This window comes from Channa argus, chromosome 22 (genome assembly GCF_033026475.1).
Source record: "Channa argus isolate prfri chromosome 22, Channa argus male v1.0, whole genome shotgun sequence".
Lineage (NCBI taxonomy): Eukaryota > Metazoa > Chordata > Actinopteri > Anabantiformes > Channidae > Channa > Channa argus.
This window is the reverse complement of record NC_090218.1, coordinates 8,366,047-8,429,223: the sequence shown is the minus strand read 5'-3', so window position 1 is coordinate 8,429,223 and position 63,177 is coordinate 8,366,047. Positions and strand designations below refer to the sequence as shown.

The window sequence follows — 63,177 nt, the reverse complement described above, 5'->3', positions numbered from 1 at the left end:
GCAGCGTTTCATTGTCTGCTATTTTTATTGGTAAATATTTGGGCCCGGTTTTTCGTAGGTGGGTTAGCCGGGTTCACATGATCCCGGATCCGCTAGTTCTTCCAAAGTCATGTTGAGCGTGTTGTTGTCCCGGCAACAGATTCACAATCTCAAACTTACTCAAGTGTGCGGGTTTATTCTCGCGTTTAAACGTGATGTTCAACCAACTATGGGTGCGCTGTTCTTAACATTAAAATCAGCGCAGTGATAATAATGAAATGTGCAGTTTTAACACAAAGGGCGTTGCGCTGAGCAACAATAGCCTACGTAGGTCAGAGTAATTTAATAACACGTTGCTCTGTCACCTGCAGCAGTCTGATGACATTCCTGGCAAGTTAACCTCAAGAAACTAGAAATGTGTGTGTGCGCATTCACACACTTCTTCCGTGTATTGCTTGTCCATGGTCAGAGTATATACAGAGAATATGCAAATAATTCAATAATAATCAGATTAGTGGACATGCAATCGTGGTGGCAGTAAGAATCCATATTTAATGTGTCAGAAACGTTTTGGCTCCATCTCTTTATATTAATGCACACATCTTTAACCTCGCCAGTTTCTATTTTTTCCTTTTTTTTTCTCCAATCATTAACACGTAGCCAACGGGAAACCTGATGATCAGGGCTTTGAGTGTTGAACTGGTCTAAAGCCACGAGAGCCCGCAGTTTTCACACATGATAAAATCCAGCTTTTCTAATCCACTTCTCAAGTGGGTTTGAAGAACCGATAACCTGATCCAAGATTACAACATGCAGCATTTTATCATAACCTTTGCGAACAACGGGGCGCTGGATTATATTGATAACTACTCTTCTGATCCCATCTCCCAGTTCTAGGTGATAAGTTATTGTGGGGCTTGATTTTTGCGGTCAACATCAAACCAGGCTAATCTTGCCAAGATGACACAAATAACCTCTCATTTTATATCTTTTTCACCTGAGACACTTCATTAAAAACCTTACTGCACACATCAATTCTTCAAAGAAAGCAAGCTGCCTTGACAAAGTCAATAAATTGTCCTAAATGATGATCAGACACGTTTGCCCAAACCTATTCAGGAATGCAGGGGTCAGCTAACTGTGCACTATAACTATAAACTCTTCACTATAAACTACATCTGTACTTCTAATTACTTAAATAGAACATATGCTACATGTGATTATTTAAGAAATTTGTCTTCCATTTTGGGTTTATTGAGAATAACTTGCATTTAGTAACTGCCAATAATTATGCATTTCTTAGCAGACAACACACTCTACTGTCTTGCACCAGGAGAGCCTTTTTTAGATAACCATGTTATAACCAATCTCGCTGTAAACTCACTCATTAATTCACTATAAAGTGCTTCTCTTTGACAGAGTATTCTAGTTTCTTTTACAGTGAAACAAGCAACAGCATCCTTTAAACTGAAAGCAATTTAAAATTTTACAAAGAGAACTTTTAAGCTTGTATTATTGTGTTTTCAATACTAGACATGGTGTTGCTTTATTAAGGTTGTGAGCTGTACAGGTTCAGTTTGACTAAAAATATACTTTGGTACAAAATCAAAGATTCAATATCAGTAATCCCACTAGATTCCTCGGATATTTAAAAGGTTTATTCTCAGCAAAAATTTGAGAAAATATAACATTAGCAGAAGTAGTAAGGAAACCATTCTTCTCATTCATTCTCCTCTCATTTCTGGCCATTTTTTGCTAACAAAACTACACAAGCAGTACATCGTATCCATGCATATCAAAACATCTAAGAAAAAAATGAACAGCTAATATTAACTCAGGGAAATCAGCAAGCAGACCCCCCCCCCCTCTCTTATTTCTTCTTTTTCTTCTTTCTTGGGGGTCCTTGATCTGAGTCACTGCTGCTTCCTGTGACTGAGCTGTCTGAGGACGAAGAGGAGGAGGAAGATGAGGAAGAGCTATCATCATCGCTGTCACTGCTGCTGTCACTGTCATCTGAGGAGGAGCTGGAGGAGTCACTGCTGTCTGACGATGAGTCGCTGGAGGAGCCATCTGAATCACTGCTGCTGTCACTGGAGTCTTTAGTCCTGAGAGTTAAATGGTGGAGCGCAAAGGAGAAAAACATGAATAAAGAAAATGGGGGGGGGGGGGCGCTGTTGTATAGTTTCACTTTTCATATTGTGCCCGTTGCAATCTATGAGGGGTTTCATGCACTGTGAGGGTGGCTGAGCTCTGACTTAGCAAAGGGGTGTTAGAAAAAAAAAAGTGCTTTGTTGGCTCTTTGACACAATCAGTTTACCTACTTTGGAAATTGTGAAATAAGAGTGCAAGTTTGCAAAATTTCTGTTTTACTGTTTCACTTCAGAACAGCTAAGAAAGTAGGACAAACTTAGAGCATCAGCTGCACATGATGACTTGGGATATTATACAAAGGAAAGAATCCCATTTTTCAACTCAAACAGACAAAAAAGGAAGGAGAGGAAGAGATAAGAGAAGCATTGGAGTTGTTTTGTTTTCGAGTTGTTATTTGATTACGTTGTTTTAGCTCGTTTCTAATTTCACAACTAATTCGTAATTCATTTGTCACAGTGTGCAAATGTCACTATGGGAGGGTGTTGGTGCAGTGAAAGGCTGATGAACCGAACGTGCTGTCTGGGAGTATGATAAAGACGCCAGTTATGTGGCCACAAAATCATGCACAACAATTACACAACACACAAACACACACACACAGGTCTTTTTTGTGGGAGCTAAGCCCCACAACTAAACTAAACCAAACCAAACATGAAATCAGGATTTATGCTAAAACCAAACTTTCCGCACTAAATTAATGTATAGTGCGTGTTTGGTTTTATTACTGTAACATTTTTGCAGTCAACATCCAACAGTCGATAATCAACGTGCAAGTCAGCAGTTTCCAAACTGAGGGGAAGCAGCACATGTGACCAAGTGGAAAATACTGAGTCAAACTAAGGTTAAATAGACTTTTTTTCATAGCAGACATTGGCAAACACAAGTGCAGCGAATAACATCACTTATCGCCGTCTAATAACTGCTGGAACAAACCCACCGTTAAAGTTATTAGTTCCACCTGTGCTTTAGCTGCCAAACAATAAAAAGGTGGCTGTGAAAAAAGGACTATTAAATGGATTCATTTGGGAACGATAAATTAACAAGAGCGCTCACACACTAGCACGGCTATCGAGAGCACTGGGCCCAAGCAAGAGGATTCAACATTCTATATGTTAATGAGATTACCAATAGTAATCTACCATTTGAAAAGCTTAACAATAAAATCTGACTTCATGTAAGATCTACAATTATGTGAACTGCAGTTGTTGTGCTTGTTCCTAAAGTTTATGTTTACCCACACAATCTCCTGAGTCCTCCTGTACATTTCACTTAGAATTAAGCACGACGCTAAAACATTTACGGGGAGGCACCGAAAGTACAGAATTAGAAACCATTACCACAGCAACGCGATTAAACAGTATTATAACGAGAAATTAGAAAACGTGGATATATGCGGTTAAGCCAATGTCTCAAGATTATTTTTACTTTAGTGACATGCACTAATCAATAGACTCCACTAGAGGTAGCTGTTCAGTCGCATTTCTATCCACCGTGTGCAGAGGGACTGAGCTAGAAAGTAATGCTGTGGAGGCTGATTTTACACATATTTAAACTAAACTTACCCATCTACAACTCACCTGTGACCTGTGATTTCCTTTCATGTCACAATGTGTCTAATTATTGTGTAATGGGATTCTAACAATGTAAAACTGAGTTATGAACTGATTAAATATAAACAGAATATAAACTGTCCCACCAGGGACAATAACACACTGGATCACTGCTACACTGTACTGAAAGACACATATCGCTTTGTTCCCAGAGCAGCTCTGGGTCACTCAGATCACTGCACGGTTCATCTCCTGCCGACTTACAAGCAAAAGGTAAAATCGGCAAACCCTTTAGTTAAAACTGTGAAGAGATGGACCAGTGAGGCAAAGCAGCAGCTGTGCGACTGCTTCGACTTGCACAGACTGGAGTGTTTTTGAGGCTGTAGCTGAAAACCTGGATGAACCGACTGACTCTGTGACATCATATGTCAGTTTTTGAGAGGACATGTTTGCCAACCAAGACCTATCACACATACAGCAACAACAAGCCAGGGTTCACAGCTAAACTCAGACAGCTTTGCAGGACTAAAGAGGAAGCTTATACAAGTGGGGATATACTCCTCTACAGGAAGGCCAGAAATTCACTGACAAAAGGAGATCGAGGTGGCAAAGAGAAACTATGCTGCAAAGGTGAAGAACAGCTTTTCTGCCAGTGATGCCACAACAGTGTGCAGGGCCTCGCAGGCCATTACAAATTACAGGAGGCCTTCCCCACCTGCTGAGGAGAACAAAAAACAGAATGCCCAACACCCCCCACCTGCATTAGCTCAGAGATCACTACCACATCAGCTGCATCAACTCACCCATTTCCCACTCCAGACACACCCAGACTGTATTCACCCCGGCAGTGGATTAACAGCTTCCTCACCAACAGAGCACAGCAGGTAAGGATGGGAAAAGTTATATCCAGCATACGGCAAACCAGTGCTGCTGCTCGTCAGGGATGTGTCCTCTCCCCTCTGCTCTTCTCTCTCTACACAAACGAATGCACCTCAAGCGAATCCAATGTCAGGCTCCTAAAGTTTGCAGACGACACAACTGTCATCGGCCTCATCCGAAATGATGAAAGACTGCATATCGACGCAAGGTAGATCGGCTGGTGCTGTGGTGCAGTCAAAACAACCTGGGACTGAACATGCTCAAGACTCTATAGAGATGAGAGTGGATTTCAGGAAAAGCCCCTCCACACTGGCTCCCCTCATCATATGCTCCAGGCCTTTGTCGACTGTGAATTCCTTCAAATGTTCGGGATCCACCATCTCGCATGTCTTCAGGTAACACTGACTCTATCCTCAGAACAGCTCAGCAGAGAATGTATTTCCTACAACAGCTGAGGAAGTTGGACATGCCACAGGCGTAGCTGATCCAGTTCCACACTGCTGTCATTGAGTCTGTCTGGTGCTCCTCCATCACAGACTGGTTTGGAGCAGCCACCAAACAGGACAACAACAGACTGCAACGTACAATAAGAACTGCAGAAAGAATCACTGGTGCTGCCCTGCCCCTCTCCAGGACTTGTACACATTGCAAACCCGGAAGCAGACAAAGGAAATCACCACTGACCCCTCTCACCCTGGACACAAGCTCTTCCAGCTTGTCCCCTCTGGAAGGTGGTACAGAGCTCTTTCTGTCTAAATCACCAGACACTAAAAACGTTTCTTTCCTCAGGCCATCTCACGCATTAACAGCTGTCCTCAAACTTACTGATAAACTGCTGCTATTCCTACTACAGTATACACTGGACACACTAACACTTAACCACTACATGCCCACACAGAGACACACAGAGACACACACAAACACTGCACTTTAAGTACACAAGTTATTGTGTTGGAACTGCCACACACACTGTACCTGGGCCTTTAATTGTATTACTTATTTTATGCATATTGTTTTTATCATTTATCACTGTTTTTACCTTACTAAAATGTTCGTGCATTTTACTTAAAGTACAAAAGTAAAAGTACTCCACTAAGAAAAGAATGCATTTTAAACAATATTGATGGTACTTATGACAAAAAAGTGCAGTAATTATTAAAAAAATTATTACAAAAAAAAAAGAATAACAACAAAAATTAAAAATACTTGATGGAGCTTATTTTAACCACCATATATTCCAACAGGTGGTTAACCTGTAATGACACATCAGCAGTTTTTAAAATCAGAAACCATACAATCTAAAATAAAGTTTGACCTATTTTTTTTTAAGTATTTTCATGTTTATTGAGCATAAAATATCTAGTAACAGATTCAAATTTAAGCATCTTACTTACTTCTTTTTCAATTTCTTCTCACCAGTGCCTTCTGTTTCTGGTCTGTAAAGGGACAAAAAGCCAAAATTTTATTGGCTTATTTGACTAGAACCATTAGCTTTTTAAGAACCAGCAAATGTTCGCTTACAACTTAAAACGTTTATGGACAAACAATCAGCTTTTCCTTAACAAGATATTAAATCTCTAATGAATTCACTCTTTCTAGGAAAGACTGATGACATTCACAGCAACTTAATGTCTCACGCTGATAATTGCCAAAAAGGGAAAACTGTAAATCTCAAAAGTGAAATAAAATAAGAACGACACTGTATTAGCCAAGAGCAGATTGCAAATATTTTTCCTGACAATCGTCATAGGACTGCAAATTCATGCTTTGATCATTTAGAATACAAACAAAAATCAGCATGAAAGAGACTGCCTTTCTGTTACTAGTGGTTAATGACAGAGATGCTTTACCCAGTGATGCTCAGAAGGTTGTTTTCATTATCTTTGAGTTTCTTTTTCATGTCAACTGTTCTTGATGGTCTGTACAAATATTTCCGTTTGCCTGTGCATTCGTAGGTCCAGTGTCCCATCTCCAAACACTTCTGGCAGCGCACATTTTGTTTGTTCGCCTCTCTGCATGCAAGGAAAGACAAAATAAGGGTAAACAATGACATGGTTTGTAGCTGGTGAAGTTTGGTTCCTTTTAATGATTTTGTGGAGACTGAACATTATAAAAGGCAAACTTTCTAACGTTTTAGCCTAGATTGTAACACCTGACCCATAAACCCATAAACCTGCCTTTGTGGATTCCACTTGGTCATGTTTAAGGTTTTTTTGTTGGGGAAGGGACATTTACCTCATCAGGTTACATGGTCTAAAGACAGTGTGTGTCATATGTTGTGTGGATTGTGAAGCTTCTTAGGGCAAACTTAGCTTGTAATAACTTGATTTGAACTTAACTCCATGGGTATAAAAGCAATACACCAAATTTGAAAATGTTTAGATAGAATTCTCTAGTTAAGACAATATTCATTTCAATGTATATGTAAATAAAAGAATTCAAAATTTTATTTTATAAGTATGTATATTATTAGTAACCCCAACCCCTATTGTATTGTGATGTTGGTCTACATTATTTGGCATTATACTGATTCTCATATGAGCTTAAATGCCGATATATAAACTAAAGCAATGGTTTGTGTTTTTTCGTATGACTCAGTTATAGTGCAGAACAATGACCGTAATGGCAAAACAATTGCTTTGGTCGATAAAGTCAGCGCTTCTTACTGTAGCCCGGCATCGTTTACACTAGCACGTCGAATACATTTAACGCTAAAATGTTTTATGAGTGTTGTAGGATAAGATACTAGTCCCAAGCTCAGAAGCTAATCAAATGTTTGCAAATATAATAGCGTCAAAGTTAATTAAAAAAAACAAGCTGTATTTAGGTTTTTTAAGGGAAAGACTGTGGCGCATTTGCGTTGCCACTTCGTCCTGCTGCGGCGGTTAAGTAACCTCGTCCATCTCACACGAAGTTCGACGACCTCATCGCGCATATAACGCGTGTGTAAAACATTGATATTCTCACATTAAATGGACGTAGTCGTATTTAGTTCAACATAAATTATACTCACGCTTGCCTCCTGGCTATGATTCTGTGCATGGGAGTCGCCATGTTGCGGTTCACTTTTTCTTCTTCGCTAAGAATTGCTCATTATGCATTCGGGGTCATATTGTTGCCTCCAGCGCCCCCTAACGGTACTGCGTGTTACTGTAACTACTGTTACTACTGTTACTGTAATACATGTTGTTACCGTCCATTGACCTAAAAGAACGTTTGACCCATTTTAATTCACTTACGGTTGGTTTTAATCTTGTATGGAATCTGTTGACAATCAAAAATATAAAATATTATAAGGCTTATATAAATTGGAATGATTCAGTATTTATTTAGTGTAGATCAGTTAACAGCCAATTTACAAAACCCATCATTCTCAGTGTTAATTGTGTGAGTCAATGTATTTCTACTAGTGGATCTTGCTTCAAAGGCACAAAAGCCTGTTTTTTAAATAATTCAAATAAAAGTTACAATGCACAAATTAATAATATAGGGGTATATACATTTTGTCATTCGTATTATTTCCGTATCTTCAGATACTGTGCAAGCATTTGCTGAGGTTGAGCATTTACTGATCTGTGTCACCGACTCAGTGAACCCTCCCACCATTCAACTGGCTTTACACCCACTCCTATTTACTTTATGTCAGGAATTTACATGTTCATCATCTCTCATTTCTTTTGAATGGGTTTTTAATACCATGAATGTAACACAATAAAGCAAATTCTTGTAACAACAAAGATATGGAAAAGGTTTCTAGCCAGATTATAAATGACAAACAGGTAAAAAGAGTTGTAATAGGATTAAACGTGTCTTCATAAGAGATATAATGTATAATTGTTAAAACATTTACATTAAAATGTCCTTCTTAATACAACTGCATTATTATGTGGGCATTTTTTAGGGACTTTTTTTAAAATAAATAATAAGGAGGGAGAAAATTTGCACATGTGCATTTGACTGACGCTTGTGCACAAATGCACTAATGGATACTATTTATTTTACTTAGATATTTTATTTTGCGAATACACATCATAGGCATTGTGCTAGATGCTGGTGTTCTTTTCTGAATCAAATGGATTAGGAGAACATACTGTCATTGCATTTCCACAGCTGGTGAGAAAAAGAGCAAATGTTAGGTGCTTCACTCTAATAAGCTTGAATTGTTTCCCAACTTAAGGCCTTATCCATGCAGACTACAGTTATCTTGTATTCATTGCCAAAATGCTCCTTCAAAAGTTGGCTTTTTTTGTATCCTTTGGCCGTTCCATGTGAAAACAACACTATTTTCAACGTGTAGTGTTGAAATGCACTGATGAAGTCCACTAAAGTTGGGAATATTTTGAGGAGGTACAGTAGACAAACCTTTGATGTTTAACCAGAAATACGGTAATGTCATTCTGGCCCTGCATTACCATGAGCAAAGCACACTGACTTTCTGAACTGGAAGCTGGCTTATGGGCACTTGCTTGGGGAGCACAGTGGTATTGCTTCAGCCTTTGCATTCCCACTGAAATACCTCATATTGGGCTCATTGCTTGCTTCTTCAAACTGTTCAGCAGCGTTGGTAACAGCAGTGACAGGTATATTATCCATTTGATTTGTTATTTGTATCAGATTTAATTTGAAATCATCCTCACTCAAGATACTACAGTATATGTTTTTCAAATCTTGATTATTATTATTATTATATATATGACTTTCATCTTCCTTACATATTTGGTGTTTGGCTACTTTGGCAAACTTTCAGCTAGAAACTCTGTTAAAACTTCAATACATCCAGCATATAACCAACATTATTGCTTGTATACGGCTCTTCAATATAGTTTATAATTTTCCAAAGTTTTATGCTTTTTTTTTAATTATTGGTTTGATGATGTAATCGATTACGTCACATAATTGCCTTTGAAGTTTTTGCCTTTGGAGTTTTTAAGGCTAACTGGCTTTGAAGTTTACCTAAGGAAATGGCATTTTGTTTCAGCTATTTCAGCAAAAATAGCTTTTTTCAGCTTAGATCTGATACTTTGACCTACTGAGATTTCAAATTTAACATGATGCTTCGTAACGGTTCTTTCAGTATTTAAGAGAGTGCCGTCTGAAACTCCTATTGGAGCCCATTATAGTGGAGATCCACAAATTCATCTCAACTCACAAACGGGGGCTGTTTTAAAATCAGAGCCCTGTCTTTATTTTATTGAATAGCTTCAAATAAAGTATATCACTGTGTTTGGTCAAGTTTTTACATTTTGTTAATAGGACTAATACTTTTTCACATTTTGAGAGGCAAAGTCTGAGCAGTTTATAACTGTCTTCAGCAGATGTGAGTGACTCAGAAGATTGAAAGCTGACGTTGCCACGGTAACAGCCTCATAGCTGTGTCCAAAAAAAGCTGTATTTTTTTCCCACATAAAACATAGTGGAGAGTCACACACATACACACACACACACAGAGTAAGCACACTTTCAAAAGCCTTTTGATACTTTTATAATTTTTTTAGCACTTAAATGGTAAAATTAGTTCATGGTTTTAGTGTACCTGCAGGTCCAGGTTCGGACAATTGTTAGAATCTCTTCAACTTTTTCCACATTCAGATTTAAATGGTTTAAATTTGACGTGATGTTTTGAAATGGTCATAGTCGTTTCTTTTTTTCTAGAGGTCTACTTGAGACAAAACAGTTAACGTTCATTCAGTTTATTCTCTACTTTTTTTTTTTTTTTTTTACATGTTTATAGTAAACCTTTCGGCTGTTTTAGCAAAAGCAAAACTTTCAGCTATTTTTAAATAGTTCAGCTCCAGCAAACATCCAGCAAAAGCAAACATTTACGCTGTTTCAGAAAAAAAACATTTTTTTTCAGCTTTGGTTGGAAAACCCTTTAAGGTCTGAAGCATTTGCAATGGTTTTCCATTTTGGAAATGCTTCTTCTTATTACAATTACTTTAGTTTGAAAAACAACAAAGAAATTAAAAAGAAGAAAATGGCCAAATAAACAAAAAGACAATTATCCATCAGCAGTGTTTTTCATCTCAATGTATATGTAAATAAAAGAACTAAATTATTTAGTTTGTAACTAATTTATTTTGTTGTCTGTCCATAATATATGGCACTGATATTATACTTGAAAAAATTCTCAAATAGCCTAAATGTCGACATATGAACTAAACGTTTAGAAAAAGGTTTTAAATAACACTGCACCGGATACAGTATATTGACTCAGGCGCTTTAAAAAGCCTGGTAATCTTATAAAAGCGATTATGACATCAGCCTACTTTTACTTTCCCACCTCCCGATTAGATCGCCAGATTTACTTCATTTCGATTTTATTATCAGTGTGCTTTCAGAGTTAATGTCAGTCCATACAAGTGATGTGGTTTTCCGCGTAAACTCTCGAGTATTGGAGAACAATGTTTCACATGGTTGTAGAATGGTCCAGAGACAACTAGAAGTGTGGAAATCTCGCGATAACTCCCGAGAAGACGCCGAAAAGTCAGTAAGACTACCCTGCTGCTGCAGCCTGCCAGCACAGAGCCCAGAGACCGGCAACATCAGCGGGGTGGATTATGACTAGAAGTAGCCCTACTTCATATAGCGCATCATAACATACAAAGTCACCTAACGTATAGTTTTTTTTTAAAGCTGTAACTTCGTTAGATATATATATATATATTTTTTTTTTACACAAAGTCGTATTGTACATAACGTTACATTTCACAGACGGTGAAGATGTCAGTAGTGGGATTTGACTTGGGCTTTCAGAGCTGTTATGTAGCTGTTGCCCGAGCTGGAGGGATCGAGACGGTCGCTAACGAGTACAGCGACAGATGTACACCGTAAGTAACCAAAGTGTGATATTCCAGGGTGTCCGGGAAAGACACCTTTAATTTATGGCTGTTGCCTCGCTGGTGATGGGGTAACGTCAGTGCACGTGAATGCACTGACTGGCTACTATTCGCTGAACTTGTAACCCTGTGTGCGAATTAACCTGTCTTTTATTGAAACCTAGGTAAATGATTGAAACGACTGTTAATATTTTAATGGGGGACGTTAAAATATTTCGAATTCGCCCTTTGCTCACACCGCTCGTTCATCCACCAGCTAGCTAGTAGGTTAGCTAACGAATCGCTGCTTTTAACGTTACTTTGCGGCTCGATAACGGACCACGAGTTGCCCGGCGAACGCGAGCGGGCGGGTGTTTGCGTTTCCCGATAAGGGTTGTTGGTGCTTGTAAACCACAGCTCCAACCAACCGGTGTGCCCCGTGTGACAAAATGTGCGTCTTGCGTTATGTGCCGTTCGATGACGACACCAACCAACAAGCAGCTTGTTGGAATATTCTAGCAAATGTAGCTGCGCCTCTATGAGTTGAGTGATTTGTCGTAAAGACACACTGTTTACATCCACTTTAGAAACGATCTTTGTTTATATATTGTTACCAGTAGCGACCATTTCTACTGTAAAAACCTATTTTCATCTTAGGTCTTCTTTGCTTATTTGCATCTGCTGTTAAGGCTATTTCCTTATTTGCTATTATTTTTAAGTATTGTGTGCATCTAATCAGAATTGTTTAATCGGTTCAGGTCTTATGAAACAATGTTTGAGATTATTATTGTGAACTGATTTTCAAAAAGTGGTTTACCATAATTTTTATTTATTTATTTTTACTATAAAACAGCCAAGATAGACAGTATAAATACACTGTAGCATGACTAACTAATAACATAATATTTTCAATATTGATAATATGCCACTGATTTTCCTCATAACTCAGTTTGATCTCTGACTTTTTTTTCTAGTCAAAACATTTGGTTTACACAATAATCTTACAATGAAGGGTTGCAACAAGCTACTTTTTAAACTAGTTTTAACCTCTGAAAATGACTCAAAATCAGAATAGTTATAACAGTTGCCAGGTAATGTGAGGTTGACCCATCAGTTGACTAATTAGGCAGTTCGCCTTTAAAAAATACTTAATCTATAGTGTCTGCATTTATGTTTTTTTTTTTATTTGTGAAGAGAATGACAACGGATTGTAACAATAAATATATCATTTAAATAATTCTTGTAGGTGCCAAACTGACTACAGCGTCTGAATGGTGAAGAATCATTCGCTTTTTTTTCTAAATTTGTTGGATTTTTGTCTGCTGAGGAGGTTCTGGATAATGGTTTGACCCTATGGGTCTTGTGATTATAATGTTTTCAACTTTTTAGAACTTAATGGTTGTCAAAAGGGGAAATAAACTTTTTTAAACTGGCCCACAAACATGAATAAAGTTCTGTTCACTTAAAGCGTACCTCATGTGCTCAGAACTCAAAACAGTTTCTTTTGTAAAATTGAGTGATTGGAATAACTTAATTATTACAATTAAGAAAATATGAATCATTTATATAATTAAATTTGTTGCTTAAATATTTTAAGTAGCAAAATAATATATCTCTTAGGTGTAATAAGGGTTTAAGTTCTTAACTCCTTAACTATTATTTGTACAGTTTTCACAGAAACTAATTTAGTACTTGTGTTCTTTCCTTCACATCATAAAATTTCCTGCCCTGTTCTTAAACCAAGCTGTGGTCTGCTGCCTGTTGAGCCCATGTCCTTAAAGACTTGTTGGGTTGACCCCTTTTGAGAGTGACCGTAGCTCTGACATCCGCATTTGATAGGGATGAAGATAACAGCCATGTATAGACTACAACCCACTGGGACACAAGTGGACTGAGCATACCACTTCAGACTGTGTTTATACAGTATTGTGTGACAGATAAGTCTTAATGAGTGCTGTGTAATCCTGGTTCTAGCAGAGATTTATTCAAAAACAACAGATGATCATTTAGCCTTAATAAAAGTCGATTTCTTTTTCCACACAGTGAAAAATTTTACTTTTACATTTTCTACTATTTTAAGCAAATATCTCATGAAAGGGGAGGTCCTGGAAAATAATGTGATTTATGTGGCTTAAGCTCTGAAATGTCATTTCATGTGTAGGCATGAATTGACACCATTTGATAACTTAAGTAGTTTTTACTTCCTGCTCATATTAGCATGTCAGGTTGTACCTTAACACTGTTCGGTTGTCTTCCAGGTCATTTGTTTCATTTGGCCCACGCAATCGCTCTATAGGCGCAGCTGCAAAGAGCCAGGTAAACCCAAACCAGTCACCATGTTAAGATCTTAATGTTAAGAATGCATCAAGATCAACTGTTGTTGTAGCTTCAGTTCCTTTTATTTTTTCCCTTTTTACTTTGTGCATGTCAGGTGGTGACCAACTATAAGAACACAGTTCAGGGCTTCAAGCGATTCCATGGCAGGGCCTTCTCAGACCCCTATGTACAGTCAGCCAAGTCTAAATTGGTGTACGACCTGGCACCAATGCCCTCGGGATCCACCGGAATAAAAGTAAGCATTAAGGATATTGCTTCTTTTCTTTATAAGGGGTTCCTTAATAATTAAAGAGTAGTGCTTAAACTGTGGCAATAAAAGTACAAAGGCATAGCAATAACAGAGCATAGAAAATGCAATACTTTATACGTGACCATTTTCGTGTGCTTCTCGTGTAATACTTTTTCTCCCATTCTACTCTGTTCTCTCTGCATTTATCTTAGAAACAGGTCCTTCTGCCCCTCTCATACAAGATATATCCATATGTTGTTATATAGCTTATGTGATATATATTTCTCTATATATGTCTCTAATGACAAAATGCCCATTTGCCGTCGTAAAATGGTCATTGCTTTATTCTTTTAAATCAGCTGGATGCCTACATATGTAAAATGTAGTAATTGCTGGTCGAAACATATCTGACGTTTTAGCAATTCCGCAAATGACAATGCGTGCTTTGCATACAGCAAAATGCACACCCCAGCATGTTTTTGTGACCCTGTGGAGAAAATGATGTGAATAAAATGTCATATCAGAAGATTGCATCAACCTGTATTTGCTTGTAAAATGACCACTTGCAACTTTTAGTGTGCACATTTACAAATTATATAACAACTTTTAGATATTTCTTTTATTCCTATTGTGGTGCCATGGCTTCTATAATTTCAGCCAGTTTAAATTCTGCCAATGAAACAGGTGGCCCCTTTAATTGTTCCTGCAAAAGTCGTATAATTTAGAGCTATTTCTAAGTGATTTGAACAATATGTCTTATTTGTAATTAACTCAAGGTGATGTACATGGATGAAGAAAAAGTGTTCAGCATCGAGCAGATCACTGGCATGCTGCTGACCAAACTGAAAGAGACCGCTGAAAATGCACTGAAGAAACCGGTTGTAGACTGTGTAATCTCGGTAAGCATTCCTGCAGTTTCATAGTTTCAGCAGGACGGCTGAAAATCAATAAAACTTCTAAATTAGATAGGGCATTAGTTTTCTTGTGAAAAGCTGTCAGCTAACTTAGGTCTAGTGTTGTGGATGTTTTATATGCTATATAGACTAGCAGTGTGTGTAACAAAGTGGCCAGTGAAATCTTCATCAAAGCTCTGCATGTATTGCCACCTGTTAAAGTGGCACCTGTTAACATGTTGAACCCTCAAAACTTCACCAGATGTCCTGTCTGAAAGCTTAATTTCCTTTCTTGCGCCTTGTTCAAAAAGAGTGGGAAGCATGTGTTCCATGCTGTGCTCAGTACATAAATTCAACAACAGCTTCTGTTATGTAATGTTACAGATCTCACACAGAGTGGCTGTTAGTTTCACTGGGCCTAAATCTGGAGTTAACATCACCTTTAGAAATGATTTACATGCTATTATAAATGTATCCAGTGGCCAAATTTAGCTACTGGTCGAGGGGATGTTGTATTTTGGCACCCATAGTAATAGCACAGTAACATTATCCAGACATCTTATGATTTAGGAGATACATATTAGATATCTGCATTATTAGTTTCCAAAACAATAATTCACACAAAAGAAATGTGGAATAGATTTTAGCTTTTGGGCATATTTGGTGTGTTATCAGTGCTTTACAGTAAACCATTTTATTAGTATTTTTGTTAAATCCATGATTCTGACACTGTATCAGTATTAGAGTCGATTATCCTTTCTATTAACACTATATTTGTTTTCCCTTCCAGGTTCCGAGCTATTTCACGGATGCAGAGAGGAGGTCTGTCATGGATGCAGCTCAGATCGCAGGTCTCAACTGTCTGCGACTGATGAATGAGACCACTGCAGGTACACAGAAACCCTTTAATTCTTACGGTCTTTACACAATTTACACACCACCTCTTTAGTTTTGATAGTATTTAATTATCAACGTTTACCTAAGTGTGTGGCAATATGTAAGTTATTGCTGAGTACAGGTTTGAATTATTCTATATGTGGGCATCGAAAGAAATGTCACAAAATTACAGAATGTGCTCACCACTGCACTGAGATGGCAAATTAACTACAGATTATGCCTGTTGTCTGCAGTGACTCTGGCATATGGCATCTACAAACAGGACCTGCCAGCTCCAGAAGAGAAGCCCAGGATAGTGGTGTTTGTGGACCTGGGCCACTCCGGTTACCAGGTGTCAGTCTGTGCCTTCAACAAGGGAAAGCTCAAGGCGAGTGATGAATAATTTGTGCCTGTTTGGAAAAGCAATACTAAAGAAGAAAATGTTGTAGGGCATGCTGGAGTACCGCGCTGCTGTTTTTGAGAAATGTGCCAATTATGTGGGCAACTGACCTAGATCAAAACACGAACTGATCATATATTTTACCTCAATAGCTAAATAGGTTGTTTAAATGAGTTGTAGGTATAAGTTCAAATGTTGCCACAGCCTCAGAACCTACCTATACAGATTAACATTGTTAAAGTATCAGTTTATCCTGTATTTTAATAATTTGCCATGACTTCTAATATTCCCCTCTACGTTCACCATCAGATCCTAGCTACAGCATTTGATTCAGAGCTCGGTGGGAAGGACTTTGACGACATCCTGGTCAATCACTTCTGTGAGGAGTTTTCAAAGAAGTACAAGCTGGATGTGAAATCCAAGCCTCGAGCGCTGGTACGGCTCTACCAAGAGTGTGAGAAGCTCAAGAAGCTGATGAGTGCCAACTCCTCTGACCTGCCTCTCAACATTGAGTGCTTTATGAATGACATTGATGTTGCCAGCAAACTTAACAGGTGAGATTCAAAGTTATTTTAATAATTAAAAAGACGAGGAAAGCTGTCTTAAAATGAAAACGTGAGAAACATCATAATCTGTGGATTGATTGTGCTATCTTTGCCCTATGTCATAAGGTGAAAATTAGGCAGCTTGCCATCTCTGATAATTTTTCATAGGAGTAGACTAAGGTACAATTAGCAAATTGTGCCTATAAACAGAAATAATTTGTATAAAAATACAGTACATTCTTTTGTATCTCACACTTCTAGTTTCTCATGTTGGATTCTCCTGACTGTGTGAGTGTGTGAGTCTGCATCTATTAATAATCTGTGACCATGTGCCCACAGGGGTCAGTTTGAGGAGATGTGTGCAGAGTTGCTGGCCAAAGTAGAGGGTCCCCTGCGCAGCGTCATGGAACAAACCAGTGAGTACATATGACTTTAATAGCACCTGGACTATTACCACACGTGCACGCTCACATGGATGAAATGTAGTCATGTGCTTTGCTGAACCTGGCATTACGCCTGCATCCTGTTTAATCAATCCTGGACCCCCCCCCCCCCCCCCCCCCTCCTCCTGCTTGTTCACTGTAAGCTGCATTTAAAAAAAACAAAACAGTAATGTTTCCTCTCTTATGACTACTAGACTGCTCACAGCCAACAAAATGAACAATTCACTATTATTTATATGAGAGAGTTTTAGAAAGCAGCTCTTTGACTCTCTAAATGTATCAAGTCTGTTATGTGTTATCCTACCCCTTCTTCCTGTATCCAGAGCTGAAAAAAGAAGATATCTGTGGAGTGGAGATTGTCGGCGGTGCATCCAGAATCCCTGCCATCAAAGAGCGGATCAGTAAATTCTTTGGCAAAGAGCTGAGCACCACCCTGAATGCAGATGAGGCTGTGGCCAGAGGGTGCGCTCTGCAGGTACAGCTCACCTGTCATAATTAACACTTTGTTCCTGTTAGCAACTGACATGGCATACTGGCATATTCACCTTCTGGCAGTGATAAGAGAATACGAGTATATTCAATATAATACATATATGTATGTAAATAATCACACACACACAATTAGAACCACTGCAACACACAGAACATCCTAATCAAGATGAATGACATTATATATAATGTATAATGTTTATGTGACATGTTACTATTAGTGTAATTTGTGTAAAAAATGTTTCAAATGATTACCAATGTAATTTTTGTCTTAGGTACTAAATTATTTGTTACTGGTGATAAAAAAGAAAACAAAATACAAATGGTTAAGCTTTTTTCATTTCGTATTTTTTCCTCCTCAGTGTGCTATCTTGTCACCAGCATTCAAAGTCAGAGAGTTCTCCATTACAGATGTTGTCCCCTACTCCATCTCTCTAAAATGGAATTCGGCTGCAGAGGAAGGACTAAGGTACGATCTCTTTCAATGTCCACTGAGAACACCTAATAAAGGAATACAGTTTGTTTAATTTGAATCTCACAGAGAGAAAAGGCAATATTGCTTCTTTTCCATACACCTGTTGAAGAGAACATCAAGCGTCATCATTTAATGTCCAAGGGTTGTTTTCAAACCTATAGTTCATTTGCAGTACTCCTTCACACTTTCTAAAGCGTGACTGCTGTGTTCAGATCTGCCTAAAGGGGCAAAGTAAACCTAAGTTTGAATAAATTGAAATAAACGAGTCAGGTTTAAAAACAACGTGGTGATAGCAGTTGGAATATTTTTTATATATATTCTTTCTGTACTGTTCCATGGCATTGTTCTCATTGACAGTCTCATAACTGTATCTCTTAGATATAGGGTTGATATAAAGAACTCTCTTCAATAAAATAAGAGCTTTATTTGAAATCTTCAAGGCTCTGCAGAAATTACAACATTAATGCTTTGATACATGTTTTTAAAGCTACAGCTGCCGGGTCTCATTGTTCCCTGATACATTTATCTGCACCTGAAGGATTACTTGCCACACAAACTGTTTAACACACAAAATGGTTGACATCACTGAATTCATATTTATGATAAAAAAAACTCTAATTTAAGATCTAAGTTGTAGCTCTTTTTCTTTCCCCAACAGTGATTGTGAAGTTTTCCCAAAGAACCATGCAGCTCCCTTCTCGAAAGTCTTGACCTTCTACCGGAAAGAGCCCTTCACTCTTGAAGCTTACTACAACAACTTGAAGGAGCTGCCCCACCCAACTACCACTATAGGTACTGGAAATTTAACCTCAATATCAATTGATTTCTTGCAACCAAGGATGGATTACCAAATGGCCCTAAACAGGCCAGAGGGCCCCTGGGTCCAGTGTAAAGTTAGTGCTAATAGGTCTTATTTCAGACTCGCAAAGGTCAGAGTATAAGGAATAAAAGGGTAGGGGGGCCTTCCCAATTTGTCATGGTCTGTTAATGCACGTACCAGATGCATGTATATAAAAGCTAGAACATTAAGTATGAAATTAGTCTTTTTCTTTTTTTTTAATAACAAGGCCCTCAGTAAGTGTTGTACAGAAAATACCTTCTAGAAATCCTGTATTAATTTAAGTATACAGCCTGGCAGTAATACCTAGATTAAAAAAAAAATATAAGTATAACTATGACACATGCCCCTGCTCCTAACAGCTCCAGGGTAGAATGCTTGGAGCTGTTTTGGAGATATAATTATAGCCTATAAGCTTTAAGTATGTGCTATAAAGACTAAACCACCCAACTTCATTCAGCTTGTTTGATATGAAGTTGATTTCTGCCACATTACGGGGAGTAATGTATTTTTTTCTGCACACTACCTCATCAATGTAATCGTAGATTCTTTCACCTGATTGAACCTCTTTTCTTTTCCTTTGCCTTACAGGCCAGTTCCTGATTCAGAACGTGGTTCCACAGACATCTGGGGAGAGTACAAAGGTCAAGGTGAAAGTGCGAGTCAACATTCATGGCGTGTTTAGTGTAGCGGGCGCATCCCTTGTAGAGGTCATAAAAACAGCTAATGGGGAAGAACCAATGGAAACGGACCAGACAATAAAGGAAGAGGAGGTGTGTATATGTTAATGTATTTCCACTTGATGTATGAGATTAATGGTGTGTGTTTGTGTGTGTGAGAGAGACAGAGAGAGAAAAAGAAACAGGAGAGTTACTTGAGGCTTTGTTACTTTTTCTCCCGTAGATCACTTTCACACATCACTCTGGCCCCACCTTGGTTTTTAATAGTTATAACATCACTTTGGAATTCATGTCTTGCCTTTACAAGTTAAAAACAGCTTCAGCTTTTTTTGTCTTTTTAATAAGCCTTTGTCATCATTTTGGCATTTTGGCATCACAATCTGCACTGCAGTGCCAGCTGTTGAACCACAATTACCATTATTTTTGCTTTTTTTGGCCTCCAAAAATGCTGTTCTTCTGATTCTCTAATATTCTACACTGCTTCTGTGAGATTAAAAAAACATAATTTTTACTGTGTCTCAGAGATTTAGAATTCAATTGGAGTTTTGGTTTTAATCTCAGTGAGCATAATCAAATACGTATGGGACATGGCTAAAACAATCCACTGAATCTTCTAAAATCTGTTTTATGACTTCTTAAAGATATGGGTTTAAATTAAAAATAAAAAAAATAAATTTTTTACTCGTGATCGTTTTTTTCTAATCTAAAATTGCAAATGAAATGTCGTTTATGTACGTCCTGTCTTTTGTTATCCTGTGTTAGAACAAAATGCAAGTGGACCTGGAGGATCAGAAACTTCAGGCTGGAGACCACACAGACAAGAAATCAGAGATAGAGGAAATGGAGGTAACCTTGTGCTGGGTTATAAGGCAATGTTTACTCAATATTATTTATTGAGTTTATTGAGACAGTTTATTGGGCTGTATAGAACATAGGTAAATTCCACTTCTCATAAGCCCATCCTTTCCGTGCAAATGCTAACTGCAAAGTCAATGAGCACAGGAAAAAGGTAGAGTAAAAGTAGGTGGAATTGTGATTTCAGCATAAATGTAGAGAGCATCATTTTCAGTTACACACCTTGCCTTCTTAAAAATGGCAGACATTCCAGGATGTTAGTCTGGTGTTGATCTTTTAATCCAAATGTCTTTTACAAAATAAGCCAAAGGCAAAACACATCCCTAAAGCGATCAAAGAATAATCAAATCATCAAAGAATGCCTTAATGTATCAAGGGTAAAATATACGAAACTATCTACGTTTAAGTATTATGTAATAGTATAAGATTATTCTTAGAGAGATTCAACACAATTAAATTCTGCATTGGGTTTTCACTTTTTGCACAGGAAATATTATTCGTGGCACACAACAGTTTTTTATTTTTTAAATTTAAACACCAAAATTCCTTATTTGTCATTTGTTATTTACCCGTTAATAGTCCATGACATTTTTGGTCTATTTTTTTAAATGGAAAGATAATTATTTAACACAAGTAGCATGCTTTGGTGTGGTATGGAAATTATTACATTTTCAGCCATATTTCCCAGCACCAAGGTAACCGCTGCATAGTATACTAACTATTATGTTAACATAGTCATTTTTACACTGGGTGATTGCATTTAGTGAACAATTTTGCTGCGCATTATCTTTCTCACTCACACACACTACAGAAATAATGAACTGTATTGTATGGATGTATTTACACAAAAACAATCTTACAGCAAAGTTTCAAGTTTAAAGTAAAAGTATAACTGTACAGCTGAGTACAAAACATTGCATCTCCTTACAGTGAAATGGCAAAAAGAGTAAAACAAACTGCACACTCAGCTAGTAAACTTGTTCTTTATATTTAGGAGTAATGAAAAGGGTCAAAAGAAGTTATAGTAAAAAAACTTAAAAGGTTTTACTCTTTTTTTTTGCTATTTCAGTGTAAGGAGATACAAACCTGTAATTAAGTAAAAATGTTAACTGTTTGCTTAAACTGCTTTTCCTTACTACTTCTCCACACAAAATCCATAATAGAATAAAAATAACAAATTCTTGTTCTCAGACAACAGAGGATGTGAAGCAGGAAAAGAAGAACGACCAGCCCCCTCAAGCGAAGAAACCCAAAGTGAAAACGAAGACAGTGGAGCTGCCCATAGAGAACAACTTGCCCTGGCAGCTGTCCAATGAAGTCCTAAATACGTTTGTGGAGAATGAGGTAATGCTCTAAAAGTTACTGGGAGAGTTGAGATTGCACATGCAGTATTTGTTAAAGCAGTCTGGTAAACTGCTGACGTACTGGTCAAATTTCATCTTCTTCAAACAGAAATTTGTGAAAGATGGTCACTGTATAATTTATAGTTTTACCACAGTGTAGCCTTTTAGTATTATACTATATAGTGTATATATAATACTATATACTACGTTATTGTAGTATATAGTATTGTTTAGTACCAGACACATTACCACATAATTTGAACATTTCACAACAGATTCAGTTGCTCTTATTTTTATTATCTAATGTCTTAAGGTGCAGTCTGTACCTTGTCTTGATCCATCCTTAAGTGGTTAAATTCTATCTACAGTTGACAGTTACCTTTCAATGTAACTCTTCCAGGGCAAGATGATCATGCAGGATAAGCTGGAGAAGGAGAGGAATGATGCAAAGAACAGCGTAGAAGAGTATGTGTATGACATGCGAGACAAACTACACGGTGTCCTGGAGAAGTTTGTGAATGAAGCTGTGAGTACAGAGAGAACTTCAATCTGTGGGTCTGGACATAGCTTCAGAAATATGTGATATACATATTGAACTTTCAATGAGTTTAAACCTAAAATGCATGCAGGTTGTTCCCTTTCATGCTATCTACTGGAGGTGTTTGTAAAATGGAAATTGAAACTAATTGAAACTTTGTATCACATCTAGGATCGTGACACATTCTCGTTAAAGCTGGAGGACACAGAGAACTGGCTGTATGAAGATGGAGAGGACCAACAGAAACAAGTTTACATTGACAAACTAGCCGAACTGAAGGTAAACAGGGATGCATGTATTATGTGATTGGAGTGTACTTACTAAGTAAAATATCAATATATTCATCTAAAGAAGACATTTAATTGTTTATTGTACAGATTTGCACTTGTGTTGACAGTAATCAGTGGCTGTGAAATCTTCTTATTAACTTCTAAACAGTTTACAATAATTCTTGTTTGTTTTTTTTGGCAGGCTGAATAAATTGGTTGTTGTTTCTTTCTACAGAAAATTGGCCAGCCTATCCATGACAGATACATGGAAGCTGAGGAGAGACCGAGGGCATTTGAGGAGCTTGGTAGGCAAATCCAGCTGTATATGAAAATCCTTGAAGCTTATAAGGCAAAGGTGAGCTTTCACACAGAGCATCTTTAATTCATTAAAGTGGTTGCTTAGTTCAGTGTTTTTCAACCTTTTTTTTGAGCCATGGTACATTTTTTTTCATTGAAAAAAAAAATCACAAGGCACACCACCAACCAAAAATGTTAAAAAAATGAAACTCTGTAGCCTATATTAACGATATAAAGTCAATACAAGTTCAGCAACATGGTAGCTGAGAACTCTCTCATTTACCTTTGTGGTTTTTCTCATAAAACGTGCCTGTTTCTCCGTGTATTCACGCAGGCGAACAAAATATTCAGCAATCTTGTGATGAAGTGAAGGGTGTTTCATTTGGTGATGGTTTAAGCTGACTTGGGACCATAGCACTGTTGGAAAGCTTTTCACCACACACCAAGCACAACAGAGTCTGTATTGTTGGATCCCCGGTGAAAGTAAATACAAATGAAATATAGCTTTCGCTGTGTAGCCTCGCGCAAGACAACTTTGCTCAAGGTCACCGTCTTTGCTTTCTTTTGACAACAAATCCAACTAGGGCCTTCATGTGGGTCTGAATTTGGTCCAGAGCCTAGTTCGGAGTTAGCATTTTTCCTTTTTAAAAACTTCTCCATCACTGTCATAGTCTCACTAGCCACAATGCCACCACCTGTCACATCCACGAATCACTAATTCTCCTGTCTCAAAGTACAAGGCAATTAGCTATGTGCTGCCACCTATAGGTATAAACACACACACACACTTGACAATGGCATATTATTTGCAGACAATTAATGTGTTTTCAAAAACGGTTGGACAAATTAGATGAAATTGAATAATTTCCCCCAGCACATCTGACAGTCTCTCACGTCACACTGGTTGAAAAAGACTGGCTTAGTTGAATTACATTAGTAATACATTACCAAATGGCAAGAACAGGAACTCCTGTTGACTTTACTAATAACTTGTGCACTTCAGATTTCCTGAAGCTCTAATGTAAATATTTAGAAAAACACTTGGCAGTTTATCAGTGATTGTTGGTTAGTTTATCATCACTTCCTGTAATATCTTATAACTTTCTATAACTTTCAGAGATGAGAAGTCAAAAAACAGGTGTCTAAATTTAACCATGCTTCTCCTTTACAGGATGAGCAATATGATCACCTGGATGAGTTAGAGGTGACTCGGATGGAAAAGCATGTGAGTGATACAATGGACTGGTTAAACAGCAAGATGAACCAGCAGAACAAGCAGGACCTCACTCTAGAACCAGTGGTTAAAGTTTGGGAGATCAAAGCCAAGGCCAAGGTACAGAAAGAACATTGCTATAAATGTCACAATGGTCATGCATCTAGTTAACGGGCTTCGTTTAGTCCCATTGGAGTCAGTTAAGTCTTGAAGGGCTCAGTATGCATTTTATTGTGCATCACTTGAAAAAATAATTCCTCCAGAAAGTGGACCAGGTTTTAGAAACCTACAAACCTACGTAGATTTGGGATGCATCTGGTTTCTTGCAGACCAATATCAACACTGACCCGAGAAATAAAAAAGGAGCGGAGACATGACAGACCAAATGCAAAAGGTTTGCTTTCCTCTCAGAATAAAAATGTGATTGGATTTATAGATGGTTTTCAGTTACACTTTGGGGATATATGGAAAAACATTGAGTCCTCAATTAATCCCCTTGTAGGGTAGTTGGAGTCTTACTGACTCTGTCTAGCTCAGAGGAGGGTGTGTAGGTCTGCAAAATCATGACTCATTTACAAAAATAGAATTATAATCATCTGCCCGGTCGCAATTTTGTAGTAGCTACAAAGACATGTGAAGTAAAAAATCATTGCAAAAATGGACATAAATTCTGTTAAACTTTGATCAGGTGAGCAAAAATAGTCTACTGCCCTTTAATGAAGACTTACCTTTTCCTTGTCCAGGAGCTTTATTCTTCCTGCAACCCTGTGGTGTCCAAACCTAAGCCCAAGGTGGAGCCTCCTACAGAGGAGAAGACAGAGAATGGGCCAGTCAATGGGCCAGAACCAACAGAGACCGAGCCATGCAACCCAAACAAAGCCACATCCACAGGCACGGAGCAGGGAACGGCAGAGAACAAGCTCCCTGAAATGGACATTGACTAACTGTTGCAGCTTCCACCCCGGAGATTCACCTCCCTCTGACCTGCTACTCTCTTCAGATTCCGTCGTTCTTAAAGACACGGCAGCCTCTCTCGTGAAGAATTCATTGATATTATTCATCAGTCAGCCTCTTTGACTTGTAATTTCTCATTTCTTTGAATACAAAAATATTGCTTAATATTATTATTGAATTAAATTCTTTGACATAAAATTTATGAATGTTGGGTGGAAACTGCTTTCTTCATGTTGCTTTAATGGCCATTAAGTTAAAGATTATTTTTAGTCTGTAGCTAAGAATGTTCGATTTGAGACCTTGAAAGGAAAGTTGTTCCTCCGTTTAATAATGCAGTATGTCTAAAACTAAGATATAGATATGGTTGGACTTGTAAACACTGATTGTTCCAAGCTTTACATCACAGAGTGCTTTTTTTCATACAAGTAATTGTAACTGCTGAATTATGATGTATTTAGTTTAAGAAAATGGAAGGAGTTTCTGTTGGGGCTACCTGTACTGTATTTACTGTATGTTGAAACTAGATACTAAGTTACCCTCATGCAGTACTTCATTGTTTGGCTTTTCTCATTCAGAAGCTATGGTTCGTTGGTTGTTCGTAGCACTGTAATATTTTTTTCTACTTAACAGCGTGTGACGGCTGGTCCAACAAATCGCCTTCTGGGTGCTGCTGTTGTTACCGCATCACCAAAAAAAATACAAATAAAAAATAAATATTGGACAAAAAAGCTTGCATTGTGAAAAATTTCTCATCGACCAACATTAGGGGATAATATTTAGTTTTTAGAAAAATAAAGGTTTTGTTTTTCTGTTTACCTTTCATTTGTTTTTGAGAGTGGTGTCACCGCCCTATTTTAATAAATTTAAATAAGCCAACAATTTGAAACAACTGCACCTGTGTAAAGATGGGCAATGATGAAAAACTTGTAATTGCTTCTATTCCAAATTTTAAAAAAGTTAAATTCAGGAGGTTACACAGACTCGCCACAACATTAATACCACCTGGTGGTTTTAATATAAAAATATTTTAAAAAGTATATATTGACTAAATAAATGCACGATACACAGCTGTTGCTCTCAAAATTCTCTGCTGGGTTTTTTCTAATACCGTATTATATGGGTGCTCGTGTTGCCAGATTAGGTTGGTTACTGGCTTGGGTTGGTTTACTAAATTTGACGGAGTGTTACAAGTTAATTTTTTGATTATTTAGATAGGAATAGTTTTAAATAGCAATTGATAGTTGTCAAGTACATTCCGCGATATATTAAAAAAAGCCATTTCCCTCGATGCTTTTAAGGCAGTTGGGTGGGAACAGAAAACGACACACGATAGGCCTTTTATTAGAGTACGTTTTGTCTGTCAAATCTGGCAACACGGAGTTGCCAACTTTCACAGCCATGATCCTGTCTGAGGGCAAGAGTCACTAACGTGGGTACGTGGGAGGGATAAGGTAAGAAGCTTGTTTTTTTTTTTTATTTAGTTTGAAAGTTACTGGGGCATGTAGAGGCTTGTATCTTCGTTTAGTACTACAGAAGCGTAGGCATTGTTTAATGGTTTAATATGCCGATTCTAGCAATAGCCACCGCTTACAGTGGCTAACACTGCTAGCTAGCTGGAATGTTTTACCTCATGCTACCTATCTACCAAGTCCTCCAGTTTCATCAGAAATGTCTTGCCGGGACGTTTGTCAGCTTAATCCTGAGTTCAACATCACTCACTGTAAGTTAGGCGACTGTTAACGTCCCATTAACTCTAACTCTAAGGCTAAGTCTACTAGGAATAAAGTTAACGTATACTGGTTGGTGTGCTAACAGATTAGCTTAATGTAAGATGAGGAGAACTGATGTAATGTTACTTTTCACTCAATCGAGGCGTGTTCTGTTCTAATGATACTTACTCTTTGCTCAAGAGTAGATATTTCATAGTGCTTTCATAAAAGTTAAACGATCAATATAAAGAGGAGGTGTGTGTAAGGTTGTGTTGCGAATGCATGTTTGTGCTGCCTCAGAACAATTTTATACTGACTTTGTGACACGGGTGTAATTGCAGGAATGTAAATGTCTGAGGACAGGGAAGCCCAGGAGGACGAGCTGCTTGCTTTAGCAAGTATCTATGATGAAGATTTCCACCGAGCAGAGTCAGCACAGGGAGGAGAGATCCAGATATGTCTGGAGCTTCCTCCTGATTTCAAAGTTGTTGTGAAAGGTACAGTAGTCAGAGAAGCTTTGTAATTCCATTAGAGCAAAGCTGTCATTGTGTTGACGGCCAGTATTTTGATTCAATATGTAGTGATGCTCTCAATCACTTAAATCAGGGATCTCTGCTGGCCCGCTAGAGGTTGGAAAATAGTCGAGTTTAAAAACTGTTTCCCTTAAATTACTGTATCAATTAGAAAACTATAAGTTGTTCAGCCCTGCGTTTGATTCTTTGCTTCCTATGTTGTCTGCAATACATTGAGCAGCAAGACGACCCCAATTGTACAGTCCAGAGTATAAATATCACAAAGCTCACAGAGACCTGATTTCAAACAAAGACACTGAAAGAGTCTAAAAGCACAGAACAGCTGTGGCAAAATTTCAAACATGCTTATTTTGGGTTTTTTTGTTTTGTTTTAGAATTGTCACTTTTACAGCTTTTTTTTTCCACAAGTGCCTGGAATATTTGCATGATTTTAATAACATTCGCTTCAAATCTTGCTATGACCTTTTCTATTAGAAACACTCTAATAAGGAATGTAATCACCTCTGTCTGGCAGGAGACAAGCAAAGCGAATACAATGTCTGCTTCTTACCACCTCTGGTGCTCAATTTCGAGCTTCCTGCGGACTATCCATCTAAATCCCCACCAATCTTCACTCTCAGCTCTAAATGGATGACCAGGGCACAGGTAAGACTTGTGCAGGCTTGTGTAGTTCCTTGGCCCAAGCATAGGACAACACTGACTTTAAGTGACTTCACTTTGAAGGAAAATGAATGTCTTTTATGTGAAATGGAATCACTAGAAAGACTGTCTGCATTGTTCGTCGGTCTGACTACCTTTTTCTTCTCGTTTTCCATTTTACCTCTACAGATGAGCTTTCTGTGCAGAAGGCTGGATGAGCTGTGGGAGGAAAACCAAGGCTGTGTGATTCTTTTCACATGGATTCAGTTCCTCAAAGAGGAGGTCCTGGACTTTCTGGGCATCCAGTCGCCTCTTGAGGTTATCAGGGGAGGAAGTAAGACGGTCAGTGAGCGCCGGAAACCCGAGTCTGCAGCCACAGGTACTCATGTTTTATTTTGTTAAATTAAGGTATATAGTTAAGGTTTTTTTCGTTTGCTTGTGGGGAAACATTTCCATTAAGCTAATCGTAATGGTAGCTGATACCAGGATATTATATGTTAAATGTAGATGTTAAGATTATTGTAAAAGAAGAAGTAGGTCCAGGCAAATGAAAATGGGCTTCCGATATGTTCTTGTTAAGTCCTAATTAAGGACAACAGAAATTTAACAGAATTTCTATTTTACAGAAATCTTCTTCTACTTGGATATCTATTATTTTGCTCAAGTATTTGTTAGAAACAGGCATTTTTAAACTGTAATATTGTGAATTGTGACATTATAAAATCAATATTATTTTCCTATAAGGTAAACTTCTTTTTAAATGCATTTTCGTCATTTTGAATTATTTTAACACATTTGTCAATTGCGTTCAGCTCTGACACAGAGTGGAGGTCCTTCTGAAAATACCGAGCAGAAGAAAAAAGGGGAAGTGAATTCTGAAGCGCAGTCCTCGTCTTCTTCTCAACTGGACCCACGTACCGTCTTGTTGATGGACCCGCGTGTCGAGCTCCTACCTCAACTTTTGGACTTTGACGAAGTGCAGCGCCAGAGGGCGTTTGACAACAAAGTGTTCTGCTGCGGGATCTGCTTTGTAGAAAAGCTGGGGTCCGACTGTCTTTGCTTTAAGGAGTGTCAGCATGTCTACTGCAAGGCCTGTCTGACGGAATACTTCCAAATCCAAATACGGGACGGCAATGTTCAGTGCCTTAATTGCCCTGAGCCCAAATGTACCTCCTTAGCCACTCCACTGCAAGTAAGGAAGCAGCACTATAGGGAAATTTTTGTGCAAATATCAGTTTTATTTTTTCAAAAGTTACTTTACAGTTGAATATGTGCTTCCTTGAAATTACAAATGACTAAACCTCTTGTAATAAACAGATTCCTCTTCTGCTTCTGTGTGCCATTATCCTTTAGGTGAAGCAGCTAGTGGATGAGGAGCTGTTTGCCCGTTATGACCGTTTGCTGCTCCAGTCAAGCCTAGATCTCATGGCGGATGTGGTCTACTGTCCCCGGCAGTCCTGCGGCACTGCTGTCATGGTGGAGCCAGATACGACCATGGGCATTTGTTCTGCCTGCCAGTATGCTTTTTGCACACTTTGCAAGCTGGGCTATCACGGTCTCTCCCACTGTAAAATCACTGCAGGTGATTGCTGCAATTTATTTATTTATTTTAATTTTTTTTAGCACTTTGCTGATTGTGAAGTGTGAGGCATGCTGTGTATACCATTTGATTGACACTATATTTGACAGTATTGAACTTCCCCATCAAGAGCTACTCAAATTCAGTTCAGTTAGTGTAAAATGACATTGTATAAAAGGAGTTAACTGCTAATTGGCATATGTGTAATAAATATCACTGTTACTGGGCTTGTTAGTGCAAAAATTACTTTTGCTAAAGCTAACTGCACAGTGTGTTTGGCTTTGAAAGCTAAACACACATAATATAGTTTGCAGCTGCTGTAATGGTAAAATATTACAAAGAGTTACCTTAAAGAAAAAAAGCAACTGATATAACATCATACCAATCCCAACACTGAGCCCATGCATAATTGTTGTGTTTGGTCTCACAGATGAATTGCGTAACCTCAGAGATGAGTACCTGTCAGCCACATCGGAGGCAAAGAAGTTCATGGAGCAACGCTTTGGGAAGAGGGTCATCCAGAAAGCAGTGGAAGAGTCCTTTAGCAGGGACTGGCTCAATGAGAACTGCAAATGCTGTCCACGCTGTGGAACCAATATACAGGTTGGCTCCCCCTGTTGGAAACAGGGTGCTAGAACAGAGCATTTATTTTAATGATTAGCATTATGCACACATTGAACACAAATATAACTAACTTGTGTTTGCTGCACCAGTCTGTTCAAACGTGACACACAATTGTTCCAAAAGCTATTCATATATTAAAAACAATGTACTGTTCCAGCCTCAGATTATCTCTTTTTTAAAGTTAAGGCTTTTCATGGTATCTCATATCTGCTGAGTCCTCTCTGTCTCATGCTTAGTCTCTTTTGCTCTAGAAAGTGGATGGCTGTAACAAAATGACTTGTACCTCATGCAAACAATACTTCTGTTGGCTGTGCCTGGGCCAACTCAGCAAAGTCAACCCGTACAGTCACTTCAACAACCCACATTCACCCTGCTACAACCAGTGAGTTATAACTGGGCTGTCTCACTTCAGCCATTTGTCTGTCTTTTGGATCTTTGAACAACTGGTTACATGCGTCTTCTCTTTCCCGTTGTAGACTCTTCCATGGGGTGGATCCTGATGAAGAAGCCTTGTGGAGTGACGAGGAGGACTGACATCAGTGCAGTAACTCGCTGCTGTTTGCTCCATTTGAATGCACTTTACCTCATTTATCACCATCACTTCACATCTGTCACAATCACACTGTCACCATGCCTTGATTAACACAACAGTGCCATCATAATCAACAACCACAGTGCTATGCTTTGGGTTTTGAGTATGATCCGGCAGATTGGGCATAAAGCAATCGATGCCTTGTTGATATTTGCTTAATATATGACGGGTGTCACATATGCAGTAACAAACAAATGTTGACTTTTAGCTTTAGAGTCTTGGTTAAGACCATTCAGGACACATGCTTGGAGATGTAGGGAGTGACTACACATGTATTAAATCTTTTAAATATGACAGTGTCCTTGAGCTTTAAATTGTAAATTCCGTTACAATTGGTGAATTTAATTTTACAGATTGATGTCCTCTCTTCATGATGATCATTCACATCTTTCTGTTAAACAGCAAAATTATGGCATAGGTAACTTCTATTGAAAACAATTTCGAGATCGATAATTAAGTAAATTCCGTAAGCTGACTCGGCTCGTTTTCTAACACAAGCATACAGGATTACAACAGTGAGTCAAAGATTCATTAACCATTTGTATTTCACACAAGGACATTTGTCTTTCAGTTTGAGGGTGTTGTGGTTGACCACCACCATTGGAAACCTTATATCCCCACAGTCTGCTATGTACAGAGTATACGCTGTTTACTTTTCAAGCTAGAATAAATAAATAAATATAAATATAAATATATATATATATATATATATATATATATATATATATATATATATATTTTGTAAAAGCTATGTTCAGATATGATTGACTTGACATGATTTAAATTAAGGAAATGATATTCAGTGTTTACATGACATACAAGTCAAGCAGGTTGGAAAAAAGAATGTTAGGAATTTTTCTTGCTGCACTTGGAGGATGTACTGAAATAATAGAGTGCAGTACATCACTCAGCCACATCATTAATAATGGTGGTCTTTAATATTGTCACTATGAGCAGTCTGCACCTATGCAGGCCCACTGCAAAATGTAATACACTGTGTACAGAAGTGGTAGAAGTACACAAAAACAAATTTTCCACTATAGATCTTTTAATGTAGTATAAATACCAAGCAGGTTATGTACATTTTACTTGGTGTACAAAATTAGCAGTGCTCCACTAAGAAAACAATGTATTTTTAACAATACTGATCATGGTAATTATGGCAAAACATGTAGAGAAACTAATTATAAAAAGGGGTGAAACATGATTGTTGGTACAGGTCGAACTGATGTTGATGGTACATCAGCCTTTTGTAGTTTTGCATATTTTTATTGAAACCACCAGGTGGTATTAAGGTTTTGGCTGATGGATGCCTATTCTCTGATGGGGTTACTCGGATTGTGATTATTGTCAAGTCAGTGATTGTGGTTAACACTTAATAAACAGCCAAGGTACTTAGGAATTATTTGAAAATATTTTACACCCTCCTTTGTTATTTTTATTGTTGCCATATATAAGTTTAATGGGAGGCCATAGAATATTTGACAGTATACATTATATTTACTATATTTTTTTATTTGACACATTTAATCTGAAAGGAGGACTTACTGGTGCAGTGAGTTGGACATTCAGTCAGAAAAAATTGAAACTTTCATGAAATCTAGGGTTTAATGCTAAATTATTTGCTCGTCCATTTCAAACATGCACAATCCTTTCAGAATTAATGCTGGCCTGGAAAAGTGGGGGGTGGGGGGGGAGCAGTCTTGTTTGGTGTTAAGTGATTCACTTTCCTAATAATGTAGATGTGTTATCACTTCACATCTTGTTTAAGAAATGTTTGGAATGCATTCAAGATATTGTTCCTCAAAATAAATGTTAACAATTAACATTTAGTCTATTTTATCAAGCAGATTTGTTACTGCACAATGCCATCCCACCAGTAACAGATAGTCTCAAGCATAAGAGCCCAGTCAGCTAAAAGCTTGACTTAAGAAGAGTGTCTTCAGTTGCCTTTTAAAAGAATTAGGATCAGCCACACGCAGAGTCAGGGGCAGGGCTGCCACAGTCTGGGAGCCACAGACTGAAAAGAAAGATCCCCCTGAGTTTTAAAATGGGTTTTAGGGACCATGAGCAGATTTTGACCTGATGACCTCAATGCTCTAGAGGAGCCATAAGGGGTCAACAGGTCAGAAATGTACTCAAGGGCGTTGCCATGAAAGGCTCTAAGTGAGCTCTAGAATTTTAAAATACATTCTAAATTTGATTGGTAAACAGTGAAGAGATTATAAAACCGGTGTGATGTGGGATCTTCTATTGGTTCCAGGTAAAAGCCTCGCTGCTGAGTTCTGAACAATCTGAAGACGATTTATAACAGGTTTGTCAAGACAAGTAAAGAGTGAATTACAATAGTCCAATCAAGATGACATAAATGTGTGTATGATCGAGTCTAAATCTACATTGGACAACATTTTCCTCATTGTACAAATATCCCGTAAATGATAAAAACAATTTTTCAATGTCACTTCACGCTGTCTCTGCTGAGTGCGTTTTGCGGAAACCTGAATGAAACGTCCAAGATTTGATGATAATGCAGATAATCGAAAAGATGTTGGGCTACAACTTTTTCAAAAATTTTGGACATGAAAGGCAGTTTAGATATAGGCCTGTGGCTTAAAAGGACCTGGAAGGATTCAGGTTTGGCTTTTTAAGAATGGGGGTTCACTATAGCTTTTTTTAAAAAAGGAGGGGACCATGCCAGTTGAAAGAGACAACTTTATCATATTTACCATACAGGGACGAAGCGAATCAATAGCATTTAACAGTATAGTGGTTGGAAGAATGTCAACAGGGCTAGAAGAAGGTTTCATCTTTTTTAATAAAACCTTAATGTCCTGTAGGCTGACAGGAGCAAAACAGCTCCAAGACTGGAAAGGAGAACCTCTATTAAGGTATGCGAGGAAGGACAAATACTGTCCCTAATGACATAACTCTACTATCACAGAACAGCGGTAAGTAACTTACAGATATTGTTATTGAAAAGACATATAGGGAGTAGTGGTAAAATATGCCGGTCGGTATTTTCTTGGACACAGATCTGGCAAAATGGGAAAGTGTAATTCAACAGGAATCACCTGCTGGTGGCTGTAAGACATGACAGAGATGGCTCGCTGATCCCCGTGTTACTCCAAAGACTGAATGTTTATTGAGAATCAAACAATGACCGTAATTAAACCAAAAAAAATGTTTTCCCTCCTTTAGAGTGTCCTACATTGTAAATCGTTTTAAATGGCCTGCATTCAGTTTAGAAGTTCCACTGCTGCCCTGAAATTTTGAATCAACATGCTGTGATACTAAGTTAAGAATAGGAGGGACAAACGGGACAGACATAATGTCCCAGAGACCTTAAGGTTTGACCATCAAATCCCACAGAGTTTATCCTTGAGTCCAAGTGGATTGGACTGTCAAATCTGAAGAAATTCTCTCAAGGCGTTTGTGCGTCGTGTTTCTTGGCATTGAGAATGAAAAAGATGTGGGGCCACAGGGACCTTGACCAACAAAATGTAATTAGTTCATTCTTCAGTCTGACATATTGCATTCACAAGTATGAACAGACAGGTCACTGTGACCTCGACCTTTGACCCCCAAAATCTAATCGGTGCTTCCTTGTTTTTGCCATCAGCCAACAGCCATTTGCTTAAGACGTTCTTGTGATATTGTACACACAAGAATGGACAGATGTGAGTAGCAGTAACCTTGAGTCTTGACGACCAAAACCTAATTAATTCATCATAGACGCCTAAGCAGAGGCATAAAAGGAATTGCAGAATTGTTGCAAAGTGTCAAGGAAGCTTTTCATTTTACTAAAGATAATCAAGGCAAAGCTAAAAAAAAGAACGTGTTGGACAAACCTGACATCTCAACTGATGCTTCTGCCTTTTTAAAGGATCTTTCCTCAGTTTCCCGGCTAGATTTTGACCAAACCTTTCATCTGAAGATTTCAGATAATTTAGAATGAAAATATCAAAATGTAACATTGAGTATGCTCTCTTCTGCGACATCTTATCATCTGAAACGTGGCCCAAATGCATCCTGTAATCCAGAGGTTGTGCTGTGACAGATAGAGGAACAATGAAATACTAAAGAAACAAAGCGCCCACGTTGTTTTAGCCTGAGACTGAAAAGCGACGACAACATTGTGTAGTCCCTTTGGCTAGAGTTGCTGACAGGGGATAACCCTTTAAAGTGCCCCCTCTTTCCTGTACTGTCCCATCCCCTGCCTCGTGCTCTCTGTTCATCCCCCATCAGCCCCTGTCTATCTGTCTTTCTCCTACCACACTGACTGACTGACTGGCTGGTTGGACTATTACTATGCCCGTGAAGACACCTGCTCTCACGAATACAGGCAAAAGCTGCCCGCTGTGAGGAACTCCACGAACCCTTTAACCATCTTGGTTTTCATCATCCCCGTCACCATCATCAACGGACAGCAAAAAAGGACAAGACTCCAAGACAAAAGGTCAGTGGATTTTCATGTGGCTAATGGGATGTGGAGCTCAGATGGTGAAGGTGAAGTTCCCAGAGCTCAGTGTGACGGATGTGTGATGTGCTGTCAGCCATGTTTTTGTGGATTGAAGTGGTGGTGACCTGGATGGATGTTAGACGATTGAAAGTTTAATTTAATTAAAAAAAAAAAAACAACAATCTAGAAGAACATTTGCTACAACAAGGTTGTCAACCTGTTAATAATAGATAACTTATGATATTGATTTATGATAAAACAATCGTAATGTCCTCGAAAAACGGATTGCAGAAAACATTAGATCACATATGTGAGTAGTGCAAGAAATGTAAGCTGGTACTTAATACAGAGAAAACTAAAGTTCATGTCGTTGGTGCTCGGAAAGCTGAAATCAACAAATTGAAGTTTCTATGTAATACGGAGAGGATAGACATTGTTAATCGTTTTAAAATATCTTGGTGTAAAAATGAATAACTTAAAATTGCCATCCAGCAGCAGTACAAGCAGAACCCAGAGCTATGTTCATATTTTAGTAAATTCATGAAAAAAAATGTAGACATTGGCTTGAATCTTTATGAAACATTAGACAAACCAAGTTATGTTGATTGCATGTAAGGTATGAGGGATTATAAATCCCCAAAAATGAGAAATTACAAACCTGTAATAGTGTAGTTTATGAAGAGCTGGAAAGACAGAAACCCAGATAGTGTTGCAGTTAAAAAAGAGAATGGCCGCTTTGTAGGGGAGGCTGCTAGAAGAAAAAGAACCAAAACTCAGCAGGATAATGGATAATTGTTTATTTAACCTGAATAACACTGGTGTGTATGTGTCAAGCAGTTATTAGATGACTATTTTTATTAAATATTTGTGCTTGTGATTTCCAGAAATTTTAATTTAAAAATGACAGGCCTATACATACAGTAACTTTCAGTTGAATAACACCAGAATCCCCAAGGTTATTGGACGATACAAAGGTTTGGACAGAACACAGAGCTTTCTTAACTTTTGTAATGACACTCAGCCGTGGCCACGGATAACTTCTAGTAGAACAATGGCAGCATAAAACGTTGTGTGCTGTATTCTGATCACCTGTTTCATGTTTTATTTCACCCATTTCCATGTAATACCAGGGATTTGACAGGCAGATGTCACCATTTTTAACTTTGTCAGACACTTAAAACATTAAAACAATAAACCCTTTTGAACACACTTGCTTCATATTGATTCAGTTCTTGAAAACTTCAGTTTCTCACCACCAGAAACAGGTCAAAACACCACAGGATCTTCAGAGACGGGATAAACAAGATGGAGAGTTGAGCAACACACAATCTCACAAGGGGAGACAGGCAGGTTGACTTAAGTAGAAAACAGGAGAACTGAATAAGCAGCTAATGTGGGAGTGGGGGGGGTTGGCAGAAGACACAACCAAAACCAGGATCTTGAAAACTAGGCCATAACAAAAGTGTCATTAACTGTTCCCTTCCCCTGTTAGAGAACTAGTGGGACCAAACCATCCACAGCACTTCCACTGTGGGACCAAGAACACAACTGAGCAGACGTATCATGACTGAGGGTGACAGGGAGCTGTCGGCCTTGGCTCAGGAGCTATGGGACAACGATATCAACAGACTCCAACCTGGAAAAGACTACAGGATTTCTCTGCAGGTGCACTACCTTCATACTTCATCACCTGCATATTCAATAAATGCCCATATTACTCATTGTAGGATATTTCTATGATTCAAATGAGTACACAATATGGTCTATAGTTGACAGTCCATCCATTTTACAAGCTCTGAATGCATGTTGAAGTAAATGAGAAAAATGTCACTTGAATAGCAAATTGCCATTGTATGGTAAGAACAGGAAGCAGTGAGCCTACATGTGCACAAGTCCATTTTGAAAGCTTGAGTGATTCTCTTTCTGCTGCAGGGCAAAGCGGGAGACAATATGGCCATCAACGACAACAACGACGGAGCAGTATATCCTCTGTTTACATTTGTCGATGAAAATATCTTCAAAAAGGAGACTTTTTTAGGTGAGCGCATCAAGGTCAGAGATAGGTTGGGAGTTGTTTTTGAACATGAACTGCTAAATCACAATCACGTGACGTCCTTTTAGTCAAGACACATTCATGTTCAGGGTTTTTCCCTTGTTTCCGTGGGAAGAAGCAGCGTAAAATTAGATTTCTGGGTGTAGCACTAGTGTGTTACTGCATCTTTACACAACTACTGAATTCAAAAGTGTTTGAATTGACATGCTCCTCACACGTTCCACTCAGTCTAATACTATCCTCCGTTACCTCACTTCAGAGTAAAGCTTTTTCATCTACTTGTAATCTCCTTATGACGAACCGTGGCATGTTGCATAATCACAGAGCACCCAGAGTTCACTGTGCTGGGTGCAGAAAGCTGCTCGTCTTCTTAAAATCTTTCTCGCTATAATGAGGCAAGCTAAGATCTCTGTCTAGCAATGTGTTCACAGATTCATTTTGAGTTGCATATGAAACCAAGCAGAGGCAGCATTCATATTTGCTTTGGTGGATGGTTGTGAGTACATGTATATACAAACGCAAGTAAGTCTGGAAGTAATGTGTCTGTGTATGTACACTAAGTACTAATCTTAATACTCCCTCATTAGTCATGTTACGGCATCATGAGCACCATAATCTTTAGGACCTAGTTGTCAGCTCCTTTACACTTACATTTCCACAGATACACTGTGTTTCCTATGCAAATTCAGTCATATCAACTTTAATATATGCAATTGTTGTACGGTTAAAACAATTCTTAGAGCTTCGCATTGTTTTGTTTTCTTCTCTTTCTTGGGCATGTGCATTTAATAGCAATGTGAATATATCTGTATTGTGTATGTATGTGTTTTATACAATCATTACCTTCTGTCTGTATCTTGCAGGGGAAACAACAATCTTATTCAGAGTTCAGTTTGAGAATGATTAAAGAGCAGTAAACGTGGCTCTAAAGAGCGCATTTGTGTAAAAGGCTACAGCAACACACTATCAGAATATCAACAGAGAGACAACTTTACATTTTCATACCAAATGTATTAAATTATATGTAACAAAGTGCAGTTTTGAGGTTTTCCCTGTCAGTAGTTGACTGATATGGAAGTTTGTGCATTCAGCTTTGTGTAGTTGTCATAACTGTCATAACAGTATATTTGTATTTCTAGGAATGGGCAACATTTAAATGCACTAACAGTGACTGACACTGTCTACACTTGCTTCGGCAGCCTTTATCTCCCTGTTAGATAACTACGTGAGTGACACTGGTGAGCCAGAAATTGTAACTCCTGAGGAGGTGGCAGAGAACCACAAGTTCCTGGACTCCATCATTCAGACTCCTACTATGAAGGTACGAAAGGAAATCAACCCTTCCTGTAAAAGCCAACTTCCACTAAAAAATTAATGAGAGCTAACTAGGAGTTGTTCAGTCGTTAAAATATTCATACAATTCACAATGTTAACTTACCACTCAATGTCTGCAAACACTGCAGCACTTGCTGTATTTGAATACAGAATACACACTTTGTAATCAGCTGCAGTCTGAGCTGTTTCATATGTTAAATAACAACTAATGAAGACAATATTTTTTTTTGGCAGTTAGCCCATAAATACCTCGTACAGAAGCGCCTCTCTCCGGAGGATGAGACACAATTCAAGAAGCAGCTGTACAGGATCTGGTTTGAGCTCTATGCAAGGAGAGGATCCAGTAGGTGGGTGGAATCTGCCAAAGCACCCACGACATAGACACCGCTAGGGGTTGGGACTGGGTCTGTGTATCACTACAAGTGGAAACCCCAGCCGCTGAACAGTTAGTTGTATCCAAATACCAGATGATATCACATTTTATTATTTGCAAGAACCTGCCCAGTTAAGAGTTATAGTAGTATGTGACCATGAGCCTATAAAATTAGAATTGCGGAAAAAGTATTTCTGCACATGACAAGAAGTGGGCAAGATCCTTCAGATAGAATAATGAGCTATATGGATAGTGCACAGCACATAAGCGTTACAAAATATCAGCAATATCTATCCATGGTGTGACGTTTCTTTCCTCTGGTCAGGCCAGACTCATCAGGGTTTGAACATGTGTTTGTCGGGGAGACGAGAGGAGGGCGGACTGTCATTGGCTTTCACAACTGGATCCAGCTCTACCTACAAGAGAAGCTGGGACACATCGACTACAAGGGCTACAGTGTCAATGCAAATTCACCCCAGGTATGCTGTTACTGTGTGTTTCTGGACTTATATATTATGTATTTCAGCAACTCTCTATCTATACGATATAGTATAGTGCAGATCATATAAGATGAATACTATTGTATTATTCCTGTTTTTAAAAATATATGCAAAGCTTTCATTTTGCGCTGAGCATGTGATGTATTGTTTTTTTTAAACTGGGTAAGTTGATTGTATAGCAGAACAACTTTGTTGCCTGTTGGTCAGTTAAATCTTTAAGATGTAAAATGAATGCATGCAAAGTCGTGTGTTTGTGCGTCATCATTTTCTACTTAAAATAACTTATGCAGCCAGGTTTTGTTAACTACTGCAGGTGAGCTACCACACATTTCCATTTTCTTTTTTTAATCTTTTTCATATCCTATTTTGCATAATTTACACTAATCCCACATGTCAGACAATAAATGAGTTGACCGCTGAGGCAATCTTCAACAAGCTCTTTTTGTTCTAATCCATAGATTAAAAAATATGGCTGATAACATTGAAACATATTCGTCATAAGTAATAGGACTAAGTCAAATGATGATACCGTACATGAAAATTATGAGAGCAGGCTGATTGACTTTTGAACTGAAACGCCAAATGCACAAGATAGGAAGTCAAAAATGACCAAAATTGACCAAAAATACTTAAATTCAGATGAAATAATGAAGCAAATTTATTAGATACATGGAAGTCAACAGTTGTATTTCTTTTCTCATGCTCATCTACTGATAATGACATGCTGCCACCTCAGACTTGTGCAAAAGCACAAGTGTCAGTCTCACGTCTTTCGTGACTGATGACTTTGCAGCTGCTTTTGTCAAGTTAACCTTTTGTTTCTTTAGCCCTCAGCATCCTCCGAATTTATCTTTCATCACTGGTTATTTCTTTTCTCTTTCTCTCTCACTCTCTCTTGCTGCAGCCTGACGAAAACAAACACATCCTGGCGCTACAGTTCAGCTGGAAGAACGGTATAAAGCCCAAAGGCAGCATCTTCATCGGTGTCAGTCCCGAGTTTGAATTCGCTCTCTACACTCTCTGTTTCCTCACCTCGCCCAACGAGCGTGTCAAGGTCCATTTCAGCTTGTACGACGTGGAGATTGTTTGCCACCACTACAACCAAAAGCACATAGGCACCACTTACCCCGTGCTACTTAGGTACCATAATTCTAAGTAACCAGACTAGAAATTAATTTGAAATGTTAACTACTCCAACACTTGACCTTAGATCCAAAGTGTCACAGGTATTGTTGTTGTCTTATTCTAGATGAACATACAATAAAACCTTACAAGATTTCTTTAGCTTTTATTTTTATTGCCCATAGTGTTGGTGTGTTTAAAAAATAAAGACTTTCCTCCAGTAACTATTGATCATCATGGAGTCTGAAGATGGATATTGATCTCGGTCTATTTTTTTTAAAATCACTGTATAAAAAGTTTGGTGAACAAATGCTTTTAACATGGTCGACACACAGTTTTTTTCAACTCAGGTATGAATCCCAAATTGAGCCAATAAATCATATGTCTCAACATTAAACTCAAAGAAATCAACCACAGGGTGAAATCAAAATCCCCTAAAATCAACCATTTGGATACGTGTTTGTGTGATGAAACGAGACTGACTATTAGAGTAGTTTGCATTTTCCTATTCCAGTGGAAATTGATATTTTGGGGAATGTGCAAAAAGGAGGGTATTACCACTGCTCCATACACACACTATCAAAAATGGCAGTGATGTTAATCACATTACCGGAAATATGTATAGTAATTTGGTTACTGCTGAATGTTTGGGTGTTCTATGTAGACCTATCTACAGATCTATGTGCTTTAGGCCGCGTGACACGTTTGTTTTGACGTGAAAGACTTGAAAAGAATAATCAGTGGTTTATGTATGAATTAGACAGAATTCTTCATGTTATGTACTTTGAGTGACAGCTAACTTTTGTTTTTACGTTATTTAAATTTTTTCCTGAATAATTGTGTTACATTTTCACTGACGTTTAAAATTGCGGGGGTGGGGGTGTGTAGAGGGTTTGTTGTGGCTAGTGACGTCATTGCGTGGTGAGAAAGCGCATTGAGCCATCCCCGGAAACGTGTCTGTTTCTCTTTCAAAATAAAAGCATAACTAGGATCTCCAAGAATTGAGACCGTGGCCTTTGAAAGGAAAAGTGTGAACGAACTGGTGAGGATGGCTATTGCTTTAATATAAATGCCTCAATATGTTTACAAGTTTGAAGGCTTTTCTACATTTAGGAGAACAGATTCATAGAATACCTTCATTTTATGGCTTTTATAGTGAAGGTAACTAATAGAAACCGCAGCCTATGGCTCGACCACCAGCTTTTAAATGAGGATGTGTAAATTGAAACACATAAAATATTCCATTTCAAAAATAATTAACCATACGATTTTATCTTTATTGTGGAATAGTGAAAGTAATATCTGTCCCTTTATATTGAACTGAACCGAAAACTGCAACCGTGAAAACAGCTGTTACTGTGAATATGTTTATTTCTCTTTTTACTCAGAGATTTTCAGCTTTTCCTTCAACGTCTTTAAAATATGCGACAAATAGACTGACTCGATTTCAAGGTGGACCTTATTTCAGAACGCTGACAGGAAGCTCCGTGGTTTGCGTCGAGCGGTTCGACGGCGGTGTGAACAGACGGAGGACACGCTGGTCTTTTATTGTGGCGGTCCCTGGGATTACGGCGTCTGACGTTCTGTTGCATAGCTCAGTTTCCTTTTCTCTGGGCGTCTTGGTTGTTGTTGATCACGAGCCCTTCGCGTCGAAATGGCCGAACCGAGCGCCACATATCAGCAGGTACGTACAGGTCGCTGACTTCTAACGACGCGTTGAAGCTGTGCCTTTTAACGTCAGCTGTAATGTTGTGTTGTGAACATTTTAAAAGCTGATTTAAAAAAAAAAAAAAGCAGCTCCCACCACTTACCCGGACGTGAGCGCAAGGTGTCATTCTCAACAAGGCGGCTTCTGCGGTCGCTGTTGTGTTAGTTTGGTGAATTGTCGTCGTCGTGTTTTGTCATTTTCATCGGCTGAAGCTGGCTGCTAGCAAGTATGCTAAAGCTACTAGGGTTACGTCAATGCTAGCTAAGGTAGCGTTAAACGTTAAAGTTGGCGTTTCCTGTCTGGCTAATGCGAGCTCTTGAAAGTACGCGAACGGTCACCTTTTACCGTATTTTCGGATATTTTCTGCTTGTGGGTGTTTTTATTATTTAGTGGGTTAGCTCTCTAGCTATCGTATACGCAAACTATTTTTATGTGGTTAAAGCTTGCGTTAGTAAACTCCAGGTATTTCCACTAACTAGGTTTCCGTGTGGCGTTAATACCAAAATGTAAACGTAAAACTCAACGTTACAAACATTAAAAATTGCATACGTCTTTTTATTAAGTTTATTCAGCCACTGAAAGCATGGTAGAAATGTTCCTTTTTAGTGAATTGTTTATAGATTAAGTATTTTACAGGATTATGTGACTGACACATTGAAGTAGCGTTTAATGCTGGAGCTAGCTGGTCATTGTGTGACTCTTTGTTACCTAGGTTACTTAATTCTCTATTTTGCAGTTGAACCTAAAACAGCAAAAGGCCACAATTATTCTGGGTGTAATTAGGATCTAAAAATTAGGTTTCATTTTCTGCTCTCCATATTCGAATACCTGGCTCTGCAGGCTCGGAAATCATATAGCCCCACCCACAATAATCTTTAATAGAGAAAAAAAAATGGAAGAAACCACAGAATAAAAAAACAAAGAAACGGGCAAAAGATGGCCATTGATGTGCTCATGTAGACCAACTTCAGATACAGCCATCAGAAATCACCTGAGCTGCACTGTATTAGTTGGACCGAATGAACTGAACATGTCTCAAAACAAGAAATAGGAGTCATGTTGCTGAGCAAGCAGAATTAATGCAAATGAAACTCGATTTAAGAAAACACTGAAATGGTGTTGGAACACTTACTTTTGCCATTTATGTTTAGAAAAAATTGGGGACTTAATTATAGACTAAAATGACTTGATACGGATAAAAGTTTTACAGAGTGCAAATGCATCGTAATTTAAAGACCGATGTAATTGCAGCTGTTAACACAGGTCAAAGATTTCAAACATACATCTCCCTCTGAAAGTTAGGGCACCTGCACCTCACTGTTAGGTAGAGTACTAGTACCATTAATTAATGTTACTGTTTGAATAGCTCATAACCTACAACAGTGAATGTGTTCGTTCACTAGTCATGTGCTTTAAGAAACCTTCTTTATACGGTAGATGTGGGGCAGGAAGACTTTCATTATTATATCTGCTCATGTGTCCGAGTACAGTAATAATGAATGAGCGGAGACATTAGAGACTGCACTTGTAGCAGGCCAGTTATGATCTGTGGGTGATTAGGTGATTATGCCTCCCTCATTAATGTCACTGTGGTGCCCTTGAGCAAGCCCCTTAATCCAAGCTGCTTTGTGAAACTGCTCAGTGGTAGGCGGGTTGTAATGGGCTACTGCCTTATGTGAAAGTATATAACTGTGAATTTCATCTGAGCATTCCTCAAAAGATAGGTAGACAGCTTTAAAAAAACAAAACAAAAAACATTGTTACGCATAATGCAATGTTTTTGGGATGTTTTTAAATTGCAAGGTCATGCAAACTTCACAGGGGATTGGTTGAGTTAATTGTCACAATCACAAGATTGCGAATTCTTGGAGGTAATGTAGGAAGAGCTGATTAAGGGACTGAAGGCTGTATCTATTAGTTATTTTTCTGGGGGGGTTAATTTTATTTACTTTTGCTGCGCTTCACACTGTATTGTCTGTACACTGACAATGCAGCCTCTTTGGTGATACAAACACTATCAGAATTTATGACTAGTTATTTCTGGGAATTTCTCTACTGTGTATTAGCTTTAGGATACAGTAAGTTGTACATATGTTTCATTTGATTTGATTTTTTTGAAATTATTTTCTAAAGTATTCTCTGTATAATGCTATTTTATTTATAGTCCTTAAAGAGGAACAAGTCAGTTAAGATCAATTTAAAGATGGTTGAATCATTTCCTTTGACCCAAGATTATATTTATTCATCACTATTGTGATGAGAATCCCCTGTGATAAAATCCTATGAGTTTACAGCAACATATCAGTTGCTTTCTGAGAAATTTAGAAACCTGTAATATCAAGTGTGACACACACACCAAACGGAAAACAAAGCTGTTGTCATCCTGTAATTAACACCTCTGTAAACCTTCTGCTGGGGACCTTACACTTGGTATTTAGTACACCGTCAATGGCCTTTGGAAACTGTCAAAAGTGTTCATGGATTAAATGTACTTGGTTTTAAACGTCTGGTTTAGCAATAAGCTGGCTTGATTTATAATTGATTTGAACTGGTCACACATTTACTGCATTTAATATGAAATGGTTCATGGTTCAAATTTTTTTTTTTGATGTGGACCGGTTCTGTAATGATCTTCTCTGAACAACTTATTATTTTTAAGTTCATTTAAGGAAAGCCAGGGTGTTGCAAACTTCACCTAACTCCAGACAGGTGCTGTGGGACTTGTGTATCTATTGCAAATGAAAATAGCCAGTGCAGTCACATTTGCTAATCGGCTTAAATTAATGAGGGAGTGGTTTCTTTACATCCCGCAGTTGTCCAATGAGGAGGACCCAGAAGAAAGTCCACAGGTAGCAGCTGATGCCCCACCCCCATACAGCAGCATTGAAGTGGACAATGCAGGTAAGACCCCCCCTCATCCAATTGAATTTGTGATAGGGAGATATTGTCATATGCAATGGGGACACGACAGAATTGCATTTAGGTTTCGCTGCATGAGGAAAACTTGAGGACGAATGTTTACTTGAGCCAGTGAATGCTAATCTACTGTGTACTAGTCTAAACAAGACGTTCTCTGGCAGTTCTTTTGGACTGCATTTGAATGTACAGTTTTATCTAGTCCAACATCAATAAAACTGCATTAGTAATTAATTTTAGTGAGAGTTCTCTCTTTCTCTTTGTAATTGTGCTTTTGTTTTCTTTAGCCTACTTTGACTACAAGGAAGATGGGGCTTTCCCCAAGCCCCCATCATACAACGTAGCAACTACGCTACCTTCCTATGATGAAGCAGAAAGAGCAAAAGCTGAGACTACTGTTCCACTTGTTACAGGAAGAGTGAGTGTATTGCTTACTTCCTCTATACCTGTGGGCAGGCTTGCACACACATCCTGTGTTGTCTGCATGGCAGGAAGTACTTAGCACCCCACCACAGTGTTGTTTTGTTATTAGAAGCCTCTGTGTGTGCTCCACTTATCTGATCTGCTATCATACTGGTTTAACTGTAGATCAACATGTTTAAAAACCAATTAGGAATATTTTACTGTCATTGTGCAAATGAAATGACCACAATCAATGTCAAAGCCCACGGGAGCCAAGCTTTTTGCTGTGTCCCAGGCCTCAGTGTATCTTAATGTGTGGAAGTATGCTCAATTACAAATTACACACATTCAAATTTGTGAAAGATTTAAAGACACAGTCACTAGGGGAAACATTTGCGTTCTTTTGTTAACATTCATATTTCTGGAATTTCTGTTCCATAAAAATTGTAGATGTCCTTTTATTTACCAGATGTTGAGTGACTATTCAGAAAAGGACACCAGTAATCTAACCTCATCCGTGTGAGCGTGGCACAAGCAGCTTATTTACAAGAGCCATCTCAGTGTCTCTATTCTGTTAGCAGCAACAGGAATTCACACTTACCCGACAAAAGGAAAAACAATTATGTATTCTTGTTTAAGTTGATAGCGAAATAAAAACTTTCCCTAACCACTGAAAATAATAGCTAATTTCTGACCTCTTGTGGTCACTGTTATACATTGTGCCTTTCTACATGTGGGGTCACCCTGTTTGATTACTGGTTATGTGTTTCCTCTGCCACGCACTGCCTTGCGCTCAGCAGCAGCCTCAGCACAGGGAACGCCTGGAGACATTTGATGATGTTATTCGCAGTACGCTGGAGGTAACGAGGAGAGTGAATGATGGGAGGGAGTGAAGTGGTCCTGTTTTGGTGTGTGAAAAAACAGATTTATTGTGCATACGGTGTGTATGTACAGTATTCAGTAGTCCTTCTACCTTGTGTGTTTTTGTATGGTACTAGCTAGTGTCTAGCCAATAGTTAGACGAGATCCACCGGTTCTCTTCGTTTCCCATATGGATTTTGGCTGATTTCAGAGCTTTGGGCGAAGCCTTGTATTAAATGGGCCTGCTGTGTTGTGATGTTTCTATTAGTCTTTTGGTTGTTTGTGGTGTACTTACTCCCTGTCGTCAGCAAAGCTTGGTTTCTCCTGGCAGGTGCTTGCCACTGTGGTGTATTTGTTCAATTTTAAATATTCCATTGTGAAGTCATTAAATTAATTGGTTTAATTGATGTGTAGACTGAAGAAATAATAAAACTCTGCTTTTGCCTGGCTGTGCTGTGGAACACATTATTTAAAGGCCTCAATAGCTCACTTTTCTTTTTTTCCTTTTGCAATTCTGTTGCTTTTTCCATCACAGGATGAAGACTTTGTGAACAGAGATGATTTTGAAGATGCTGACCAGCTGAGGATAGGCAATGACGGCATCTTCATGCTCACTTTCTTCAGTTAGTTTTTCAATAATACTTGTGATCTACTCATGTTTTGTTAGCATATTCTCTCATTTTTAGCTCCCATCCTCTTTTCTTATATTTGTGCAGAAAATATATCTTGTCTTATTTAAACTTATTTGTTAATTAATATACTCAGTCATTTCCCAGTTTTTTTAAATTTTTTTTTATAATACTTACCCTTGTCTCCTTGCAGTGGCATTCCTCTTCAATTGGATCGGTTTCTTTCTGTCTTTCTGTCTGACCACATCAGCGGCTGGCCGCTACGGGGCCATCTCAGGCTTTGGCCTTTCCCTCATCAAATGGATCCTCATAGTCCGGGTACGATCCCCCACAAAGGAAAACAGACATTACAGAGCACACATACTTTATAAACACTTAAAGTGTGGCTTTAAGTATTATTCACAAACAAGTCAAAAGCCCTAAACACACTATGGTATTTTAATGTTTCTGTTTCTTGGCTTGTAGGCACTGCAGTATTTCCTCAAAGATCTCTTTGCTGCTTAATTCATTCACTCTTTAAATGCAGGAACCATTTGAGGGAAACCAGTGCAGCCCATATTTATTCTAACCAGTCATTTCTGTCATTCTGTTGGACTCTAGTTTTCCACATACTTCCCTGGTTACTTTGATGGGCAGTACTGGCTGTGGTGGGTGTTCTTGGTGTTGGGTAAGTAGCCAACCTCTGAACTTAAATGAACCAAATGGAGTTTGTTTTGCTTGTGACGGATTTTAGCTTTATTGAGCTCCATCACAACAATGTTATGGTATCATTTGCTGACTTTATACTTATTACTGAGGGAGTCGTTGTTCCTTGATTATACTTGAACTCAATTTTTACATTGATCGCAGCACATAAAATTGTTGTTCTATTTTCAGAGAGGTTTTGCCAACGTAAATTACCATTACTTTGACATTAACAATTATTGTGTTTACGTGCTCTTAAGCAACCAGGTTACTTGGCGAAATCAGCTTTCCCAGGTAATTGGGGAATGATGATTACTTAAGAACCCCGGTTACTGGATATGTGCGCATACATGCAGCAGACAACTAATCTGATTTCTCTTCAACCTCTGACTTATTTTGGAACTTTGGCTCACGGATTTCAACTATATAGTAACAGTAAACGCTGCTCTGACCTTCTGTCTTTGTTTTTTGCTGCATTCATGTCCCTGCAAGGGGAGAGGGGAAATAGAGGGGAGAGACACTGCAGATGACACACAATCATCAGACTGAGTTAAAAAAAAAAAAAAAAAGCAGTGGAAAGCTGTTTATTTAGACTTCTGAGGTATTTTGGGTCAGTTTAGTTTTAAGTCAGATTTCACGTGGACTTGAAAAAAGAAGCGGCATCGCCCTGTAATCTCTCCTTTCATTCAGCCTTTCACCCAGTTACTTGTTCCTGCCTGTAGCCCTTTGTAATGCACATTTGCTGTCCGAGAAAGCTTAGTAGATACCTGGAACTGTGCGTACATGGCAGAGAAATTGGCTTTCTGTGGGAGAAAGCTAGCTAGGAAAATTAGGTTTTCCTGTGCTACTACCTCAGTTTTAGAAACCAGTTTTCCTGTTTACACAACAGTTAAGAAATCAGCTTTCCTAAGACGGCCGACTGTAACTGGGGTACTTAAGTGCACGTAAATGCCCCGATTGGATGAAATGATGAGATATGCACGAACCAAAAGTGACACAGAGAATTGCTTGTGGAGCTGTATAATTGCCTTTCATATTATTCTTTTTTTTAACTGTTTGTCAGTCTCACTTTTCATGCAGTGTCAATTCAAGCTGTAACGGGGAGCTCTGATGGAAAAACTATAAGCCATTTACCCAGCACAAAATGCATAAAAGCAGGATAAATACTGAACTTGCTTTTGTGAGGTGGACAGAAAAATGTTGTTTACAGCTGGTTTGCCTTCTCAGTGATCAAAACTACTACAGGTTTTATTTATTTACTGTAAAAATGCAGCAATTCTAAGAGTTGGTTTCTAAGAAATAACTATTTATGAGGCTTTCTGCTTTCACTTTAAGGTATTTACTAATTATGACTGCCTAGTCTGCACACTATCAGCCATGTTGCCAAGTGTTGTTGAGAGTGAAAAGCTCGTAACACCTAATTAGGCCTAAGAACATAGTGTACTGGAAAATTAAATATAATGTAAATTAATGAATGCTGGAAAAGATGCATATTATTAGCTACATTCAATGTGTACTTTCACTGCTAAGTGCAGTTTCATGTTTTGGGTTGTGCTGTATCTTTTCTCGGGGGTTATTATGATCAGCCTAAAAGCTCAGTCAGAGCAGACAGTCTCACTACTGCCAGGACCGGATATAGACTTGTGTGTGTTACCTACTGTAGTACTAGTTACTACTGTCAATCTAATCTCAGTCCCATTTTTACTTCTTTAGGCATCTTGCTCTTTCTCCGTGGATTCATCAACTACGCCAGAATCCGCAAGATGGCTGACACCTTCTCTGCTCTGCCTCGCACCCGAGTCCTCTTCATTTACTGACACCACAAATCTTCACATTGCATTGCCACTTTTTTCCTCTCTTTCTATGAGGCACACTGTCTGTCTGCCAAAGGAGAAAGGAACTTTTTCCCCCTCTGCTTGACGTGATTTGGACAGTACGTCTATTACCCCCTTTTTAGTGTAAAACAGTGAATGCTGACAAATCTGTAAAACCCCTTCAGTTATTCGTAGTGAACTGTTAAGTGCTAGTTGCAATTCTGAAATGTGTGATGTATACGTTAAGGCCTTATTTACTGTTTTACAATCTGTTGGTAGCAGCAACTGCATGCACCATCCTCCTCTTTAGTCACCAGGGGGCAGTATTGGTTGTTTTTCCACCAGTCTTCTACAGTATCTGAAGTTAATTGTAAAAAGAAAGGTGGTTCTGTGCTAATTTAAGATGCTTTGATTTTTTTTCTCCTTGTAAAATGGTATATAATTCTGTTAAAACAAGGCTGAAAAGGGAAAATTGGCAAATGGTTGAGGACCATATCTAAAGAATATCAGGGGCTGAGTTTTACTCAGAGTTTCTTCCTCATGTAATCACAATGGTTCATTTATTTACCACACATGTATTTCAGCTGATGGATAAAGATGCAGGGATGGTTGAGGTAGCCAGGAGCAGAGCTTCTGGGCCAGGCTGGGGGTTGAGGCCTCTTTCAAGCACATGAGATAAGCTGGAGTAAGTTAAAAGTCTCTCATTGGATTCAAATCTCCAATGAGACGGTTTTTGATGAAATAAACGATTCCAATGCCAAATTTTAGTCACAAAGACATTGTTCCATTTCCTCATTTTCAGTGAGGGAAGAATGACTGTATTTCCAAAGTTCTTCTTGAGGAAAGCTCCCGAGAAGAATAAAGAATACAGCAATGAAAAGAGATTCCTACTTTGTACGTTTTCCTTGTATTAAAGTAGACATAAAAAAAAAATGTATTGCCAGCCTTTAAAGTGTCTGGCTTGTTAAAGGGTTGCAATTAAACTGGAACCATTGTGGCTTTTCCTGTGAAAATATAATTCAACACTGGCCACTTTAGCTAGTACTTAAATACTTATTCATGTTGGAGAAAACCATAACTTTGTCTTTTGTACAAACTGAACGGTCAAGATCAATATGCTGATATTTCCTTGAACGAAAAGCTATTTCTGGTATTGCTGGAGTTTATTTAAAGGTTTTTTTTTTGTGTGTGTGTGTGCTTCAGAACTTTGGACAACTAGATTAACAATGACTTCTGAAATGCTTAAAGGTAACAGTTGAATCATGAAGTTTGAGAAAAAACACCATACAATGAGTTTTCTGAAATCAGCCTCACTTGGACTAATTTAAACGAAATTTCGAATGTTTCATGTTTCATTGAGGCTTTTATAAGGTCACGATCCAACAGTCTTCAGCCAGTCTCACTAACATGAGACCTACTTTTAGCCGTGCTAAATTTGAACACACAAGACGATGATTTACTGGTGAGTGCTAATTATACATGTCAGCAGTGTTTTTCCTTGCAGTTGGATCAGAAAGTATAGGTCACCCCACCTGGAAGACATGTGACACCAACTGAAACAGTCTTTGTTTTCACAGGAAAAGTTTACGGTCGTATGGTGTCACATCATCCTGCAGGCCTCCCCACCTGATTGTGGCAGGATATTGGCCTCTAGTGGTGCTCGGTTAACACGACGCTGGCTCCATTTAGGTCATCTTTCAAAGGGCACGGGGGAAAAATGTATTTCTCAATTCTCTAAAATGAGTATAGCATGTGAATAAATGACTTCTGAGTGCAGAACATGGAAACAAATCAGATTTTACCCAGTTTAGAAGTCCACATTTGTGCTCAGCCTCATAATACTAGATACTGCTGCATGTATGGAATATTACTTGTTGGAACTATTTTAGTACTTTTAGATTTGATGACAGAAAACTGAATCTGTCACAAGTTTACTGGATTCTGTTGGTTGACATTTTGAGCAAAATTTTCCAGTTCCTGTGAATAGTTTTGTTTCTTCTGTGTCACTGCACAACCGCTACTTTTTGAAAATGGGATTTCCTGAATGCATTTCTTCTGCAGTGCATTATTAAGGGGGAAAAAAAAAAACAGCTGTTGGTCACAAATTACAGATGTTCGTAACACCGGACGGAAAAGTGTACATTGTACTTTGGAAAACTCACAACATTTAAAAATATTGTATAAATAAAAAGGTAAAGGTTGATGGTACAAAAATATACACTACTCACGAAAAGGGATATCTATGACTTTTGGGTGCAATATATGGAAAATCATGAAAGCAGGGAATTTAACTAGAAGCATGCAATGATATCACAAATGATTTATTGAAACAAAAGCTAACAACAGTGAAGTGAAGTCAAAATGTGAACAGGGTGATGAGAAAGCACCGTTGTCATTGAACCGGAACATTTAGTGGTCTGTGATTTTTTATTTTATTATTTATTATTTTTATTTGTTGGAGAACAGCATGTTGTGCAGTATGTACTAAGACATTGAACAGTTGGACCCATGTGTATTCAGAAGTTTGGAGAAGGTCAAATTAAGTTTGCCTGTGAATGTTATGGTGCATTTAAGGTGCGTTGTGAAATTTCAGCTGAAAGTGGAATATCTGACTTTTTGTGAGTAGTGTATGTCAGAGGGCAAAGGTCAGAGTGTGGCAGACTGTCGACACCGGTACACTGAACCCCCACTTCGCCAGATGACCTTGGATAAACAAACTTCAATCTGCCAGGTGCAGATGGGTTTAACTGCTGACTGAGTTTCAGCTGTGTGTTCTGGCAAAACACACAAACAACAAAATTCCTTATTAAACACATCTCACACAAATTCAGCCTCAGTCAACTTGAATCTCTCAAACGTCATTTCTCCAATGCTCTAACGGGGTCACGCGGTGCAGGTGTTCTTGTTATCCAGATGTCATTCATAAAACAACTCCATTGTGCCAAGAGCTGTCCGTCTTGTCAGCTGCCCTCGATTTACAGAGGCGGAAGTATTTCTTGGAGTAATTGATGGGAATTGTTCGTGCTCGCCAAGTGCCTGCACTGCTTGCATGTTTTAGCTATCAAAAGATAAGAGACTTTTTTTGGGGGGAGACTGGGAGTGAGTCATCTTTCCAAAAAGACATGCTTTAATAATTTTTTGTCTTTTTTTTTTTTTTTGGGCCAGACTTTTTTTTTTGTGCAAAACCAATTTGAATTCAAAAGAAGATAAAAATCCTACGTCCTGTGCTCAAAGAATCGTAACCGTGCTGTGAACTGGAGGAGCACGTTGACCTCATCTGTGCACTCGTGTCCGTATGTTAAATATAATGGCTGAAGTTAACTCAAAAAACTGGAAACCGCTAACGTGGCTCTGTGCATGACGTAAATTCATTCAGTCATTTCTACACTTGTATTCAGTCTGTTCATTTGTCATCTTTAAAGATGCTGAGCCAGCTTAACCGTTTCCCCTCCATTTCATGTCCGTTTACTGTATTTATATCAATCCAAGCAAGAGTAACGAGTAGGTGTCAAAATCTCAAAGCTACTTCTTTAGAATTGCAGTTGGTGTGGTTATGTCACCATTTTGATTTTGATTTTAAAATGGCAAACAGAGTAAACATAATTTTTTTTCATCTGCGTAACGTTTAATGCACATTGAGCTTATTTTTCAAACTAATTTAATTTCCATTGTTTTAATATAACTTTTAATACACTCTTGGCCACTGTCACTTCTGATGTTAAAAAAACATTTGTACTGGCTGAATGTGCATAGTTATTGCACTAGGGTTAGTGTTACGTTTGTGTCCTACATACAGTTCAGTGTTAGGGGAAACCTGACGCTGCACTTAACATAATAATAACACACATTCAACTAATAGAAATGTTCTTTTTATCATCAGAAGTATCAAAAATGGTCAAGGAGTGCATTCAAAATTATTGTAAAACAATAAAAAATTAAATTAGTGCACCGCCTTAGTTCATTTTTTATTAATTTAGCAATTTATTTAGAAGGAACACTCAGCTTGATGCGCATTAAATATTATGTTGATGGAAATGAATTCTTTACTGTTTTTGCTAATTCATCATAATGTCATGCAAACTTTTGCTTTCAACTTCCAACAGGCCGTACAGAACTATGGTGCACGACTACGTTGTCTTCACTTCCTCCATGACCAAAATCACCCACACATGGGATACATAAAATTGGAGACACCAAATTTTATTTTATTCATTTAATATAAACGAATGCGTGTATTGTCAGACTTATGTGACCCTGGGCAGTACTACAGCATCAATTTGTGTTTTTTTCAGGCTTTTGTATAAGTAAAAGATTGGAAAAATGTAAAGTGTCAAACCTCTTTTGTAAGTCAGAGATATAAGAAACCCTCATGATTCATGCTGTTATGGGACGAGGCGTCTGGGAAATGTGGTTTTCAGTTTGGGATCATTTAGAGTAAAAACTACTGTGATTAGGAAAACGCCACTCATCTCCACAGATCAAATCGTCTTGTGCATAATTTATACCCAGATGCGAAAATGTATTCAGACCAAAATATATTGGTATTTACAGCTGGGCATCTTTAAAACATGAAACCTGTTTGACAGACATTCCACTGCAGACGTTTTACATTTGGAGTTTATTTCAAATCAGAACATCCTGTCAGAGATTTCCCATCATGTCAGGCAAACTGTATTCAGTGTGAGCCTCCTGCTGTCAGAGAGATTCAGATGGGAGGTTCCCCAGGATGTGGGGAGGATGTGGGTTGCATCCAAATGATATGTCCTTCGTCTTGCGTGTGTGTGTGTGTGTGTGTGAGAGAGAGAGAGAGACTGGGGCTAGAGGGAGGGGTGTTCTCATTGATGTGTGAGTCATCCTGACCCTCCCCTCCCCTCCTCTTCCTGCACTTCATGTGGTGCGTGTGCATCGATGTGTTTACGTTGTGTGGAAGTCTACTTGCTTCTAATGTGTGTGTGTGTGTGTGTGTGTTTGTGTGTCATGGCATTTGATGTGAGCATCCCTGTATTTTATATATGTGTGTGTGTGTGTGTAAGTGAGATTGGTAAAGCAGTGGTGAGTCATCCGCATGCCAGCATTGACTGTTACCATGGGTCACACACAGCAAGTACCCCCCCCACCCCCTCTCCCCCTCCCCAGGTGCTCCTCTTTTTTTTTTCTTTCCTTTTTACCCACATCTCTTCCTTATCCTGTTCCTCCTCCTCCTACATCTCCTCCTCTTCTTTTTCCTCTCTGACTCACACATGACTCCCCCCTCACCACCACCAATGACATCACCAACCCCCTCCCTAACACTTTGTTGTGGTGAATCATACTGTACGTTGAGATTTGCTGTGCTCCCATCTTCAGCCAACCAGCAGGGCAAACCTGAAAGTCAGCCGTGCAGTCGTAAAATAAGAAGCTGAAGGCTTTGTCTCCGGCAACTTTGACTGTTTAGTAGGTAGGTTACCCTAGTGATGTAATCCAATAAAGTACATACACTGTGCAGTATTTAAAGATCACATTTTCAGAAGATGCTCGTTTTTGTTTTTTCTTCATTTCTTGCTCACCCAGGCCCTATAGGCTTTACTATAGCTACAAGTTATACGTCTGTAATCTTAACTCGTATCTTTGTCACTGGATGTCAATGGAATTGTATATTGTACATTGCATTTTATTGAGAAATAGAAAATATTACCTTTGTTTGTTTTTGAATTTCAACCAAACTACATGTGAATAGTGCAAACAATTTTGTTTGGAGAAATTGAAATTGTTAGTTAACTTCCCAGCTATTTGGTTACAGAAAGCTAAGTTAAGAACAACTCCCCTCTTACTTCAAATTGCACATATAGAGAAAAAGGCCTTAATCGTTGTACATCCTGACTGGAACGAAAAACAGTATGTAATTATTGTGAATACCTCCATTTAATATGATTACAGTGGTGTATTGCAGCACACATGGAATTCTAGTTAAGTAGTAGTCATGAATTTGAGCCCTTTTTTTTATTTTTTACAACCGGGGATCTTGACATTATGTTTCAGTAATAATGTTACATTATTCGACCTTAGGTAGTCTGCAGTCAAAAACAACGTAGACCTTTTATCGAGGGCCAGCACAATGCGATGTGCTGCCTCTGGCTTTTAGTGTCACTTCTTTACTGTAAACACATCACATTCTGCGTTCAAATAAACGCTTTAATGTCCCGTCAGCATCTTTCTGGTCATTATCCATAGGCAATAATGTAACGTCATCACATCTCTCCCTGATTGTTTCTTGCTGGGTGGCATTATTCGGTCTCTAATATGAAAAATGATCCTTGTTTCTCACTTTACTGCAAACGTCCGCGGAGTGCTGACGAGATCAGTTCTGCTGATGTATCTGAATATCATATAATCTGTCATGTTGTCTCTTCCAGGTAAGAGTGTCTGTTAAAAACATGCTCCTCTATCGGGCGCCGTTTTTTTCCATGACTTCATCTTGTAGTAAGGTCTTAAAGTCTCCCGGCTTTTCCTGTCTTATAACAATTTATCATGTCTTTGTGTTGTGGGCAAACTTCAATGGGATAATGCATAAAATGGTATTTTATGGGTTAGAAGATGAGACAGTAATTTTATCATGAATCCACTCTTCTATATCATATTGTACATTTATTGTGACGTGTAACATTGTATGCGATGCATTTAATTTCTATTACTGTATTCAATATATCTACATCCAAATGTAGCACATATCTGAATCGAATTGTGAGAAAGTCTGCAGAAGAAAATGCAGATAAATGCACATTCACATTTCAATATACTTTGAATAGAGAAATAACACTTGGTGGAGGTGATTCTTCTTCAGGCTAAGAGATGAGTGATATACTTCACGTGTGTCACGATTTATTCACTGAGGTTGTTTCCATTGCACTTTGTTACATTTTGCTTTTATCGCTAAACTGACGTCGCCAGCTGAGCTAAGTGTAAAAACCCATCTTTTTTTTTTCCAGGCGCTGTGAATCCACCTGCTTGTCTCTGTCTCCCAGCACACAGCGTTTTGTGAATGGAGAGCTGTGCTATGACGAGAGGGGGGATGAATGGGAGAGATGGAAGCTACGTCACATTACGCTTCCGCAGTGCATCAAGGGAACTGGGCTGTCTGTGAGTCATACTGTCAGGGTAGGGAGGGGGATAGGGGGTGGGGGTGGGGGGGGGATCAAGAGGGAAGAGATAGAGAAGGGCAAAGGGAGGAGGAGGAGGTGACAGAGAGGAAGAGGAAGAGAGAAAAGAAAAAGGAGGGGTCCTGCTCTTTTTTTTTTTTTTTCCCCTCCTCAGCTGACTGGCTAAATGCATGAATGAACAGAGCTCTGCCTCCTTTTTATTGCAGCGGGGGAGGGGATGACACAGGACGCCATGAGGCAGACACAGAGCAGGACAAGAGGAAAAGAATGAGTGATAAAAGAAGAAAGAGAGGGAGGAGGAGAGAGACTTTCCGTGGCATCTGAACACACACACACTTACTGCTGATCTCATCCTTTAGGTGTGAAGCTCCTGCTGTTGTCTTGGTGTGTGTGCAGGCATACGTGCCTAAGTGCGTAGTGTGTGAACATTTTGTCTTTCATTGTGAGATCCACGTGCACCCTCGCTGTCTCTGTCTAAAGCAGAAACTTCATCGATGGGGTCACCTCAACCTTAAAGAAACGATGCAAGAACTCACACAGAAAAGTACAGCGGGTACCTCGGTGGTTCAGCAACTGCGGGTGGGCATGGTGGAAATTGTGCAGCGGGTAAATGATCTCGGTCTTGTAGATTTGTTCTTGGGATACGAATAAGGCGGTGGTGGCATGGAATGGCCTGCCTGATCTGAACATGATGCTTGTTATGAGACTGGCTGTCTTAAAGTCTGGCTGAAACAAACTTGGGTGAGGGGCAGAGCAGGGCCATCCAATGTGAACTCATCAGGTGGTGTGGGAGACTGGTAACAAGCCTGGCTGAGGCCCGACCTCACCGCCAAGCCTCTGGAAGAATGTCTCATGAATCCTGGGGAGGGACACACTTTGACTGGGCTGTGTTGTGCAGGCAGCGGCTCTGAGTTGTGGTCAGAGGGTTGTCAGTGGCAATTATGGCGGCATGTCAAAAACCTGCTGGAGGTGTTTACAGAAGACTGATGAAGTAGGATAATGTGGGAGGGGTTTGGAGAGGTCACAGAGAAGGACTGTTGGTTGTCGGCGAGACAGAACTGGCAAACTGTCAGGTGGTAAGGGCTACTTCGACATGCGGGAGGGGAGGAGCGCCGCTAGCTTCCATTTGATGTCCGTGGAAGAAGCACTTTGAAGAACTCCTGAAACCAACCACCAAGTCCTGTGTGGAGGAAGCAGAGTCAGCGGCCTAAACCCATATGTACAGTATGACAGAGGCTGCAGAGTCAGAGTGTGTGCATGGACTTTTAAACTAGTATACGTTGATGGTCACGGCAGAAAAGAAGCGCAGTTTCGAACCCCCGACCTTTTGGTCTGTAGGCGGCCACTTGACCAACTGAGCCACTGCCCCCCCCCCCCCCCCCCCCCCCCCCCAATTGTATAATTGACTTAATAATTGTAAAAGCAGCTGAAAGAACACACTGTCTTATGCAATTGTACCTTAGCTGCAACAAAATGGTACATTTATGTATGTTTTGGCCCTTGAACGGTACATACAGTTAGTTTGAGGTCCAATAAGTAGCCCAAAGGGGTACATTCAGGTACATTGTACCTTGGGGGACAGGATGGACTTCTAATGTGCCACCTATTTCTGAGAGTGTGTGATGTTGTTTTAACAGACACCTGCTGCCATTCACTTAAAATGTTCACCTGGGACCGTTAAATAAATAAGGCAATTAAGAGGTTTTGCTGGACATAGACCAACCATCTAAAATATGTTGTAAAGACAAGATGGAATGCTATTTAAAAAAAACAGACAGGTGTAATAATAATTAAATATACGTCAGTATACTGGATGTGATACTTGTACCAGACTATATACTGTCACTTAGCATCTGTTTAAGTACACACAGTGCTTTAAAGGAGCATGCATACATGTACGCACTGTATGTAGTATATACTGTGTCCATATTCTGTCCATGCCTCTGTGCTATATAGACCATGTATATGAGTGTGTGTGCACGCTCATTGCCAGTCATCAGACCCTGTCTCTGCCTCCACCTCGTATGAGTCAGAGCTGCAGTACAGTGTGGGAGGGGCTGGGATTGGATATCCTGCTGGTGGCTCGTCCACACACGCACTTGTGAGGACCCTCAGTGATGGAATTACATTCACAAACCTTTTGCATGTAAGGAGCAGCAAGACATCCACCTTGAGGATATGAAACTCAAGGGCGTCCTCACAAAGACAGGCAAAAAAAAAAAAGGAACACATGAAACGCGCACCGTGCATAATCACACTCCCCGCATAAGCAGAAAGGATGTACGCAAGAGAAGCAACAGTGACACGGATGTTGATACCTGTGCTTAACACACTTAAGGACGCAAACACAATGTACAGACGCGCACACACACCAAACACAGCATGCTGTCACATCCGGCCCTGCGCTCCACGGTGTAGCCTATAATTAGCTGTCTGCAAGGCTGACTGCCTAGCGATGAGATGAGCTAACCAGGGAGAGAGAGAGAGAAGAAGATGAAGAAAAAGGAGATGAGCTAACCACATGGAGGTAGACGCTGCTCTACTGAGCGAGGCAGATGGAGGAGGGAGGGAATGGAAGGGAGGGGGGGGGGGGGGGGGGGGGGGGGGGATTAATAGAGGTGAATATTTATAAAGGAAGTCACATAAAGTAGAGGAAGACATTCACAGGAATTTATCAAAATGATGTTACAGTACTACGAGTATGCACGATCTGCTGGGTGGTACGAGCAAGCTGTGGCACACACTCCTCATCCCATTCAGTTATTCAGTACAACCAAATAAGGCATTGGAGGTGTGTGTGTGTGTCTTCTTCTGCACGTACTCAGAGGCTGAACATTTTTTATGAATGGGGCTGCAGCCAGTGAGCATGGTCAAGTATGTCAGAGCACTCTACCAAGAGATGGTCTCTTTAAGTAGCACGATTTCATCTGTGCAAACAAAAAAACAAAAGTTGGCTCGACACTCGGATGTGAATGAATGAGTCAGGATCGACGTAACCTGGCTTCGTCGGTGGGAGGGAGTGGGGAGTGTATGACTCATAATCCCGCCGCTCTCATTGTCACTCCACTGCAGCAGCACTGAAGGACTTCTGGCCGGCTGTTGGCTCCCCCCCTCTCCCCCTCTCCCCCTCTCCCCCTTTCTCCATCTCTCTGTCTCGCTTCTCCATTTGCTCCGCTGCTTTTTGGGCAGTGCGCCGTCACCCCGCGTCTCCGACTCTGGTATGATGCAGATTACTATCTACTTGCTCTCAAACCCTCTGACCTTCGAGGGGTCGATCAGTACGAACTCGGGCTATGAAGTATGAGATTGTCTCCCCCCCCCACAGAAAAACGTAATCTTGAAAACCCAACACTTCCATATTTCCATTTGATGGAATTGGAATGATTGATGGAATTGATTACAGATTATTATCAGTCAAATGTTATCAGGCAAAGGCTCACTGGGTCTGAATTGGACCATCTTGATACCCGATGGCCCGGATTTAAACCCCTGCTTGTGATTTTTTTTTGACTTTCCCCTCAGTGTCTCTTTTGCCTCAGCCTGTCGCCTGACTTCCTTTCTCGTTACCCTCAACTGGTTTTGTTCACCTACAGTAGGTTTTCAGTAAGACTGATCTGTTGACCTGATCCACTACATCTGCCTGTCTTCAAATGGGTCCTGTCGTTTATTTATTACTCCATGCCGTCCGCGGCCTGACTAATGGATGCACTTGGCCCTCTCGTGCTGGCCTGGAGGTGGCACGGAAATAAGATACACGGTGTGTGAGTCACTCAGTGGTCACTGCAAACTGACAAACAGCTGCTCACCGTATGCAAGAAAAACCACAGATCACTGATTCGGAGATATTTGAACGTTGTCAAAGTACAGGCTGTGTTCCTATGTTAATGATTATTCCTTATTTTGTCCTCACTTGAGAAAAAAAAATTAGATGCATTTAGATGTTTTTATTTGAGCTCTTTTGTCAAGTTCCTTTCCCCCCTTTTTGGCAGAAAAATGCAGTGTCTTGAAAATAACCGTCTTAAGAAGGCTCAACAGTAAGACACAATGTCCCAGAAAAGTGCTACACGCCAAATATTCCAACCATGGCTGATATGCAATCATGTCAGGAATCTTTTCATACTCATGTGCAATGTGGTTCAATAAAAAATGTGATTTGTGATTATCAGTAAATCACATGGACAAAAATACTTTCACGTTTTGTCATTTGGCAGATGCCTTTATCCTCTTACAACTGATGTACAAAGCCTGCAAAATGAACTATTCAACCTAGTTCCGATCCCATTTTTCTTCTATTGTAACTAAATGTGGTCATTATTCAAACTGAAGGAGGAACCGTGATCCATCAGTGACTTTCTCTTCAAAGATGAGTTTTGAGAGCAGGGCGTTCACACAGCCATGGACAGAAGTCTGTGGCACAGGATTTGTCTGGAAGCTCTGTATCCTGCTATTTGTAAAGTTAGATCCTTAATGCTGCAAGTTGCAAAAATCCAGATGTGAACCTAAGTTCAGCATATTCTATGGTTAAGTCACTTTTATGGCATGAATGCATGAATGCAAACACAGAAGAAATGTCTTCAGGATGCGTGTATAAATGCCATTAAACTTATATATATATATATATATATATATATATATATATATATATATATATATATATATATATATATATATATATATATATATATATATATATATATATATATATATATATATATATATATATATATATTCAAATATCTCTCTACTTCTAGCTAAAAAATGCCTCCAGATGACATCACTTGGAGGAACCTTCAGTTCAGATTATGCCATATTGTTGCTCACACTATTGAGTTTGTGATCGTGGTCCAGAGGTCCCCCAGATGACACCATCTGAACTCCTAATGATAAAAACTTCTCCGGGTGATGTCATTTGGAGGAACTATTTTAAAGCAGGGAAGTCACAGGGAAGGATTAATGCTTATTTACAGCCTAAACTAAAGCCATACAAAGCAAGTTGAAAAATTGGTGAGGTCCCCCTTTTAAAGAAACATTACTGCGTTTAATAAACAACAGAACTATGTCCCTATGTAGCAATATACAACAATAAAAAAAAAACAAAAAAAACTGGCAAACACTGGATGCATGCTAAAATTTCATGCCAGGCTTAACTTGTAAGACAAACCCTTTATAATGATTAATGACAATCTGCGGCTTACATAATGCCTCTTGGGACATATCTTTGTACTTGTGTTATGTGTCATTTGCGCAACGGTTTAGTGACCAAGTGCATTCCAGTTGTCCTTTGACGATGACAAACATGTGCCACTACACTACAGTGATGACTGTACATTAGTGACATAGCTTTAATTTCAATATTAATCTAAATTGCTATAAGAACCCTACCTCGCAAATATCCAACAAAAGCACTATTGAGATGAACGTTTTTTCTTTTCCTAAATAGGTGCTATTTTTATGAGCAGTCAGGTCGGCCACTGCCACACGATATGAAGTGCCACAGGAACAGCGAGTCATTGTCAGGCACCGGCCAGAGGAAAGGGAAGAAGAAGACGAGAGGTAATGAAGGTGTAATTTGCTAACCATCTGTGAGGTGCCTGGCTGCCCCAGGGGTTTCCTCTGCTCCGGAACTCCCCCTCCGCTGGGGCACAGGTGCCGGGGAGAAGAGGAGGAGGAGGAGGAGCAGGGGGAGGAGGAAGAGGAGAGGCCGACTGCTATAGAAGGAAGGGAGGGGTAAAGTAGGAAATGCAGAAGGGAATAAAAAAAGAGATAAAGAAGTTGATGAAACTAAAAATTTTACTTCAGCTGTGTTGAGGCCAACTCTACTTTTTAGTCTAAAACCTAAAAAGCGGGTGATTACGTTCCAGGATCAAAGCACCAAATTTTTTTAATAAATCAACTTACAAGGAAGTGGCCGCGTAAAGCACAACCCCAGAATCTCACTTGCGGTTTCTTTTAGGCAATAACAACACTGTGGTTAAGGTTAGAGAAAGATTGTAGTGTGTGAATTTGTTCTCTATTGAACCCGAATATGATGTTTCTCAAATCTTAACCAGCTGCTGCCAGCAGCTAATTACAAGCATAAAAAGTTGTTATGCCACAGTCAGATAAACTGAACACCTTACTGCAAAATATGATCTGGGAACTTTTTTTTTCTTCATATTTTCAGTATTAGTGTACTTGCAACACGTCATTAAATGTCAACCCTTAAAAATATCCACAAAAATGTTTGAGTTTGCAGTTTAGTTGTTGAGACACATAACTTCTATGGAAAAACTTCATATGCTACAACATGCAACAACAGAATTTCTCTTTCTCCTCTAACTCACATGCTACCTGTGGGGAAATAACCGCTAACAACATTGAACATCACGCCTTGAATTTCCAGCTTCTATGCAGTCATGATTATGACAACATGTACCAGAACTATAGATTAGAAGAAGCTCCTCAGGCGCATGATCTTGGAA

At 39.0% G+C, this 63,177-nt stretch overlaps 5 protein-coding genes across 8 annotated transcripts; 4 read left to right on the top strand and 1 right to left on the bottom strand.

Moving 5' to 3' along the window:
• Positions 1-1,622: 1,622 nt before the first annotated feature.
• zcchc10 (zinc finger, CCHC domain containing 10) lies at positions 1,623-7,703 on the bottom strand. Its single transcript, XM_067492462.1, has 4 exons — positions 7,573-7,703; positions 6,410-6,571; positions 5,954-5,995; positions 1,623-2,084 (listed from the first exon to the last, which is right to left on the bottom strand). Exons 1-4 carry the CDS (start codon positions 7,611-7,613, stop codon positions 1,850-1,852), a joined length of 480 nt encoding a protein of 159 aa, XP_067348563.1. The 5' UTR covers positions 7,614-7,703; the 3' UTR covers positions 1,623-1,849.
• Positions 7,704-11,067: 3,364 nt separating this feature from the next.
• On the top strand, positions 11,068-25,776 carry hspa4a (heat shock protein 4a). The gene is made up of 19 exons (XM_067492141.1): positions 11,068-11,386; positions 13,633-13,690; positions 13,806-13,946; positions 14,717-14,839; positions 15,624-15,723; positions 15,964-16,097; positions 16,419-16,663; positions 16,994-17,070; positions 17,421-17,572; positions 17,949-18,055; positions 18,720-18,853; positions 19,491-19,672; positions 20,342-20,425; positions 21,626-21,778; positions 22,178-22,303; positions 22,487-22,594; positions 22,820-22,939; positions 24,053-24,214; positions 24,838-25,776. The coding sequence occupies exons 1-19, from the start codon at positions 11,280-11,282 to the stop codon at positions 25,036-25,038; spliced, it is 2,514 nt and encodes an 837-aa protein (XP_067348242.1). The 5' UTR covers positions 11,068-11,279; the 3' UTR covers positions 25,039-25,776.
• Positions 25,777-26,343: 567 nt separating this feature from the next.
• On the top strand, positions 26,344-31,018 carry rnf14 (ring finger protein 14). 2 transcript variants are annotated; one of them, XM_067492219.1, is made up of 9 exons: positions 26,344-26,499; positions 27,099-27,254; positions 27,805-27,935; positions 28,119-28,308; positions 28,742-29,121; positions 29,283-29,511; positions 29,939-30,111; positions 30,384-30,514; positions 30,609-31,018. In XM_067492219.1, the coding sequence occupies exons 2-9, from the start codon at positions 27,107-27,109 to the stop codon at positions 30,664-30,666; spliced, it is 1,440 nt and encodes a 479-aa protein (XP_067348320.1). In that variant the 5' UTR covers positions 26,344-26,499; positions 27,099-27,106; the 3' UTR covers positions 30,667-31,018. The 2 variants fall into 2 exon arrangements, with proteins under 2 accessions (XP_067348320.1, XP_067348321.1); XM_067492220.1 differs by lacking the exon at positions 26,344-26,499 and adding an exon at positions 26,614-26,768.
• A 3,200-nt stretch (positions 31,019-34,218) lies between these two features.
• endou2 (endonuclease, polyU-specific 2) lies at positions 34,219-41,577 on the top strand. The gene is made up of 7 exons (XM_067492221.1): positions 34,219-35,180; positions 36,676-36,848; positions 37,116-37,221; positions 38,436-38,557; positions 38,806-38,918; positions 39,270-39,423; positions 40,349-41,577. The coding sequence occupies exons 2-7, from the start codon at positions 36,747-36,749 to the stop codon at positions 40,601-40,603; spliced, it is 852 nt and encodes a 283-aa protein (XP_067348322.1). The 5' UTR covers positions 34,219-35,180; positions 36,676-36,746; the 3' UTR covers positions 40,604-41,577.
• A 511-nt stretch (positions 41,578-42,088) lies between these two features.
• On the top strand, positions 42,089-50,464 carry LOC137107849 (NEDD4 family-interacting protein 1-like). 3 transcript variants are annotated; one of them, XM_067491907.1, is made up of 8 exons: positions 42,089-42,250; positions 45,088-45,175; positions 45,478-45,608; positions 46,393-46,452; positions 46,989-47,076; positions 47,276-47,400; positions 47,683-47,749; positions 49,480-50,464. In XM_067491907.1, exons 1-8 carry the CDS (start codon positions 42,221-42,223, stop codon positions 49,581-49,583), a joined length of 693 nt encoding a protein of 230 aa, XP_067348008.1. In that variant the 5' UTR covers positions 42,089-42,220; the 3' UTR covers positions 49,584-50,464. The 3 variants fall into 3 exon arrangements, with proteins under 3 accessions (XP_067348008.1, XP_067348007.1, XP_067348009.1); XM_067491906.1 differs by having other exon boundaries at positions 46,390-46,452; XM_067491908.1 differs by lacking the exon at positions 46,393-46,452 and having other exon boundaries at positions 42,090-42,250.
• The last annotated feature ends 12,713 nt before the right edge of the window (positions 50,465-63,177 follow it).

Excerpts from the sequence above, each read along its gene's own strand:
- zcchc10 (XM_067492462.1), bottom strand. The coding sequence starts at position 7,613 with ATGGCGACTCCCATGCACAGAATCATAGCCAGGAGGCAAGC. Across the intron at positions 5,996-6,409 it reads AACCTTCTGAGCATCACTGG|ACCAGAAACAGAAGGCACTG; the intron begins GTAAAGCATCTC and ends GTCCCTTTACAG. Across the intron at positions 2,085-5,953 it reads GAGAAGAAATTGAAAAAGAA|GACTAAAGACTCCAGTGACA; the intron begins GTAAGTAAGATG and ends TTTAACTCTCAG.
- hspa4a (XM_067492141.1), top strand. The coding sequence starts at position 11,280 with ATGTCAGTAGTGGGATTTGACTTGGGCTTTCAGAGCTGTTATGTAGCT. Across the intron at positions 22,940-24,052 it reads TTGAAGCTTATAAGGCAAAG|GATGAGCAATATGATCACCT; the intron begins GTGAGCTTTCAC and ends TCTCCTTTACAG. Across the intron at positions 24,215-24,837 it reads AGATCAAAGCCAAGGCCAAG|GAGCTTTATTCTTCCTGCAA; the intron begins GTACAGAAAGAA and ends TTCCTTGTCCAG.
- rnf14 (XM_067492219.1), top strand. The coding sequence starts at position 27,107 with ATGTCTGAGGACAGGGAAGCCCAGGAGGACGAGCTGCTTGCTTTAGCA. Across the intron at positions 27,255-27,804 it reads TTTCAAAGTTGTTGTGAAAG|GAGACAAGCAAAGCGAATAC; the intron begins GTACAGTAGTCA and ends TCTGTCTGGCAG. Across the intron at positions 27,936-28,118 it reads AATGGATGACCAGGGCACAG|ATGAGCTTTCTGTGCAGAAG; the intron begins GTAAGACTTGTG and ends TTACCTCTACAG.
- endou2 (XM_067492221.1), top strand. The coding sequence starts at position 36,747 with ATGACTGAGGGTGACAGGGAGCTGTCGGCCTTGGCTCAGGAGCTATGG. Across the intron at positions 36,849-37,115 it reads ACTACAGGATTTCTCTGCAG|GGCAAAGCGGGAGACAATAT; the intron begins GTGCACTACCTT and ends TTTCTGCTGCAG. Across the intron at positions 37,222-38,435 it reads CAAAAAGGAGACTTTTTTAG|CCTTTATCTCCCTGTTAGAT; the intron begins GTGAGCGCATCA and ends TTGCTTCGGCAG.
- LOC137107849 (XM_067491906.1), top strand. The coding sequence starts at position 42,221 with ATGGCCGAACCGAGCGCCACATATCAGCAG. Across the intron at positions 45,176-45,477 it reads CATTGAAGTGGACAATGCAG|CCTACTTTGACTACAAGGAA; the intron begins GTAAGACCCCCC and ends TGTTTTCTTTAG. Across the intron at positions 47,077-47,275 it reads CTTCATGCTCACTTTCTTCA|TGGCATTCCTCTTCAATTGG; the intron begins GTTAGTTTTTCA and ends GTCTCCTTGCAG.